The sequence below is a fragment of the Lepus europaeus genome, chromosome 4 (genome assembly GCF_033115175.1).
Source record: "Lepus europaeus isolate LE1 chromosome 4, mLepTim1.pri, whole genome shotgun sequence".
Lineage (NCBI taxonomy): Eukaryota > Metazoa > Chordata > Mammalia > Lagomorpha > Leporidae > Lepus > Lepus europaeus.
Window position 1 is genome coordinate 155,948,747 of NC_084830.1, and position 72,089 is coordinate 156,020,835.

Genomic DNA, 72,089 nt, shown 5'->3' on the forward strand with positions numbered 1-72,089 from the left:
AGCATTTTTATTAATATCTTAAATCACTTCAAGTTATACCAGCACGGTCATAAAAATATCGACAGAGCATCTTTTAAATTTTGCCTTAGTTAACAGCACTGCATTGCTTATATTTCAACTGTTTCATCAGAGACTTAAAATACTAAAGAAAAACGAAGTCCTGTTTGTCTAGCTGGGAGATTTTAATTACTAATGACAAATTTGTTTAATTTGTCTAAATAAGAACCCTTGAATTAGTCTCTTGAATAGCTACATAGTTGGTGGCACTAGGCACTCACTCTGTCCTGGATGTTAGTGTGGTAGAAATACAGTATTTCGTATGTTGTGGGTTGTGTGGAAACTAAGATGACTTTACTGATGAACATAATGCTCTAATAGTTTTTTTTTTTTTTTACAGGCAGAGTGGACAGTAGAGGGAGATAGAGAGAAAGGTCTTCCTTTTTGCCGTTGGTTCACCCTCCAATGGCCGCCGCGGTAGGCGCGCTGCGGCCAGCGCACCGTGCTGTTCCGATGGCAGGAGCCAGGTACTTATCCTGTTCTCCCATGGGGTGCAGGGCCCAAGAACTTGGGCCATCCTCCACTGCACTCCCTGGCCACAGCAGAGAGCTGGCCTGGAAGAGGGGCAACCGGGACAGGATCGGTGCACCGACCGGGACTAGAACCCGGAGTGCCGGCGCCGCAGGGCGGAGGATTAGCCTACTGAGCCGCGGCGCCGGCCTCTAATAGTTTTGATGTGAAACTGTGCTGAGAATCTTACTGAACATCATGAGATTAAAGGAAAAAAAATGTATGCTTTAAGTGTGGCTGTGTAGGGGGTCAATGCACAAAGGAGAAGCTTGGAACTTTTTCTCAATCTATGATCAACACCTCTTTTCAAAGAATTTGTGAAACACAAAAACATGAAAACAACAGTTCTTTTTTTTCCCCTCTGCATTATCGATGGCTCTAGGCTGTTCACATTTTTAAGTAAGCGTCTATGTTAGCCAGATTTTTGTTACTTTTACTGAAGTACTTGAGGGGAGCTTCATGGGAAGGAGGTTTACTCCATCTTATCAGGTGAAATTCCACAGTCAGGATTCAGGAGCACCTTCAGTCTGAGTCTGGCAGAGGCTGGCATTTGGCAGAGCAGGTGTAGAGGACGGATCCCACGGACAGCCAGAAAAGAAAGATGGGAGCAAGGCTACCCTGGGCTTCAGTGACTAGCCTTCTTGCACAAACTACCTTCTGGGCCTGGTGTTGTCATGCACCGGGTTAAGGAATGGCCTACAGCACTGCCTTCCCATACGAGAGCTAGTTCTAATACTTGCTGCTCCACTTCCCATCCAGTTCCCTGCTAGAGGCCTTGGAAAAGCAGTAGAAAAATGCCCAAGTGCTTAGGCCCCTGCACTCATGTAGGAGACCTGAAGAAGTTCCTACCTTCAGGCTGGCCCATCCTCAGCTGTTGTGGCCTTTGGCTGAGTGAACTAGTGGAAGTAAGACCTTTCTCCATCTGTAACTCTGCCTTTCAAATAAATGAATAAATATTAAAAAAAAAAAAACCCTGCCTTTTGAGGGCACATCCCATCAACCTGATCTCTCAGACTCTGTAACCAGATCAAGTCTCTTGTTCATCAGCCCTTCATATTCAGATCTCAGAGTTTAAATGTATGCATAGGATTGGGGAGCCAAGTCCTGTTTTATCTCTAACAGCCTGTGAATCAGGTAGGGGCTGATACTGTTGGTGTGTGTCATTCAGTTCTGTGCTAACTACACGGTTAGATCATCACCCTCTTGAGGCAGAGCCTGTGCTGTGCTGGTTTTTGATTTGTCATGCTGGACAGCACCTGCTCTGTGACAAAGGAGAGGCTCTGTTTGTTTGAATCAATGAGAAAGTAATTGAATTAAGAAGTAGTAAATGAGCACATGTTCAGTGGAACTCTGGTCCAGAGAGAATTAAGAAAATAGTTGACGTTAAGCAAAATAATGGTACTCACTTCAAACATCCAGTCGTGTTTTAAAAATGGTCTTTTAATAATCCTCAACTACTTGTGTAATATTTGAATAGCTCAAAGAAGGAAATAATTATATGAAGCACTTATCAGGAACTAAACAGTGTTCTATGCTCCTCTATGTCCCATATTGCCTGTGTACTCACTGAGAGACTGTAGAACTATTATTGTCTGTATTGTACAAGAGAGGGCCAGGGCTGATTGGAGAACAGTGAACCTGGTTAAGGTTGCTCAGTTAGTTATTAGGACAATTGGGAGGCAAATGGGAATTGTTTGATTCTAGGCCTGTGTCTTAATCCATGTGTCCTCTTAGAGCAGGGTAAGCACGTGGGTGTAATGTGCAGGCATTAGTAGGGAAGAAAAACATACACTGTACTTGACCTGGGACTGAACCTTATAAAGACAATGGCACAGGTATTCAATAAATGCTTTCTTGCTAGAGTATGATATTAAGATCATTAATAGCTTTGGCATGTTAAACTATTCTATCGTTCAAGTCTATAAGCTTTCTCATGCCATGACCCCTTTGACGGAAGGTCTGTTCAGATCTTGGGTTATGTTACAGCATGGATTCTGCAGTAAGTTTTACATTTCTCTGTATGGTATCACAGTCAACTAAGTGAGCCATGTATGTTTTCTAATGATGATGCAATTTAGAGTCAACTTGATCCCTTAAAAATAATTAGATTAAGAATCAGAATTCCTAGGACTTGGTAGGATTTTTATAGCATTATATAAGAAAATGACTTCTTTAAAAGCAATAGTACTTAATGATTTCTTGAAATTTTAATTTGTATGTGTGTTTGAGGGGGGAAGAGAGAGAGAAAGGAAGGGATAGAGAGTTGGAGACGGAGAAAGAGAGCCCCCATCTGCTGGTACTTTCCTCATATACCCACAATGTTCAGGGTTGGGTCACAATACTGAGGTCTTCCGTATGGGTGGCAGGAGCCCAGTTAGTTGAACCATCACTGCTGCCTCTCGGGGCCTGAATTGGAGGGAAGCTGGAGTCAGCAGCTGAATCTGGGTGTTGAATACAGGCACTGTGAGGTGGGTGACAGCATGTAGGCTAACTGCCCGCTGTGAAGTTTGAGTTCTTACAAGTCTGATGGAATTCAGGATTTCTTTAAAGAAAGAATTCTCCTTAAAATTTCATTTCAACTAAATATTCTTTAAAACCATCCAGAGAGCTACCTCTAGCCAGGTATTAGCAGTTTGCCTTGGCTGTGTTTCTCAGTTTGCACATCACCAACATTTGGAGGGGGCTCCTTTGTTGTGCAGACCTGTCCTTTGCACTGTAGGGTGTTAAGCAGAATTCCAGACTTGTACATACTAGATGCTAGTACCCCCTTCTCCCAGATTTGGCCCTCAAAAATGTCTCCAGATGTGCCAAATGTCCCAAAAATGGGAAAACTGCCCGAATAGAGACCAGATGTGTGTTAGTATGAAAGGACATATTTAAGCTAGGTGATACCTGAGATGTGGGAAATAGGAACAGAAGAGAGACAGAACCTAGTATGTAAGTCACACACTTCCTGTCAAGTAAAGACCAGAAGGCATTACAGTGTAACATACAATTGAAGTTTTGACAATACCAGAAGCTTCAGAACATTAAACTCGTTGGATATTGCAGGGCGGAGTTAAGAAGACAGACACATGCAGAAGCAGGCAAGTTGCATATTTACGTTTAGCCACTTGATGACAGCATCATGTGTCACACTAAGTAAAAGCTGTTGACTTGAATTTTATTGCTTTTCTGATTTGTGTGTTTGTTTTGGTTTTAGAATTAAGGCTGTAAGCATAAGCTCTAAGTGTAAGGAGTTTGTATTTGGTTTTGTGTTGATACATATTTAATGAACTTAAATACGAATACTTTGGCAATGCAGGAAAACCTAAAAAAGTATTTTTATTCCACTGAAAAGAGTCACTGCTTTTCTGACAGCAGGGGGGCACAGAATTGGGGGTTCCTGAGACAAGGCCAAGGGAGGAGCAGGGAGTCAACGGAAGAATGGTACCTTGAGAGATTTGGGGAAAAGTTGAGACATTGGTGCTGAATTTCTATAGTAGCATTCATTCGTAACAAATATACAGAAATAAAAATCCACATTCTCAATTTTTTTTTTAACAGGCAGAGTTAGACAGTGTGAGAGAGAAACAGAGAGAAAGGTCTTCCTTCCGTTGGTTCATCCCCCAAATGGCTACTATGGCCGATGTGCTGTGCCAATCCGAAGCCAGGAGCCAGGTGCTTCCTCCTGGTCTCCCATGCGAGTGCAGGGCCCAAGCACTTGGACCATCCTCCACTGCCTTCCTGAGCCACAGCAGAGAGCTGGACTGGAAGAGGAGCAACCGGGACTAGAACCCAGGGTGCCAGTGGTGCCACAGGCGGAGGATTAGCCAAGTGAGCCACTGCGCTGGCCAACATTCTCAAATTTTAATTAACCTAGAAAATGACAGAGACTGCTGGCTGAATAAGTCTATATTTTGCTTTTGACAAAAATTGTTTTTGAGTATACTTTGACCTGTGTGAAATGTCACATGGAAGGCGTGGCTATCCATGCAGGATAATTTCAATCTCAATCCTCAATGGGATGGAGGGATATGATTAGATGAGCCATCAGAAGACTTTGACGATGGACTGGGTCACGTTGCATAGACGCTGTGTGACGCCCTGTGGCTTTCAGGAAGTGGAGCATCTTGTATGCCGCAGAGAAGGCCTCTTTGCCTGTGGGCTCACATGCTCCTCCTTGTGTTCTTTGCACCTGCGTGGAGATTCTGGGGGACTCCACTTCCTTTGCTGCTGCTTCCTGTCATTCTGGTACCTTGGAGGATGTTTTGGAATAGCAGTTGTTGAAGCAAAGCAGTGAAATACATGGCAACTGGTTATGATTTCAATAATTGAAGTGACATAGCCAGAAACTCCCTACTGTACCTGTTTCTCTCCAACCCCAATTTCTCGAGCTCCGGAATGACTGGAGATTGTGTTATGTCTGAGGCTGTAGGGCATAGGACATCGTGGAGAACAATCAGGGACTGAACAAGATTTTCTAGACTCCTGGGGGGAAAGCACTTCGTTTTAACCCGAGTGATATGAATGACTGGCTGCTGTCCTTCCAAGCCCTCATCCAGCAACAGAGCAGACAGGGACAGGGAGACTTGAGCCTTAGTTCCTATCAATGAATCAATAGGAATTTGGGGGACTAACAAGAAGAAACTTGGAAGAAGGAACTTTTTGAAGACACAATTTTGGAGAGCACTATAAAGTTCTCTCTCCCTTTAGATGGAGTGGGGCTTTCGATTATTTCATGTCTCCGTGGAGTTGGAGGCTGTCAGAAAATTTATGAGTATGGTCATTTTGAATTTCTAAAAAGACACGATAAAAATCCAAGCAATGAATTAGACCAAAATGTCACTACATCATTAGGATGACCTTCTGGTAATTAGGATCAGTCCTGCCTTCAAAAAAGCTAGAGAATTCAGGATGCGTTTTGAGATGTAACCTTTTGGGAAGAAGTATTCTTTGGTACTTCCTTTGGCATAATTAACACAAAGTCTAGCAAAAGAACACTGTTTATGCAGGAAGCTTTCTCTGTCTCTGTATCAGCTCTAATATGTAGTTCTGGTGCTTTGACATTTGAAGAAGGAAATCCTCTAAATGACTTGTATTTTGGAAGCAATCCTCTGAAGTGTATAAATGAAGGAGCAGCATTATTTGATAGACAAATTTGAGCCACCATTTATAATGTCAGACTCCAGTGAGATAAAGGAAAAATGCAAGCCGAGTTCCTAACAGGCACAGCTGTCTTGTAAACTGCTGACGCGTTTGATGACACAGCTTGTACTGTGCTTGTTAAGGAGACAGGAGAAGAGAAAACAGGAATTGAGACATTACCTTTTGAAACAGGAACAGAGATGTTACCTTCTGAGACTTCATAAGCTCATTGACACCAGGGTTTGTGGGTATTCTTGATTATCTTTGAGAGAGTGAGCATGATTTGATGTCTTCCAGAAAACTGCTATCCCAGGAGGTACACTGAAGTAGTTTACACATGGATTTATTTATTTATTTATTTATTTTTGGAATTAAATGATTTATTTTGATACACAATTTTTTTTTTTTGACAGGCAGAGTGGATAGTGAGAGAGAGAGAGACAGAGAGAAAGGTTTTTTCTTTTTTGCCGTTGGTTCACCCTCCAATGGCCGCTGCGGCCGGCGCATCATGCTGATCCGAAGCCAGGAACCAGGTGCTTCTCCTGGTCTCCCATGCGGGTGCAGGGCCCAAGCACTTGGGCCATCCTCCACTGCCTTCCTGGGCCATAGCAGAGAGCTGGCCTGGAAGAGGGGCAACCGGGATAGAATCCGGCGACCCAACCGGGACTAGAACCCGGTGTGCCAGCACCGCAAGGCGGAGGATTAGCCTGTTAAGCCACGGCGCCGGCCTTGATATACAATTTGTAAGATCCATGCATAATACACATATTTCATGAACTTTTTGAATACCCGTCCTACCAGGAATCATTTTGACTGTCAATGGTCTAAAAGCCCCAGTAAAAACAGAGGTGATGTGGGTGTTGTGGTGCATCCACTGCCTGGGTTTAACTACTCTAGAGTGTTGATTTGAGTTCTGGCTGCTCCACTTCCCATCCAGCTTCCTGCCTTGTTCCCGTGAAGGAACAGATGGTGGCTCAAGTACTTGGGTTCCTGCCACCCACACACAGATTAAGATGGCGTTTCTGGCTGCTGTCTGCAGCAAGGCACTGTCCTGCATTTTAAGGGCATTTGGGATGCAAGCAAGTGAATGGAAGGTCTTGCTCTCTCTCTCTCTCTTTCCTTCTGACTCTGCCTTTCAAGTAAATAAATAAAAACTTAAAAAAAGAAAATGACAATATATCATCTATAAGAAAACCACTTTAAAAAAAAAAAGGTGATTGATTTACTTGCTTGAAAGTCAGATTATAGAAAGAGAGGGAAAGACAGGGGAAGAGAGATTTTTCCACCCACTGGTTCACTCCCCAAATGGCCATTTATAAGACCTCTTTAGAGAAATATATATTCAAGTCCTTAGACCACTTTTAACCATCAGGTTATGAATGTTTTTGTTACATGATTATTAAGTTGCAGGGCCTCCTTATTTACTTTTGAATTAATCCTTTATCAAATGTATGGTTTGCAGATATTTTTGAAAATCCCACAGGTTGTGTTTTTACTTTTATTGTTTCTGTAGCTGTGAAGTAGCTTTATAATTTGATAGAGTCACATTGGTTTGTTTTTACTTTTGCTGCTTATGCTTTAGTGTCACAGTAAACAAAGTCCTGGGACCAATGTGATGAAATTTTTTCCATGTTTTCTTCTGGGGCTTTTATTGTTTCAAGTCTTAATTCTTTAATCATTTTTGATTTGGTTTTTATGTATGGTGTACAGGGCGATTTTATTATTTTAAGTAAACTTATTTAGTTTTTTGTGCACCATTTGTTGAAAAGAGTATCCTTTCCTTATTATATATTTCTAACACTCTTTGAGATCAGTTGACTGTACATGTGTGGATATGTTTGCTGAATCTCTACTCTACTATTTAGTTTAATGTATTTGGCTTATGCCAGTATCATACTTTTTAAATTATTGGAGCTTTGTAATATTTTTGCAAATTACAGAAACTGTTCATCTGAAAAGTGATGTAACAGATTGTTTGCTGTCTCTTAAACTTGTGTATATCATATAAGGAAATAGGCCATCATGCTTATTTCAAAATTGCATGTTAAAATTCTTTTACTTTCTGGATAAATATAGTTCTATATGGATAATAAGTTTAAAGTTAAATAACTTACAAATTATTTCCCTTAAAATATTTTGTACTTGAAATAGAGGTGATCTCTACACAGAGTGTCTTTTAGGTGTGTGTGTGTATATATATATACATTCCTAGATTCCTATTATTGTTTCTCAAGGAAGAATTCTAAAAAGACAATGCTAATGAAAACGACCATTGAAAGTGGCAATTTCTGGCATCAGAGGAGAACAGATATTTGTTAAGTCTTTGATCTGGACTGAGGAGCTGCTGCTTCACTGAGGGCGAGAGCCTGGACTCGGCCCCGTGGCTGGTGGTGAGTGCTCACGCACTTCTGCGACCCTGCAGCTGTGCTCTTGCTATGCGTGTTTTCTGTTTCCAGACTGCAGCGACTGTGTTGCCACACTCTGTCTTTACACCCGAGAGAGGTACCCAGGACATCTGGAAATATGTTCTGTAGTTGAGTTTTGAGACTTGCTTCCTTTCTTCCCCACTCCTCTGCACTTTTGTTCTTTCCTTCTCCTTTTAGGAAGGTATTACTTATCCATCAGGAACAGAATTAATTTTGTCTTTAATTTTGTGTCTCAGATGAGGATGAAGTTTAATTTCCAGCTGAAACATCTTTCATGGAAACTTAAAATGCTAAGGAAATATGTTAATAATTTCAGCCAGAGAAGGAGTTACTGCTTCTATGACCTTGGTATACATTCCTTGCACAATTGTTTGCTGTAGGTCTGCAATGTGCACAGGGCACAGTGTAGAGTCCCGTTCATTTATTGATTAGAAATCACCTCTGCCTTCCCACAGGAGTACTCAATATTTAGCTCAATTAGAATTATGCAGAAATGTGAAAAGCTATTTTTAGAGCCAAGAATTCTCTCTCCAAACAGGTAACAGTTAAGGGGGGAAACCAATGTGTAGAAATGCAGAAGATGATATTCATGGGAAATATCAAGTGGTGTGGGAATGGGCGTTTAACCTCACCAGTGATGCAGGACCTGGGTTGGATTCGCAGCTCTGGCTCCTGATTGCAGTTTCCTGCTAATGCAGACATAGGGAGGTAGCAAGTAATTGGGTTCCACCACCCACAAAGAGACCAAGATTGAGTTCCTGGTTCCTGCCTTTACCTTGGTCCACTCCTGGCCACTGTGGGCATTTGATGAGTAAACCAGTGGGTTGGGGTGCCTTTTTATCTTAAATAACAAAAAATTAAGCATGATAGATTATATATTTAAACTCTTTCTCAGCTCAGGGAGCAGCTTATCACTGAATAGCCTCTCTTAACAAACCATCCTCATCTTATTATGGCCTGCTTCTTCCAGGCCTGCTTGGTCACTCCTACCCAGAACATGAGCTAGATGGCTTTACTCAACTCTTAGACCATTCCTGAGTAAAAGCTTTCTAACAATTTTTTAAAAGATTTATATATTTCACTTATTTGAAAAAGAGAGAGAGAGATATATATATCTTCCACCTGCTGGTTCACTCCCCAGTTGTCTGTAATAATAACAGCTGGGGCTGGCTCAGGCTGAAGCCAGGATCCAGAAATTCCAACTGTGTATACACATGGGTAGCAGAGGCCTGAGTACCTTGGTTATTGGCTGCTGCCTTCCCAGGTGCATTAGCAGGGAGCAATATCAGGAGTGGAGTTGCTGGGACTTGAACCATCGGTCTGTTACGGTATGCAGATGTCCCACGTGGCAGCTTAATCCACTGCACCACAAAGTCAGCAGCCCCTAGAGTAAAATCTTTATTGATTGCACTTGTCCTGGCAATAGAAGTCTGCAATCAGTCTTGTTAGCCTGGGCCCTAGGTGGGTTGCACTAGGGTAAGCCCTGACAATTGGGAGAACCCTAAATTGTAAATCACCATATCTACCCCATTTTTGGGTTCCTTGTGCTGAACTCCAGGCCATGGATTCACTGATACTCTGCCTTACTTGTCCTCTAGCTAGGGAGCATACTTGCAGCCGCTTCCTTTCTGGCTGCCTTACTCTTCTGGAGGAACAGATAGGTTAAAAAGAACAACACAACTGCTCATGGAAGAGGGAAGCTCCTGCTGTTTGTTCTTCCAGTGTGCACTCCTCCCTGGAGGCCTAGGTCTAAGAATTAGGCTAGGATAAAATGAATGCTAGCAATGCCTCCTACAGCCTATGAAGGAAGATTAACTTTAATACAAATTACACCTGAACCTGTTGTGTTTTTTTGCAATCATGAATTACTTAATGTATAAGATATTCTGCTCGTAGAGTACACTGAAAATTCAATATATGTTTTCAAAAGTTCTCTTAAGAAATGACATTGTAACATTTTAACTGTATGAAGCCCTTGTTAAAAAGGAGATTTATGGGGTCTAGCATTGTGGCACAGTGTGTTAAGCTGCCACTTTCAGCTTATGGGTGCTGGTTCAAGTTCTGGCTGCTACTCCATCAATCCAACTCCCTCTTAATGCACATGGGAAAGCAGTGGAAGATGGCCCAAGTCCTCGGGTCCTTGCACTCATGTGGGAGACCTGGATAAAGTTCCAGGCTCCTGACTTAAATCTCGCCCAGCCCCAGCTGTCGTGGCCTTTTGGAGAGTAAAACTGTCTCTTGGCCCCTCTGAAATGCTTTAAACTAAAGAAATAAAAACTTTAAAACTGTTTTAAAAGGTAGAGATTTATAGTATCTGCTTGAATTGACCTATTTTTTATTTTCACATGAATAAAGGAAGAGTGGCTAACATATTAGGACACAATGATATTTGGAGATTTTCCAGTTAAAATTGTCAATGATTATTTGACTCTTCAGCATGTTGTTTGGCTGCTCCTCTTCTGTAGGATGTGCATCCTGTCACACTTGTGAGAGTGCTTATTTCAGTAAGTTGCATCAGTTTTTATCATTTGGTGCAACTGTGATGCCAACTAGGTCAAAACTATTGATTTTTACTATTAGGCAAACCAGACATTTTATAGAGACCTTCCTCCTTTTATTATTCTGCTAAGTGCTATTCCCTTTCAACCACTTGGTAGGTTCTGTGTATTCCCTGTCATCATGAGTGGTAAGCATCAGGTAGGGGGAACAGTTCAGTAACCAAGACTGTAGAAAAAACATCTAAGAGTTTGCTCTTTTTTTCCCGCTACGGATAACTCTTCAATATCATCTCAACTGTTGGATTCTCTTGCAGAGGTGAGATGGTAGAATTGTCTGACAAGAAGAACCTAGGTGAAAAAATATAAGCAACAACAACCAGAAAGACATTTTCAGTTTATTTATCTGATTTTAGCTACTGTTTATAACAATAACCATCTGGTGCTCTTGCCCAGTTTTTGGCTTCCTGTGCCATAAATTTCAGGAATATACTATGAAAGAAAGTAATAATACTGAACTATCCTGCATCAAATGACAGTATACACATTGTTGTTGGAAGATACGAGATTAAAGAGATTATAATACTAAATATAGTAGGTTTACACTTGAATTTTTAAAAATAAATTTGAAATGCTGAGTGGGGGGAGTGAGGGAGGGAAAGAGAGAGAGAGAGAGGTCGATCTTCCATCTGCTGCTTCATTCCCTAAATGCCTCCTGCAGCCAGGGCTATAGGCTGGTCTGAGGCCAGGAGTCAGAAACCCCAACCGGGTCTCTCACATGGGTGGCAGGAACTCAAATACATGGACCATCTGTTGCCTCCCAGGCGCCCTAGCAGAATGGTGGATTGGAAGTAGAGTAGTCAGGACTTGAACTGCGCACACTGACAGGGAATATGGGCATCCTGAGTGGCAACTAGAATATAACTAGACTTCTTCTGAAGCAGTGGAATATTCATAATCCAGGTCCAGCTCCATTGCTTGCTTGCTTGCTTTTTTTTTTTTTTTTTTGGACAGGCAGAGTGGATAGTGAGAGAGAGAGATAGAGAGAAAGGTCTTCTTTTTTGCCGTTGGTTCACCCTCCAATGGCCGCTGCGGCCGGCACATCATGCTGATCCGAAGCCAGGAGCCAGATGCTTCTCCTGGTCTCCCATGTGGGTGCAGGGCCCAAGCACTTGGGCCATCCTCCACTGCCTTTCTGGGCCATAGCAGAGAGCTGGCCTGGAAGAGAGGCAACCGGGATAGAATCCGGTGACCCAACCGGGACTAGAACCCGGTGTGCCGGTGCCGCAAGGTGTAGGATTAGCCTGTTAAGCCACGGCGCCGGCCAATAAATTCCATTGCTTTCAATGACAAATTCCTCATAGAAATGCTTTGGATCAATCTGTATTCAGTTGAAAGCAATTCTGGAACATTCAGAACATTGCTCTCAAATCTTTCCTGCCAACAAAGCAGCTCATGGAAAAATGCACTATTGATTTAAACCTAAAAAGTTATTAAGTAGAAGCTGTGCTTATATAATAATTTATTTTTATTTTTATTTTTTTAGTTTTTTTTTTAAACTTTTATTTAATGAATATAAATTTCCAAAGTACAGCTTATGGTCTACAATGGCTTCCCCCCTACCCCATAACTTCCCTCCCACCCGCAACCCTTCCCTTTCCCGCTCCCTCTCCCCTTCCATTCACATCAAGATTCATTTTCAACTCTCTTTATATACAGAAGATCAGTTTAGCATATATTAAGTAAAGATTTCAACAGTTTGCACCCACATAGAAACACAAAGTGAAACATACTGTTTGAGTACTAGTTATAGCATTAAATCACAATGTACAGCACATTAGGACAGAGATCCTACATGAGGAGTAAGTGCACAGTGACTCCTGTTGTTGACTTAACAAATTGACACTCTTGTTTATGGCATCAGTAATCCCCCTAGGCTCTTATCATGAGTTGCCAAGGCTATGGAAGCCTTTTGAGTTCACCAACTCTGATCATATTTAGACAAGGTCATAGTCAAAGTGGAAGTTCTCTCCTCCCTTCAGAGAAAGGTACCTCCTTCTTTGATGACCTGTTCTTTCCACTGGGATCTCCCTCGTGGAGATTTTTCATTTAGGTTTTTTTTTTTCCTTTTTTCCAGAGTGTTTATATCAGTAAAATTTACACTACATTTTTCATTTCATTAATTATGAAGCTGCAACAGTAGTCTTATATGATCATATACTAAAACTAAGTTCTAGAATTTGTTCATCTTCTTCTACATGAGCTTATCTCAGAAGTTAAAGCTAGTCAAAATTAAATTGCTATTTACTTTATATCTCAGAAATATTGTAGCAAGTTGAAACAAGCAAAAATATTTGCATTTATATTCCATGGGTGATAGAGTTATAAGATAAGACAATGCTCCCCAAACGGTAGAATTAGAAACATACCTGTGGATTCCAATTCAATCCCATAAAGGTGGCATGTACCAATGCCATCTCACTAGTCCAAGTGATCAATTTCTGTTCACAATTGATCATAATGATAGGACTAAGAGCCAAAGGTATCACATAAACAAGACTAGTGGCTGCAAATACTAACGGATAGAACAAAAAAGGGAGAGAATGATCTAACATGGGAAGCAAGATACACAGCAGACTCATAGAATGGCAGATGTCCTAACCAGCATTCTGGCCTCAGAATCAGCCCTTAAGGCATGCGGATCCGGCTGAAAAGCCCATGAGAGCATTTCAGGCATGGAAAGCCAAAACACTCTGGCAAAAAGCTTATATAATAATTTTTTAAAAATTAATGTAACAAAATGCTAAATTTTAAATTATTGAAATAGTATTTTAACTTATGACTTACTGAAACGTAGGCCTTCTTTTGACAGGTGACATGGTGAGGAGATGCCTTATAAGAATAAAGAAATCCAAGCTTGGAATGAAAGCAACAGATTCACAGGAAGTCCCTATGAAATCTATGTAAGTACACACGTGAGCTCAAGATTGTGCTGACTTGCTAGGGTGACTGTTTTTAAAGGGCACACACACAGATGGGGACATAATATGAAATATCAAGGAATCTTTCTAATAACTGCTCATAGAGAACTGTGGCACACAGCAATGGTCTAAAACAGTTACCAACCTGCCCCACTGCTTGTTGTTTTGAGAACTTCACTATCATTGACCTGGATCAATTTATAAGGTATCCCAAGGGTGGTAAGACAAAGGGGTTAGATGTCCAAGCATGCAATGGATAGGTAACATGATTCCTTACACATCTTTCCTAATTACATAGGTAACTTCTACAACTAGAAACTTCAAAATAAAAACCACTACCTACCATTTCCTTCCTTAACAAATGATACATGGGTGCAGAGCAAGACTGTCAACCATGCTACCTACCCTGAGCCAGGTGGCTGGCAGTCACCTGAAATCCACAGTCATGGTGAAAGTGACTGATATGTGGAATGATAATTGGAAAGTGAAATTTTCTGCAAGTGGCTGATAAGTGGAAGAATGCAGTTGCTAGAAATTGGTACTTGCTTTTTTCTAAACCCTTTAGTGTGCCTTTCAAGAGATGGCTTATTTTGGACATTTCACAAAAGAACTCTAGCAAGAACAAAAACTGTAGAAAGCTTAGAATCAATTTGCTGACATGAAAGCCAGAACAAAAATTAGATACATTTTGGAGAAAAGTTGGGACTATATCCATTCACACAATCTTCCATCTTTCTGAATGTGAGTTAGCGGAACCAGTTGTGATTGACGAGAAACATGTAAAATGAAAGACAATCCCAGTGAGTTGGAATATTATGTGTGTCACAAACCCCTCAGTGTGAATGTAAAAAAATACTTAAAATTTATGAACAGAAATTGTTTCTCTTGCCTTCAAGATAAATGTTAATTCATATTTAGAGACTATGGATTTTATGGAATTCTAGATTTTTAGCTTCCTTGTTGTGTCTTGAACAGTGTGTTTTATAGAAGCGGTTACCATCAGTTATGGATGGCCTAGTAGTTACTACGTTGTGGTGGATAAAGAAGGTTACAGGGAAATGCTGACAATTGAGGTAACCCTTAAAGAGAAATCAGGAATTAAATTCGAAAAGAAAAAAAAATGTAGTGGAGAGGAATGTCGACTTACTTTTTGAGATTTTGTGTATTTCTGAAATGTCTTTGCTTCAATTAATTGGGTTTTGAGTGCAATAAATCACTTTTGTAGCTCAGATTTGTGGGTAAAAACAATGTCTTTGCTTGTTTTCCAAGTAATTAACTGGTGTATTTACTTATCATGGTATCCTATGGTAAGAAGAAAGCGACTGGCCGGCACCGTGGCTCAATAGGCTAATCCTCCACCTGCGGCACTGGCACACCGGGTTCTAGTCCCATTTGGGGCATAGGATTCTGTCCTGGTTGCTCCTCTTCCAGTCCAGCTCTCTGCTGCGGCTCAGGAGTGCAGTGGAGGATGGCCCAAGTGCGTGGGCCCTGCACTTGCATGGGAGACCAGGAGGAAGCACCTGGCTCCTGGCTTCAGATTAGCACAGCACGCCAACTGATTGTAGCAGTCATTTGGGGGGTGATCAACGAAGGAAGACCTTTCTGTCTGTCTGTCTCTCATTGTCTAACTCTGCCTGTCAAAAAAAAAGAAGAAGAAGAAGAAGAAGAAGAAGAAAGACACTAAGAGGAGATATCTTCTTAAAAATTTTCCTGTGCACTTCAAGAAATTTGCTCCCTTTCATGACTAAGCTGTTTGAACAGTCTGTTGAACCTTAACTTATCCCATTAACTAAGGAGTCTGAAATCCATTACAAGGAGGGCAGGTCACCTTTGTTAAGTCAAAGAGTTTCATAAATTATTTTCATTACAGATTAATGGGCTGTGAAGATCCAAATCCTTTGACGAGTTGATCATGTTGTAGTCTGTATACCAAGGTGCCGCTGGGAAATTACAAGTTGTTTTCACACTTCAGCCATTGAGAGGGAATCAATTCAGACTCCATCAAAGAGCCAGTAACGTCTTCTGACCAGATGTTTGGTGAGCATCCATGCTGAACATCATTATTTTATTTTTTATAAATATTATAAATGATGAATATTTCATGCTCTTATATCTATGTTTTGGAGGAGTCATGTTAAAATATATCCACTTAAAATACTTGTTATAATCTACCTTTTTTGGCCATATTCCACTTGTCATTGCTTAGTAGGTGTGATAAATGCCTCACATACTTTAATTTAGTACTTTTCAGAACTGTGTGAGGAACATGAGAAAAGTAAGTCTTAAAAGCACACTCAAGAATGTACTTGAAGTAACCCAACAGATAAGTGCAGAAGTCAGAATTCAAACTTGTACCTCTGTTGTGGCACAGAGGGTTAAGCCTCTGCCTCTTATGTGTCACTTCCTGTTCTGGCTGCCCCACTTCCTATCCAGCTCCCTGCTAATATACCTGGAAAAGCAGCAGAAGATGACCCAAATAATTGCCACCTGTCCCCATATGGGAGACCTGGATGAATTCCTGACTCCTGGCTTCAGCTTGACAATCACCAGCCATTAGAGCCATCTGGGGAATGAACCAATAGATGGAGGATCTCGCTTTCCCTCTCTGTGTCTCTGCCCTCCAGTCCTCTCATTCTGCCTTTGAAATAAATAAAATATTTAAAGAATTCAAACTAGACCAGTTTGATCAAAACCTGCATTTTAAATCCCTGGTGCATCAATTGGATATAATTACCTTCCCCATGTCATATGGCAAGTACCTTAGCCAGGATAGTTTACTGAACAAGGCAGCTTAATAAACAAAAAATATTTTGGAAATATGCGGGTTGGTTCACAGAATTTATAAGCAGAGCTGAAGGATCTGCAGTGGGATAAGATTCGTTTCTCTTTTTGTGCTTGTATTATGGTAGATGCTGAAGTTTTACACACACTATTTTATACCTGCAAAAATTCTCCTGATGAGCTGCTATTATTTCTTTCTTTCTTTTTTTAACTTTTATTTAATGCATATAAATTTCCAAAGTACAGCTTATGGATTACAATGGCTCCCCCCCCCCATAACTTCCCTCCCACCCGCAACCCTCCCCTTTCCCGCTCCCTCTCCCCTTCCATTAACGTCAAGATTCAATTTCAATTATCTTTATATACAGAAGATTAGTTTAGTATATATTAAGTAAAGATTTCAACAGTTTGCCCCCACATACCAACACAAAGTGAAAAAAATACTTTTGGAGTACTAGTTATAGCATTAAATAACAGTGTACAGCACATTAAAGACAGATCCCACATGATATATTTTTTAAAAATTAATTAATTTTCTATGCAATTTCCAATTTAACACCAGTTTTTTTTTTTCATTTTCAACTATCTTTATATACAGAAGATCGATTCAGTATATACTAAGTAAAGATTTCATCAGTTTGCACCCACACAGAAACACAAAGTGTAAAAATACTGTTTCAGTACTAGTTATAGCATCACTTCACATTGGACAACACATTAAGGACAGATCCCACATGAGACATAAGTACACAGTGACTCTTGATGTTGATTTAACAATTTGACACTCTTGTTTATGGCGTCAGTAATCTCCCTAGGCTCTAGTCATGAGTTGCCAAGGCTATGGAAGCCTTTAGGGTTCAGCGACTTTGATCTTATTCCAATAGGGTCATAGTCAAAGTGGAAGTTCTCTCCTCCCTTCAGAGAAAGGTACCTCCTTCTTTGATGGCCCCGTTCTTTCCACTGGGATCTCACTCACAGAGATTTTTCATTTAGGTCTTCTTCTTTTTTTTTCTGGAGTGTCTTGGCTTTCCATGCCTAAAATACTCTCATGGACTCTTCAGCCAGATCTGAATGCCTTAAGGGCTGATTGTGAGGCCAGAGTGCTATTTAGGACATCCGCCATTCTATGAGTCTGCTGTGTATCCCGCTTCCCATGTTAGATCGTTCTCTCCCTTTTTGATTCTATCAGTTAGTATTCGCAGACACTAGTCTTGTTTGTGTGATCCCTTTGACTCTTAGACCTCTCAGTGTGATCAATTGTGAACTGAAGTTGATCCTGGGACTAGTGAGATGGCATTGGTACATGCCACCTTGATGGGATTGTATTGGAATCCCCTGCCACGTTTCTAACTCCACTATTTGGGACAAGTCTGATTGAGCATGTCCCAAATTATACATCTCCCTCTCTTTTTCCCACTCTTATATTTAACAGGGATCACTTTTCAGTTAAAATTTAAACACCTAAGAATAATTGTGTGTGAATTACAGAGTTCAACCACGAGTACTAGAACAACAACAACAACAACAAATACTAAAAAGGATAAAGTATTACATTTTACATCAACAGTCAGGACAAGAGCTGATCAGGTCATTGTTTCTTAAGTGTCCCTTTCACTTCCACAGGTTTCCCCTTTGGTGCTCAGTTAGTCGTCGCCGATCAGGGAAAACAAATGATATTTGTCTCTTTGGGCCTGGCTTAATTCACTCAGCATGATGTTTTCCAAATTCCTCCATCTTGTTGCAAATGACCGGGTTTCATTGTTTTTGACTGCTGTATAGTATTCTATAGAGTACATGTCCCATAATTTCTTTATCCAGTCTACTGTTGATGGGCATTTGGGTTGATTCCAGGTCTTAGCTATTGTGAATTGAGCTGCAATAAACATTAATGTGCAGATGGTTTTTTTGTTTGCCAATTTAATTTCCTTTGGGTAAATTCCAAGGAGTGGCATGGCTGGGTTGTATGGTAGGGTTATATTCAGGTTTCTGAGGAATCTCCAGACTGACTTCCATAGTGGCTTAACCAGTTTGCATTTTCCCACCAACAGTGGGTTAGTGTCCCTTTTTCCCTATATCCTCTCCAGCATCTATTGTTGGTAGATTGCTCAATGTGAGCCATTCTCACCAGGGTGAGGTGAAACCTCATTGTGGTTTTGATTTGCATTTCCCTGATGGCTAGTGATCTTGAACATTTTTTCATGTGTCTGTTGGTCATTTGGATTTCCTCTTTTGAAAAATGTCTATTGAAGTCCTTGGCCCATCTCTCAAGTGGGTTGTTTGTTTTGTTGTTGTGGAGTTTCTTGATTTCTTTGTAGACTCTGGTTATCAACCCTTTATCTGTTGCATAGTTTGCAAATATTTTTCCCATTCTGTCGGTTGCCTCTTCACTTTCCTGACTGTTTCTTTTGAAGTACAGAAACTTCTCAATTTGATGCAATCCCAAATGTTAATTTTGGCTTTCACTGCCTGTGCTTCTGGGGTCTTTTCCAAGAAGTCTTTGCCTGTACCTATAACTTGCACGGTTTCTCCAATGCTCTCTAATAATTTGATGGTGTCGGGTCATAGAGTTAAGTCTTTAATCCATGTTGAGTGGATTTTTGTGTAAGGTGAAAGGTAGGGGTCTTGCTTCAAGCTTCTGCACGTGGAAATCCAATTTTCCCAGCACCATTGAATTGACTATCCTTATTCCAGGGATTGGTTTTGGATCCTTGATCAAATATAAGTTGGCTGTAGATGTTTGGATTGATTTCTGGTGTTTCTATTCTGTTCCATTGGTCGATCCATCTGTTTCTGTACCAGTACCATGCTGTTTTGATAACAACTGCCCTGTAGTATGTCCTGAAATCTGGTATTGTGATGCCTCCGGCTTTGTTTTTGTTGTACAAGATTGCTTTGGCTATTCGAGCTCTCCTGTGTCTCCATATGAATTTCAGCATCATTTTTTCCAGATCTGAGAAGAATGTCTTTGGTATCTTGATTGGTATTTCATTGAATGTATAAATTGCTTTTGGGAGAATAGACATTTTGATGATATTGATTCTTCCAATCCATGAGCATGGAAGATTTCTCCATTTTTTGGTATCCTCTTCTATTTCTTTCTTTAAGGTTTTTTAATTTTCATCGTAGAGATCTTTAATGTCCTTGGTTAAGTTTATTCCAAGGTATTTAATTGTTTTTGTAGCTATTGTGAATGGGAATGATCTTAGAGGTGCTATTATTTCTTTAGACAGCTGTGATAACTAAGACACAGTGAGTGAGCTGACATATCCAAGTGGGTGGTTAATTGATTGCATAGGAAGCACTATATCATAGCCCTTCCAGACATGTATACCATGCTCTCTGAATCCACTTGGGCTCTAAAAAGCCAAACTTTGTCAGAATTTCTATAATTTGTACAACCTTTATCACTTAAATAATCAGGCAGGCTAATAGAGATATTAATGCTTTTTAAAGAGAAAACATGTTTGATATTTGAGATTCTCATATGCCTCAGATTTTCTTTTGAATATTGACATGATGATTTGAAGCCCAAGAACAACATGTATAGACCATCTACATCTCATTCGAGAGCTATATTCTAGTGGCAAATAAAAGTTTATTTTCAGTAAAATAGATTTTATTAACTCTTAGAAAAGCATTTTAATGAAACCCTTTTCTAACATAATTTGGAACACTCATGTTTGGTCTCTAGCAGATGTACAAGACAGGCCCTTTGGATTTAAAAAAATACTCGGTATTCTTTCCTGTGTAGCTATGCTATAGGTGGGGCTATTGATTAATTTCTGTGATAGAGAACTTTTGTCTTTTACTATGTAAATAATTTCAGACACACAGCTTTCCAAATTAGATGTCTTATCCACAAGAGGGTGTCATAACATTAGCAACCAACAAGTTGAGCTTGCAAGTGCACTTGAATCAACTTGGCAAGCGGAGTTGAAAATGCCAAGTGCCCATGCATAAAGATAATTACTCCTTAGCCTGTGGTTTTGCATGAAATATACTAGGGAAAATGTATTGTTCAACTCAATTTGATTAACTTTCTTTGTTGCAGATTTGTATTTATTTATGTTAATACTACAGTGGAATACTTGGTTCATTAAGTTCTAATTTAGCTAAAATAGAGAGGAAAACTATTTTCCTTGCAAATCACAACAGATTTTCAAGAGGCACAATAGCTGAACTTTTTATGATGTACCTTTTATTGTGTGTCAGCAGAAACACACTTAAGAACATTAAGCTTTTATCCTGTTTTAAAAGCCTCTATGATAGTTTGATGTTGAAATCAGAGATGGTAATAGCGAGCTAATCCTGCAACTAACTACATTTCAGATCTGCTTGTGGGAAGGTGTGTGTTTGTACTTTAATACGATATTGATTTCTTCTGTCAAAAACCAATATTTAGTCCCAATACCCTGAGACATCTCTTGCTGTAACTCTCATTACCACTGACTTTTAAACATATGTAGAGACTTCATAATATCCATTGTAGAGAAAGAGAGTGGATGCATTCTGTTGCTCTTAAGAGAGTCTGAACAACACAACAACAAAAGCAACGTGTGATGTTAAGCAGAACAGTCACAACTTATAGCACCCTGTGAACACTAACTTATATGAAAGCTAGAATTTCCCTAAACTGAAAATAGTACCACATATACTAAAATTGGAATGATACAGAGAAGATTAGCATGGTCCCTGTGCAAAAATGACGCAGATTCATGAAGTGTTCCATTAAAAAAAAGTGTATGTTATCTCCACGTCTACAAGATCATGGGTTACTTGAAAGGAAAGTTTTTTTTTGTTGTTGTTGCCTTGTTAATTTGGTGGGGGAACAAGTAGCACTTTTATTTTTTTTTAAAGTATTTCTATTTATTTTAATTGACACATATTGTGTATAGTTATGGCATAGGACATGATTTTTGATACCGATGCACACACACATACATATATACACATGCATTGTGAAATAGCTAAATCAAACTAATTAACATATCCATTATCTCAAATACCTCTTGTTTTCTGATGTGAGAACACTTCACAATCTTCTCTTTTGGCAATTTTCATATGTACAATACATTATTACCTATAGTCACTATGTTGTACAATAATTCTCTTGAACTTAATTCTCCTAAACCGAAACTTTTTGCCCTTTGACTGATGTCTCTCAGTGGATTGTTTTCTTTGCTGTTCAAAGCAGAGAAAAATAGTTTGAAGTAATCGCCCTTTTTCTCTTTTTGCTTTTGTGTTTTGGGGTCATATCCCCCTCAAAAATCATTACTAAAAGTGTTACAAGGAGTTTTTTGATAGCTTATATATTTTCATTTTAAAACAGAAAATTTATATAAAATCACATTACTGTGTCAGAGGTCAAGAAAGATACATATCAAATTGCAATATATAAAAACCTTAATAAGTTATATGCATTAGAAGCACACATGTTAATTCTATAGCATTTTGGAAATAAATCTGGTAAAATCTGTTAAAGTAAACATGTACATATTATCAAGACATGTGTCACTTTCAGAAATTATACTACAGAAATAAAACTAGCACTCTATAGGAGGCTTATACAATGATACTTCCTCCACTATATATATAACTAGACAATTAAAATTCTATTAGTGAGGTGAGAATCCATCAAAAAAAACACATGATTGAGTAGCTTGTGGGTCCACATCATGGTACGTTGTTCAGCCAGTGAGAGTGAGCTAAATCTATAATGCTGTACACATTGTCCTGAGAAAATTCACACTTTGCATTGTTGAAAGGTAAAAGTAAGGAATTTATAATAAGATCCCATTTTACAAATAGTAGAAAAATCTTTTCTGTTTCCAATACATATGAACCTGCATATGCCTATATGTTTTTGTATGATTAAGTAATTGTGGAAGAATACATGTTACTTAATTAAGAAGGGATCTTTGTCAAAGACTTTCACAGCCACATTCCTCAAAAGCCAGATTCTGAATAGATACTGTCATCGGAGGAGTTTTAGGGAGCACATGACTTGGCCTTAGCGTCAGCCATTGAAAGGAGATGAAAGAAGGTGGATTAGGCTGAGGGAGAGGCTGGTCAGAATAAAGGTCTCAGTTGTCCCTAGGAGGACCTCTGCAGCTAAACTATCCCTGCATAGTCATTCCAAACTGGAGTAACGGGAACATTGCACCCTATATTCTCTGCATGCCCTGTTTCTCCCAACCGCACATTGACTGGTCATTGCTTGAGGACTGCCCCCAGGAAGGAAGTGTGACGGTGTTGTCTGCAGCTCTCTGCAGCAAAGGGGGATCCCGAGAGGGGAGGATCCAACAGTCAGCTACCAACGGTTAACCTTCCCAGGAAATGAATGAATAAGCTCTTTAGTCCTGAGAGGAGTGAGGACATCTACTTGGCACACCATAACAGCCCCTAAAGAACAGGGTGAAGAATTATGTGCCGGAAATGGGGGAAGAGAGGAAGAAATAGCCAAATGAAAAAAGTCGCAAGTGATAGAATAAAAGCATTGAACAAAGTGGCTAATATGCATGAATACTGCAAGTGCTGGGAGAATAGCAATGCTATGAAAAATCATAAAATTATACATGGACAAATCTCTGATAATTAATGTACACATAATCTCAAATACTTGCCGTTTCATAACCCAGTTTTCTGGGTCATCCTTACTTTTTAAGATGCCACCTTTTCTTTTGCAATACCAACACAGACAGAAGTGTTCAATAAGAGCTGAAAAGTAAGACTAGATATTTTTTTGAAAGTAATAGATGGAAGATGCAGGAATTACATTATTTCATACACTTTGTATTATTTTGGCTACGGTAACTGTATTTACACTGAGATGCTGTATTTGAAGAAAAAATATCTTGGGTACGCAGATAAGCATGTGGGTAACACACCATGCTTGAATGTACAGTAAGAATGGCTCTGGGTTTCTGTAGCTAGACTATGCATACAGCTTTGTAGTTTGATTCATTTATTCAATAGCTATCATATGCCAAGTAATTTATTAGGTTCTGGGAACAAGAAACAAAGGACAAAGTGATTCAGAGCCTTTATATTGCAGACCGACAAGTCAACAGGCAATCGTACTGATGAGGGCTGTGCTCTAGATGGATACAGTCCTAGGAGAGCTCAAATGGTTACCCAAACACAAACTATAATGGGGCAAGTTGAGGATGTGGGGTGGATTTGAGGGCAGGTGAGCAGTATGGAGGATGAGCAGAGAGTAATAATGCCACACGCAGGACACTGTAAGTCATGCAATGTGTTGTAATTGAGATGTAAACTCTGGATTGTGACGAAGGCAAGAGGATCATGCAGGAGAATGAGACAGAGACAAGACCCCATTCACAGGAGACAAAGAGAATATAATAAACAGTTAACAGGACAGGGCAGGAGAGAAAAGGGTGGACATTTGCTCCCTAGGACAAAGCAGGCAGAGTTAGAGGGGATTGTTACCAGGACGTGGAAACAGAGGCCGAAGCAGAGAGCTGCATTACAGCAGGCACTGCTGCTGCAGAGAGCACTGTGCCCTTGAAGTGACTGGCAAGAGGGAGCTGGGAGAGCAAGTACAGGACAGGGGAACCTGCTCTTGAGGTCCTGTAGGTCAGCATCTGGAGAGCAGATTGGGCAATGGGGAGGCAGGGAGACAACACAGGGACCCTGACAATGACCAGGGCCTGGGAGAGCCTTCCTGGTGGCTGTGCTAGGCTGCTGGCAGATGGAGGTAGAGTGGACACAAACCTACAGACCCTGGTGATGGTTTGGACACGGAAGCTGAGGGAGAGAGAACTATTGAGCATGGTTATTAGGTCTCTGAGTACATGAGAGGCATTGTGTGAAAAGGCTTTTTTTCCTTTCCCGACTTTCATTTCCATGAACTCTCTCCTCAAGCCCTCATTTATTGCAATGAACACTTCATCTATGCTTGACTAGCTTTTCTGCTTTTCATAATGTACTTACCTTGTCTAAGTCTCTTAATCATTACGTGTCTGCCAATTTCCATTCCGGAATTCCCTCTCCTGTTCACACAGTGTGTTACTTTTTCCTAACTCCCTCTACCTTGGAAGCAGGCCAGTGTCAAATGGAAGTAGCATGCAACCGATTACATGTTTGCTGTCATTAGAATTGCTTCCGAGTGGTGACAGTGAAATTTCCAGTTACAGTCCCCATCTGTCTCTATGTTGCTTAGATATTTTTCTCTCTAATTCCCCTCTGGCTAGCAAAGCAAATTAAGTCTTTTGCCCTTCAAGGTATTTAAAAATAAAGTAGCTAGAAATAGTGTGATTCTTCTTCAAACTTTTAAGCTATTCAAATATATTTTGTACTTGTGTAAAAATAAAATGTCTGGAACAGGTCTTTAAAACATGTTTTTCTCTTACAGCATTGAATAGACCCTCCCAAACTCATGTCAACAAAAGAGAATATAAAAGACCATGGAAGGCCTTCATTAATTTGTGTGGACATTGCTCAATTATAGAATAACTTTTTTTCCAATATGGCCATATGAATCCAGTAGCATGCATATCTCATAGGTGACATACATAGAATACTAACAACCAAGAAATTGAACCCAGGTACTGCTAACATTTGTAACATTTGCTGTGCCAATTAATATGATGGAAAGTTCATCTAGTAAGATTTTTATATGAGTATATGCCAATAGTGACTTTAGCTGGATTCATAAATCATAGACTTGAAGATTAAGCATGAAGTTCACATTCTCTGGTGGAAAGGAGGCATGTGGCGCTCAGCTCTTCAGTTCAGGAATTCTATGTGGATTTGATCTTCATTCTTTCCCTTGGAAGGCAAAAATCACACAGTGGAAATCCTCAGAAGCTTGGATGGAAACCCCAAGTTCTGAGTCTGGTGTAGCCATGAGCTAAGTGTGTAGCTTATGAGGTTCAGCTTCTACCTAAGTAAGGAGGAAGTAGCAGTCTCATTTAGAGAGTTATTATAAGAAATATGTAATGTGTACAAATGTAATTTATCAGTTGTACAATGCTAATATATTACAAGATATTAGTATCATTATTGAACTTTAAACAGGGACAAAGCCCCTAATTCTAGTTTCGTTGCATTCACAATAGATTGCTTTCTTTAGTACTGCCTTAATAATTGAGAGACTCTGTTTAAAGGTGGGAAATACCTGACAAAGTTCAGAAAACAATCTTTGGAATGATACTATTAACAGAGAAGTCAATTATCTTCCTTAGTGAATATGTAGATAATCCTTGTTTTGCATGCTAGGGAAGAACCATAAAAATGTTCTTTCAAACTTAAACCATGAAAGTGATCCTCATAGTCAATGGGGAAGATTGTAGATGTTGTGTGACCTTAGAACATTTTTATTGAAACATTAAACACTTGGTTACTATTGGTTATAAACTCAAAGAGGAGTGAAAAAATTATAAATTATAAAACCAATGTTTAGTTAGTCTACTGTTAATAAACCATTTGAGGCACTGGCACTGTGGTGCAGTGGGTTAGGGCCCTGGCCTGAAGCACCGGCATCCCATATGGGCACCGGTTCTAGTCCTGGCTGCTCCTCTTCCAATCCAGCTCTTTGCTGTGGCCTAGGATAGCAGTTGATAGCAGTTGAAGATGGCCCATGTCATTGGGCTCCTGTACCCATGTGGGATCCAGGAGCCAGAAGCTCCTGGCTCCTGGCTTCAGATGGGCACAGCTCTGGCTGTTGCGGCCATCTGGGGAGTGAACCAGCAGATGGAAGACCTTTCTCTCTGTCTCTACCTTTCTCTGTAACTCTACCTTTCAAATAAATAAATCTTAAAAAAAATTTGAATATTGAAATTAAGGTTTTATTTCTCTGAAAAAAAGTGTGGAGTATTTTAACAGTGCTTGCTTTTTTCTTCTCATAATGTAACATACCATATGGAGCCAACAGCATCTTTTTATACATTTTGGTGAATTGTCATACTCCTTCCTATATTTGGATCTATTTCCAAAATCTTATCCTTTGTACTTTCAATGTTGTAAAATTTCTCCAAGAATTTCTACAGTGCGGAGCTTTTCACTGCCATTGCTTCTCTGGGATAGCTTCACCCTTTGCATCATAACTACATGTTCAGTTCAGTAGATTTCTCTAATAATAGCCAATTTCACCCCCCCCCCATGCTGTTACTTTCCATTTCTTGGCTGTTTATTCATCTTTTGGTTGATTCCCTTTTGGACTATTTCTTTTTATAAAATTTTACCTGGGCTCAGTACTGGGAAACACAGAGGCAACACAACTACATGTTCCATTTCTTGGAGATAAACTGAAATAACAGGTATACAAGGACCAGTCATGTCAGACTCTGAAGGAGGTGACAGGACTGGTAACTGATCTACTATCTATGGAGTGATCATAGATCAAAGAACTTTCTTCAAAGTCCATTCTTTGTCAAGCTTACTCATGAAAAAGATACTTTGAGAACTGGAATGCAAACTGTATTGTTAGGGTACTTTTCTTATTAAACTATACTGTAGTAACTCAAATTATCCATATTGGGCCAATGCAAGATATGGACTGCCTGTATATTTAATCAGTGACTAAGGAAAGAGCAAATAAAAAGGCAATTAAAGTTTCCTTCCTATAACTCTTCTAGCTGAGTATTTGGATCACGTCTTAATGTGAGCATGCATTACAGTGAAATGCAGTATGTGTGTACCATTTGTAAGTGAGTAAGATTAAGAGTAGCTTTTACTTACTTGCTGTATTTAAATTTTATTTTTTAAAGTATTTATTTATTTAATTTGAAAGTCAGAGTGACAGAGAAGGAGAAGCAAAGGCAGAGACAGAGAGTGAGATCTTCAGTTCACTGGTTCACTCTCCAAATGGCCACATTTGGAGACGGGTCTCCCACATCTGTACAAGGGCCCAAGGATTTGGGCTAACTTTACCTGCTTTCCCAGGCACATTAGCAGAGAGATGGATTGGAAATGGAGCAGCTGGGATTTGAACCAGCACCAATATAGGGCACTGGCACTGCACGTGATGGATTTACCTGCTACACTATTGCCATACCCTAAATTTTATTTTTCAATATTTTTATTTCTTGACAAAGTAGCTGATAAAATAGCTGCAAAAGGCTAATCAGTGAAAGTTTTACTGGTGCTCCTTTACCAAATTACCAGATAGTTTTCATTGACAGCAACTGACATTACTCTTCCAGAGTCTATGCATATACTCGTGAAAATATTCACTAACACACTCATATGATTTTCTCCTTTCTTGACAGAAATTCTCAGCAGCTAAGATTTATTAAGCGGCCACTATGCATTAGACAATGTGTTGAACTTTATATGCATTATCTCATTTAGTTCCCACAGTGAACTTTGAAGTAGGTGATTATTACAATACAAGAAAATTAACCTCCAAGAATTTAACTTCTTTTTCCAAAATTGCACCATCAGTGTGTGGTAGCATAGCTTTTCTTAACTAGATGATCTGTTTTCTCAAAAGCAGGCTCCGGAGGAATGGATTATACTGCCGAGGATCCATATATAGGTCATGCTATAGCATTTGGGTAGTCTAAATGCTGTTAGTCTAGTGCCAGTTAATGGTACTGGAAATTCTTTTTGCTATTGCAGTCTGTGAAAATATATTATGCTTAAGGCATTTGACAGAGACTAAGGTATCTTCAGAAGCATTAGGAATCCTCTTAGGAAATGTTTGGCTACCATCTTTCCATGCTGGGAAATCAGCCAGCGTGCTTGGAAGGAGCCCAACCCTGGCAGCGTGCCTGCATTCTGTTCTCTGGAATGGCCAGGCAGTCCCTGTCTCTCTTGGGCATGGGAACCCTGTGTGGTACTCAGTATGTGTGCATTCACACACAACGTCATCCAGTATACCTATCATGTGTCTTAATCTCATACAGTACAGATAAAAAGTTAGGGAAACAGTTGACATAGCCCAAAGCCTGTGCACTCTTGATTTCATAAATTGAGTGATGCTTTAGAGCTGACACTTCCCAGGCCGAGGTAACACATTGCTAGTTCTGGCTAGCTGTTGTGCCTGCTTTCTGGATGTCCCTTTCCTAAACACCTCTCTTGGTGAAGTCTTGGATGGGGTGAAGGCAGATTGTCCAATGAAAACACCTGTGCTGCGTATCTCTCACTGCCTTTTGTCATAGAGGAGGGGCTGAACTTTCTTTTGCCTTTAATCTGAGTGTGGAAAGCTCGAAGTTGAAGTTCAAAATTTTTAAGTCAAGTCACTCACACACTATCTGTTTAAGGAGGTCTTGGCATGTATTTTAAGTGCTTCTCTTCAGTCCTTTTAAATGAACTGCAGAAAATCTGATTAACAATTGAATGTGAAGGATCATGCTTTGCAGAAGCTCCTAGTGTTAGGGGAATATGGTATCTATTTTCCTGAAAGTCTGAAGGTCTTGGATCTTGGCATTGCTGGGTCTTTTGTTTTCAAGAGTAATAAAACCTACCATGATATCTGGAGTTTGGAGTCATTTCTTTTTGCACATTCAATTTTTGTTTAAAAATCTACCCTCTCTTTGCTTTATTTTAGGTTTGTGTTTTGTAAACTGAACTCTTTTGTCTTGGTTTTAAATGTTAGGCATAGCATAGAGATATTTCTCTATAAAATTACTTATTTTTACTTATTTAATAATGGTATCTTATATTTAAAGTTGAGTCAAACAACTCTATATGCAGAGAGCCATACCTTAGTGGATGATTTTATTTGCTTCTTTTCTCAGAGGTGTGAGTTCAGCCAATGTAAGCAGTATGCACTCTTCTCAGTTTAGTTTAAGTCCCTCTTCCCTCTATGTGCAAGCTGGCTTGGGACTAAATACCCTTCTGGGTCATACTGGGTTCTTTATCTTATACTCCTGAAGCAGCGGAAGGGAACTGTCTCTGTCTCTTGTCTCCCCTGGCCCCAAATAAAAACATTCCAAGTGAAAGAGGTATCAGGGCAGAGAATGTTGTGGTAAGGCCCATGACCTTGACTTTCCCTCCAAATTAGAAGCGAAGTCATTAAACATCAAGGAGTTTTAAAGAAGTCAAAAGATCTGATTTATACTTGCAAAGAAACACATTGGCTGCTTTGTGGAGAAATAATGGCATGTGCTCAAGTGTAGAAGCAGATAGACCTGTTATAAATGCGACATAAAATGTAATAATTCAGGCAGAAGTGAGAGTTTATAGCATAATTGGCAATGATGAAGGTTATAAGCAGTGGTTAAGACTCAGGACCTGCTTTGAAGGAGGTCTTGAGAGAATCTGCTAAGGGACTAGGCTACTGGATGGATGAGCGTAGTCAAGAACTGACCCATAGAAACTGGTAGAATGGAGTTTCCCTTACTTACAGAGAGAACGTCTCGGGTGAACAGGTAGTCATACGGTTTTGAACACATTAATATGCAATGTCAGGGGAAATATCAGTTAAGTTTTTTTTTTTTTTTAATGTAACCTGGAGTTCAAAAAATGTGGTTAAGTAAGCTATAGAAATGTGACTTTTCAGCAAATATATATATCTAAATAAAAGTCCCTAGACTACATGAGACCTTTAGACTGCAAGTACAGACAATGAAGGGAAGTTTAGATGTGAAGACTGGGTTCTGGGCAGTCCAATATTTAAAGGTCACTAAGACACACTAAGATTCAAAATGGTGACTAAAATACACTATGGTATGCATGTACTGGGAGAAAGACCAGACCAGTACTGCCAGCTGGTTGAGTCACAGGAAGCTGAGAAATGACCTTTGTCTTGATCAACATGACATTCAGTGATGACCTTGAAAGAAAGGGGAACAAAATGCTGATGTGGTGGTGAACGCATGCTAGCCTGGGAGATGACAAGAAAGAGCTGAGTAAAAAGTGGAGAAGAGAGAAGTCAGCACCTTTTTTCAAGATGTCTGGTTGTAAGAGGAAGATCTGTAGAGGCTGGCAGCTTTGAATTTAATGGAAGGAGTGCAAGTGCCTTGATGGTACATTTTTAAAGATGGAGAGAAAACAACATGATGTTTGTATCCTCATAAGGACCAACCAATGGAAAGGGAAAGAATGATACAAGACAGAGGATTACGGCAGGGTTGACTCCTCTGTGTCCTTGACTGTGGGGCTAAGTGGGCATTTGAGGACACTGTGGAAATTTGGTTTTAGTAGGCAATACTGATGCCTCAACCACTGCAGCTGGACAAAAGCTTAGTAAGTGAACACCCATGCAAGTATATAATTAATTCAGTGATGGAAAAGGATGACTTTCTCCTGTGATTACTCCTCAGTAAAGTAAGAGGATTATCAACTGATACTGGGGAGGGAGAGGAGATTTGGGGATTTGAGGAGAAAGGAGAATCTGTAAAATAATCATCTAGGAAGTGGCTGCTGAATGTTTTTGATAGCAACACAGAATAGGAAATATCACTATTTAGACTGTAAGGACGTGACAATACACACACACACATACACTCACACACTCACACACACACATGCAAAAAGTCTCAATAGATAATATCCATACCTTACTTAATTTCACTTCAAAGCAATTCTGTTTTACTCATAAAAGGTAGACAGTGACTCAGTGAATAATTTCATGACACACTAATGGTTTGCAATGTGTAGACAGTTATCTAGAAAAATTGAAGAGGAAATTTCCTAAGGAAATGTAATAGGATTCCTTTGTAGCAGAACAGGCTCACAGAGGACAGAATGTGAGATGGATTTGCATAATCAAAGTGAGAATCATTATGCTTCCCCTCCATCATTCCTCCTGGTGAGATCCCTATTTTTCTCAAATGTCCTGTATTCCAGTAATTCAGATCCCAGATACATCACTTATCTTCCCATACCTTATTTCTGTAACTCCTTCCATTCAGTTGCCTGCACAATTTGAATGATGCTGCCTCTGACCTCACCACAGCATCTGTTTGTTTCTATTTTCCTTGGACTCCCCATAGCTCAAGTCTTTATTGTTTTTCTCTCCATATTATATTTTGGTTTGCTTTTCTTAGTATGAAAATAATGGCTGTCCATGTTAAGAAATTCATTTTAAAAAGACAAATATCAAACACAATCTATGTAAGAGATTGTCCACCTTTACTTGTTGGCATAAATGCATCCCATGTTCTTAATTCACTTGTAATTTTCTCTGTAAGAATACAGAACTGTAGTGAAGACATCCTAAAATACTGCTCATTTTTCAGATAACACATCATGAATTTCTGCCCACGTCACAGCCTGACAACATCGCATCTCACAACAGCTGCAGAAAGTGGTTCCAGGTATGGTACTTTAACCTTGCACAGTGACCCATGTGCTTCTCTGGTTCTGCAATGCAGGATCATAATTTGCCAAGGGTCCCAGGCGCTGCACTCTGCACAACCTCATTACTGAGTTTGTTCTAAACCTACTCTGTGTGGGTCCCTCCCAGTCCTGACCGGACCGGTGCTTAGGCAGGTCCATTTCCCGGAGACTCAAGGCTCCTCTGACCAGTGACTGGCTGGCAATCTCCCTGACTTCTGCTCTCCACAGAGCCATACACAACTCTCCTTTCTTCCTTCCCTGCGAACCGGAAGTCCCTGAGGTAGGAAGGTTCTCCCTGCTTCTCCCAGAGTCTTCACGTTTCCTCTCTGTTTCCTCTGATGTTTCCACATTTAATCCCAACTTTAGTATCTTTGTCTTAGAGGAACCAAAATAACGCAAACATTTGGGTTGGTCTCGGATTCTTATTCTGCACAACCCGCTAAAGCTTCCACTTGCTCAGTTTTAGCACAGCAGTCTCTTGCCAAGTCCCCTTGAAGGCACTGCCTTTGGCCACTGAATTACCTTGCCCCTTTCCCCCATATTTTCTCCCCTCCACCTTATGCCCCCCAGCCCAGCTCTCTGACCACCAACAGTGCTCTAGTCTAATCCAATGGCTGGCTACCACGTATTCTCCACTTACCTCACCTCTACCCCTTTAAAGAAAACATTTTCCCAGAGAATTCCTCCTTCATTCTGGATCCTTTGTTGATTTTCTACCCCAATGTTCTGTCCCATGAATTTTAAAGACCACAGAAAGGTGTCTTATACATGTTTTCACTCATTTGGTAGATTAAAAAGCTGGCTACATAGCCCACTCTTACAGTGTACAGATTTTGGAATCAAACTTTGTTAGTTTTTCATTCTTAAAAAAAAAAAAAGAACCCAAACAAACACTGAGATTGCCTACGTCTGGGAAACACTGAGCTCAACACATAGGTAAGCTTTTGCCATTTGTTCTTCACATGCAAGGCTTCCCAGAGCCCTTAAGATGCTAATACCTACTGGGACTTTCCAAGGCCAGCATTGATTATCTGATGTAGTTTATCCCAAATTTAATTGATTACAAAACTTTTAAAAAACAAATCGTCTCCAGACACTGCGGTTCCTTGGAACACACTGGGAAGAGGTATCCATTGTCACAGAATTCTGAATGTGTGTAGTTTCACAGTGCTACTTATATTCTTCAGTTCTGTGTCATTGTAGCTGTTTGTATATTCATCTTCCACTTTCCCATCTTAGATTTTTGAAGGAGATGTTGAAAATAGGAATCACTTTTTGAACTGAAAATCATGGAATTTTAGTGGTTAGTTCATGGTCTGAGACACTGGTGACTGGAGAAAGTCTGCATCTACAGTAAACGTCTTTTGTTTTGTTTCTGCAATCCTTTTCATACCATGTTATCCTGGAATATCATTTGGGCTGAGAAAGTGGCCAAAATCCCTTGTTAACATGGTGCTAAACAGATTTTCTCTAGGAATCTCTTCCCTGGGGGACAGTGTAACAGGCGGAGAATACAGAGTTGGAAGCGAGGTGTACGGGGGGGAGAAAGTAGGAGACAGCTGGCTCTGGGTCTCGGGAACAGTGGGCTGTGGGGAAGGCAGCCTGGGTTTAGTTGTGCTTGTTTTCGTTTCCAAGGGTATGTTTATCAAAAAGGTACTCGGCCAGGCCGGCCTCTGGGGCCCCCATCCTGACTAGGTTGTGCACGTGGTCCCCTAGTTCCTTGATGGACTTCACCTGCTCATGCAGGTAGTGGGTTTCCAGGAAGTCGCACAGGTGCGGGTCCCCTCTGTCCGAGGCCAGCGAGTGCAGCTCCAGCAGGGACTGGTTCACCTCCTTCTCCAGCCGCAGGGCGCACTCCATGGCTTGCAGCCCGCCTCCCCAGTCATCCCGCTCTGGCTTCCTCACGGCCTGCAGGCAGATCCGGCCCCCGCGCTGGTTCTGCAGCCTCATGAGCTTCTCCGCGTGCTCGGTCTCCTCGCGGGACTGGCGGAGGAAGTACCTCGCGAAGTTGTGCAAGGCCACGTCGTCCCGGGAGAAGTAGTAGGCCATGGACAAGTACACGTAGGAGGCGTAGAGCTCCAGGTTGATCTGGCGGTTGACGGCGGCCTCGGAGTCCGGGTGGAAGTTCTGGCGCACCCGCGAGGAGGGCCCGGCCGAGGCCAGCGCAGCCAGAGGGCGGCGCGGGGCCGCCGGCCGGGGACCCAGGGGCCGCCCCGGGGCCCAGTGCGGCGGGAGCGCGCAGGCACGGCGGGCGGGGCGCAGGGACAGCAGCGAGGGGCCCACGTGCTTGGAGATGAGCCAGAGCCAGGACAGCATGGCCGCCCAGGGCCTTAGCGCGGCCAGAACGCGGCCCTAGGCGACGGCGGCTGCGTCACACGCCCCTTCCCTTCCAGAGGCGCGGGGTTCCAGGCTGGGCAGCCGGGGAGGGGCCGGCTGGTTTCTCACTTCACCGGAGGAAGCCATGGTGCTGATGGAGCGTTCTGTCCACATCCTACCCCGGCCCGCCCCGACTTGTTCCCGTCCCCATCCCGGGCTCTGACTTGTTCCTGTCCAGACCAGGGCCATCAGTGCTGGTGAGGGCAGAGGCCGGCCCCCGAGAGGGGCGCCTAGGGACCACACCAAGACGTACCGTCTTCAAGAGTGGAAGTGAACTTGATGTAGCTTCCCTGTCTTGTAAACGCAGAGATGTACAAAGGGCATTTTTTAAAAAGGACAACTTGAACAGAATAATGTTCAAAATATCATTTAGTCTTTTTTTTTTTTAAGATTTATATATTTATTTGAAAGAGTTACACAGAAAGAAGGAGAGGCAGAGAGAGACAGAAAAATATTTACTTATTTGAAAGAGTTACACACAGAGAGAGAGAGAGGCCTTCCACCTGCTGGTTCACTCTCCAATTGGCCCCAGTGGCTGGAGCTGCGCAGATCTGAAGCCAGGAGCAGGGAGCTTCTTCCAGGTCTCCCACTCGGGTGCAGGAGGGCAAGGCCTTGGGCCATCTTCTGCTTTCCCAGGCCATAGCAGAGAGCGGGATCAGAAGTGGAGCAGTCGGGACTCAAAACGGCCTTATAGGATGCGGATTCTGCAGGCAGCTGCTTTACCCGCTATGCCACAGCGCCAGCCCCTCATTTAGGCTTAAATGTGTACAGGGCATTGAGAAAATAAAGATGGTCTCACTAAAGAAATTTTGAGATGTCCCTGATTCTTCCCCTATACAGAGATTAGGCACTTAAAATGTTGATGGGGATTCTCACAGATTAAAGAAATACTAATGAAAAATATATAGTACAGGCACACAGGTGAAAATGTGTACATTTTAATAGCTTCCCGGAGGAATGGTTGGCATCACAAACAGCACATCCTCAAGGTGTGCAGTTTGATGGTTTTTGACATAGGCGTCTGTGAGACCTTCAGTGAAGGAAGACAGCGAAGACGTCCATCCCCCATCAGAGCTGGTTCCTGCCTCCTCTATGCTTTGTTTGCCCTCCCTTCTGCCTCTCTCTGCCCCATCCCATCCCAGGCAACTACTGACTTGCTTTTCCTCCATCTGTAGATTTATTAGGTTGCACTTTGCAAAATTCCACGTGAATAAAATCAGCAGTGTGTACACCGTTTGTCTGGTTTCTTTCACTTAGAGTTATTTTGCGATTCATCTGTGTTATGGCCTGCAGTGATAATTCCTCTTGTTGAGTAGCATTAGGTTGCATGGGTGTAACCGTTTGTTTATCTTTACATCTGTTGATTGGCATTTGAAGCTGTTAGGGACTCTCCTGTAGAAGTATATGGTCTCCTGCTGAGTGGCTGGACCATAGATTAAGGCCATGTTTAACTTTTTAGGAAAGTTCTCAAGTGTTTTCAAGAGTGCTTGTGGCATTTTATGTTCCCATCAGTGCTGTGTGAGAGTTGAAGTCCATTCATGTCCATGCTTACTCGTGCTGTGATCAGTCACTTAATTGTAACTTACACATTTTACCCACAGTCATCCTAACAGATGTGTACTTGTGTTTCATTGTTTTTAATCTGCATGCCTATAGTGATTTATGATACTGAGTGTATTTTACATAGTGCCAACTATGTTTCTTTGGTGAAGTGTATTCAAGTCTTCTACCCATTTATGTATATGAGCATTTGTTATCTTATGGTTGTTTGGTTACTTAGGGTTAATATCTATGTCTTTGATATTAGTAGCATTACTCTCAGGTAGTCTATATTATCTGTATATTATCTTCTCTGTTTTACTCTTCTGTGTTTTCTTGGATCAGTCAGCTTACCTTTCTAAGATAGTTTCCTCGGCTGTAAATTCAAGATAGTATTTATTGCCTATGGGTGACTGAAAGAATTGTATAAAGGAATGTATGTGGAGAATGTATCACAGTGTTTGAGGCAGAATAAGCACACAGAATATCCCCAATAGTTCTTATTGGATAATTTTTATGTATTAAAAATGCACTATTTTACATATTCAGTAAGCAGGTATTGCTATCAAATATTGAAAAACCTATTCAGCTTACACAGAATGTTTTAGATGTATTATATTGTTGCTATCATGTATGGGTAGTGAGGTAGAAATGTCTTCATTATATGAGAATGTCAAACTTGTAGTTTTATAGTAAGCTCCATACTCTCAAATAATTTTCTTAAAGTGTACTGTAAATGAGAGTAGATGCTTAAGTTCTAGTTCACTTAAGGCCTGCTAGTAGAATGTGATTGATATTCACCAGGCAATTTCTCACTAATTTTCACTTTTTTGAACCCATCTTTGCTTTTGTTTTCCCTAAAATTTCTCTTCCTAAAATGTAACTCCCTGAAGAAAGGTTATGAAAATGATTGTTAGAGCCACGTTAAGTGTTGACTGCTACAGCTAGTGTTATAGGAAAATTGATGCTCTTCACATAAATGCCTATCCCAGAAGTAATAAAATGTGTAGCTATAAAACCAGTGCAGCACATGGAATGTGATGCAAAACAGTGCCATAAAACACAGTTCACATTTAAGAATCCAGTTAATTTTCTCAAAAAAATGGTTCCACCTCCCACAGCAAAGTTTGTCACACAATTTTCTAGACCTTGAAAACGTGAAAATGTGTTTGGTGTTATGCTTATCCTGTGGGCATTCTGATATTTGGTGTTTATAGTAAAATTAATGTCTAACAAAATACAGACCTAGACTGTTGTTCTCCGCTGTGCACAACTCATTTCTTCCTTAGCTTCGCTGACTCTGTCTCTTCGTTGGCACACCCTCAGCTTCCATGCTTCTTTGGGCTTCCCTCTGCTTCTTTCCTCTTCTCTCATCTTGAAGTCATCGTTCCAACTTGCGTTCAGTCGGCATGAAATTCATATCATTCCTTGAAGTGCTATAAAATATATTACTTTTTCTGTAGTGCCTTATATGGTTTTATTCAGAATTAATCACTACTTTTTATTCCTGGTTTCAAAGTGCTGTGTTTATATCCAGTGGATATCATTCCTGGCATTTTTATATATGCGTAAGTGTGTGTGTGTGCGTGTGTGTGTCTGTCCTCTAAGCTCAGAGCTTATTATTTTATTCATCTTTTAATTCCAAGACCTAGCACCATGCTTGACGTACACTGAGAAATAAACACAAATAAAATGCTTTTCAAATACCCAAATGAATTGGAATAGGAATTCTTATTTCATATGGCATATCAAATTAACCTAATATACTCTTATAAAGTTTATGAGAAGTATTTAGGTATTAAATTGAGCAGAAAATCTCTGTACTTTGGTGGTTTCAGTCTCCAAAGGATTAAAATATTTACTTTTTTTCTTCATAGATACATCAAGCGAGAAGTTATTTTACATGTGAAAACACTTTGCCAATTGGAAAGTAAAGAACTATGTGAATGTAGATTGCTCTTATGAAGCCATTTTTTTGATTTATGTGACATGTAGATCTCACTGTATTTTTCTTTAAAGCATTTCATTTTAAATATCAGAAGCTCTTTAGAATTTACATATGTTACAAAATTAATGCTGAAGTGTTAAATTAATAGATGCGTGCAGCGTAAATAAGGAGGAAATAAATAAGGAGAAGAAAATATGGAAAGTAACTCTACTCCTTTACATTAGCATTTGTAATGAAGACATTTTTCTCCATTTCTCCTTTCTTGTCGTTCTCCTCCATAGGAAGGCCAGTCACAAAACACCTCGCCATTTTGATTACTGATCCTACTCCCTTCTAGAATAAGTTGCTGTCAGAAGCCCACGTTGGCAGGAAGCTGGGATGGGGGTAGGTCCATTGATCACTGTGGATTATGCACTTGCTGTTAGCTGAGTATTTGAGGGTTTTAAATAAGGAATAGAAGGTTTTATCTTGATAAAGGAAAACTATATAATGTGTGTTTTGATGTGCTAAGTATTATCATTGGGAAATCTCTCAGGATTCTAAAGGGAGTAATTGGAATCAACTATGGAGTTTTTTAAGAATCGTATTCTGGAATCTATTTGAAACTGGGAAACTTTTTAGGTCACTTGATAAATGAATCAGAATCAAACTCTTGAGCACAGTACTTGCTAACTCCACAACTGGAAGTCCAGTGAGCTCTATTTTTATCACTTTATTCATCCAGAGTTGGAGGTTCACAGTGCGTTAATGCCATCTTTACCTTGGAAGAGATACTGATACACCACTGGACTCCTAAAACCAGACCACTGCTCCAGCTACTGGCTACCTCCTACAGAGTACTCTTTGGCTCATCAGATGTATTAACTCAGTTGCATCATTCTAGAATGATGTGCTGTGGAATGTTCAGATGAGCTAGGTGTCTTTGGATTTAGTGTGACAGGGCAGGCAGGTTAGCACACGCCTGGAGCAGGATTGTGAATATACACTGTCACCTGTCCTAGGTGGACGTCAACTGCTTCAGATGCTCTGTTCTGAAGGATATTGCACATAAGTGGTCCTAGATCAAAAGCCACATACCATGAACTTGAGGTTCAATTGGTTTGCTTTAGTGAAGAAGCCAAGCCCCAAACAACAGCTCTACCTAGGATACTGTTTCCGTAAGTCCAGTATGCTTATCGTGACTGTTTTTGTTGTTGCTGTTCGGAGACTAGATTGGTGAATTGCCTCATTTGAGCTTCTGGGGGATGACATTAACCTTTTGGTGGATGACATTAACCTGCCACCCTTACTGGGACATGGTACCCATTGGTTTCAGGAACATTGGTGATGGGAAGTTTCAGGGATTTCTTTTGCCCTTCATGTGATCGTTCTTATTTTACCTGTCAAGGAATCACTGTGACTGTTCTGGAAACTCTGAGGGTTAAGGGACCCATCTATCCCAATTATGCATTCAGGAACTGAGATGATGACAGCTAGGTAGATCCTAGGATATCCTGGCCCCACAATGAGATAAGCTGGGGTGGGATTTTATTAGTTACATGACTTCCATATGCACTTAATATAACAGTGGGGCCATGATGGTGTTTTGGGTCTGTGAATATGGGTGACAATTGCACTCTGTATCCAGCAGTCTTCAATAGTCTGGATAATTTTATTTCCTGAATATATGATTACCAAAGCAAATGTCCACACATTTCTTTGAGTGAAAGAATGGTGGAATTAAAACTGCACATACCTGTTATATTGCAAGATCCTTCCACAAGGAGGCATAATTTCTCTTTCCGTCGATGAGTTTGGGTTTGAGAACTGGCTCACGTCTGGAAACTGGACAATTAACCATAACTTTCATTAAGATTGGCTTCATCTTCTCTGGGTCTCTTTTTAGTATCAAGTCTAGACTGGCACCGCGGCTCAATAGGCTAATCCTCTGCCAGCACACCGGGTTCTAGTCCCGGTCGGGGTGCCGGATTCTGTCCCGGTTGCTCCTCTTCCTGTCCAGCTCTCTGCTGTGGCCTGTGAGTGCAGTGGAGGATGGCCCAAGTGCTTGGGCCCTGCACCCCATGGGAGACCAGGAGAAGCACCTGGCTCCTGGCTTCAGATCAGTGCAGTGTGCTGGCGGCAGCGCACCAGCCGCAGTGGCCACTGAGGGGTGAACCAACGGAAAAGGAAGACCTTTCTCTCTGTCTCTCTCTCTCACTGTCCACTCTGCCTGTCAAAAAAAAAAAAAAAAAAAAAAAAAAAAAGCAGCAAGTCTGTCTGTATCAAGTCCTCATTTGTCTTCCTTGTAGTAATACTGTGAGGCAAGTCAGTGCCTCCTAACAGCTGTTTGAATCTTTCTGTCATCATGATGATTTCTCTTTGCCTCTGGTGGTTAGAGGTAGTTATCAGTTCTTTGCTACACTGGGATCCTGTGACTTCCACTGGTAGTAGGGACCCAGTTCTGTGTCTCTAGCAGCACCTTTCATAGTTAGTCTTGGCCTACACTACTGATCTTTTGAATTGTTTGTGGTTCCCCCGTATTCACACTTTCTGGGCCTGGTGTACACAGCATCCTCCAGCCTTCCCAAGAATGTGGGAACTCGTGGATTATTGGATGTTACGTAATAGATCCGCTCTGGCTGCTCCCTTCCTGAACCTTTCCTTACTTAGAATTGAGGAAGAAGTCAGACTCACTTTTTGCACAGACATTTCTATATCTTCCTCATTTAACATGGAGTTCCATTTTTTCCCCCAAGATTCTAAATGGCCATCTCCAGTATGTATTAATATTTGCTCTAAGCTCCCTTGTCAGGGCCTTCAATCTTGAGTCATTAGGAAGCCCCCATATCGACAAAATTCTACCTGACCCAATCTGTGTTCCAACCTCTTCACACCCCTATAGCCTAATCTTCTCAGGATTCAGTTCCAAGCATTCTCTCCCAGGCTATGCCAGTACATACTGGTTTTGTGGCTTCATTAGAATCTAATAATCTCTTTGTTTGGAAATAGGGCTTTTACAGATATAATGAAAGTGAAATGAGGTCCTATTAGATTAGATTAGGATATTTAATAACCCAATGATTAGTGGCTTTGTTGGAATACGAAATTTAAGCAGGTACACGGAAGTGTGGTACAGAAGGCTCTGTGAGGTTGGGGCAGAGACTGTAGGGCTATATGTAAGGGTAAGCCAAGGATCACCAAGCATTGTTGCAACCTCCCAAAGCTAGAAGAAGCAAGGAAAGATTCTTCCCTAGAGTCTTTGAGGAAAGTATGTCCTTGCTGATTCATTCATTGTGAACTTCTTTAGGATCCAGAACAGTGAGAGGACACATTTCTATTACATTTAAATCTTTGGGTTTCTATTATTTTCTATTATTTTGTTATTAGAACTCTTAAGAAGCTAATAAAGCAGCAAGAAAAGGAGATAAGGATCAGTTTTGGTGAGGGTAAGCATTGTCCTGCCTGGCACCTGCCTCTCTGAATGTTTTTGCAAAGACTGTAGACAACAGGGAGTATATGCAAGCCACCCAGGTTTCTGGGAAATCTGGCAGTGGGTGAATTTGAGCACACCTCATCCACTTGTTCCCATCCCAAGTCTTAGTCTTTATCAGTGCCCTGATTTTGGTGTGAGCCATGAATTTAGCTTTCAGTGAAATTCTCCTGCTTTTCCAATCAGATATTGTGCTTTGTCTTCTACTCAGGCTGCCATATGACTCAACAAAACGTGTTTGAAAATTTCTTCTCTATGGGTCCAGGTGATAAACATTTCAGGCTTTGCTGCAGTTACTCAACTCTGTTGTTGTGCCATGAAAGCAGCCACAGACTATGTGTAAATGAATAATCATGGTGATGTTCTAATAAAATTTTATTTACAAAAACAATAGTGGAACAGATTTGGCTCAGGAATTGGAGTTTGCTGACTCCAGCTCTGAGAGATGAAGGCCTCTTTACATGCCGCCATGGAGCATTTGTGATGTTTATATGATTAAGCTGGTAATTAACTCCACTGAGCTTGTCATTTTCTCTTTTTAACACATCCGTAGTGTCCAGCCAAAGGCAATCAGTTCCACATTTGCCCCCATAGCCCTCAATCAAGAGAGATAACGCACAAGCCAGGGCAACGCCTTCTATTTCTGTGTGTGAAAATCTTAGTAATTGCAGTACTACAGCATTCCAGGTACTGTTGTCCACCACTCATCACCAGTGTTGAGAAGGAGGGCGGTCCACATCAGCAAATGACCCAGTTCCTCAATAGCATCTTATATATGTGAGTATTTTGGTTTCGGTTGTATTCCTAAGCAAACCTTGAGAAAAAGGTTCATTCACATGTGAGTTACTAAAGAAATGCTGCTGGGGGAGATCAATAAGAATTGAGAGGAAGCGTGAAAAGGTGCAGCAGTAAGGGGTATGGTTTCATCCGAATCCAATACCGATGAGCTGATTTTATTGGTGTACCACGTGTGCTGTTACATGGTGCCCTGCTCTCGGAAGAGTCCTGTGCTTGGTGCAGTGCTCAGTTGCTGCTCTTAGAAGTCTTCATAGCTTTATCTTTGAGTTTGTGTTTTGGAAGTGAAGTTTGACGAGACAGTGGCACATGTGCGTGAGCAGAGGAGACATGCTTGTCATTCCTTGCCCCAATGTTCACATTTTCAGTTGCCCAGCAGCACAGAATTTTGATGGGGGTGTAGCAAGACTCAAAGCAGAAGCAAAGTAAGTGTGTATGCCTGAGTACATGGGAATGCCGACAGGCCCGAGAGGCCGTGCTTTCCTTTCAAAACAGAACTTGCTTGGAATGCAGAAAAATACAGTGCCAAAAATGTAAGGAGCAAGTGATACACAGATAGAGTGAAAGAAACTTAGAATTTAGGAATGCTGTAGATTCATGACAAAGTAGTAGAGCCACATATAATCGTGTAAAGTCAGCACCTCACACCAAGTAGAGGAGGAGGATTAGTGCCTGCCTTGTAAGAAGATTGGATGTGAATATGGTCTCAAAACAGATTCAGGGATGAAGACTCTTTTCTTCTTTGGGAAACTGAGAAGTAAGAAGATGCACTGACATATGGAGCAGAAATAATACAGATGAGACTTCAGTGGTGCTGGATTCCAATATGGACATTACACACATAAATATACGCAAATCCATACATGCACACATGCACATGTGCTTGCTTTGTCCCTTAGTAGAGAACAGGTTTGAAGTAGTGGTAGAGGTTTAAGACATTTATCTACCTCTACAGAATTTAACAGTACATAGGAGAGCAGCAACATGGCAGAATAGGAAGGGAGCACACTGACAGTCCGGGAAGAGATATTTAATAAAAGTGGGGATACTGCAGTTTCAAGGAAGAGTAGGGGAAGAAACAGCAGAGGAAACTCTTCCGAAACTAATGATTCACAGTGGACCTGTGTGGAAAGCATGGGAGCCCACGGTTCAGGACACCAGCGGCAGACTCAACACACCAGCGCTGGAACACGAGGTGAGCCGAACCTCAATAGCCCAAGACACTGACGGGCAAGCGGAAGGAGGAGACTAGAGGGAACGAGGCTTGAAAACCCGCGGGGAAAAGTTCACCAGGCTAACTAGAAGAGAGAGGAAAAAAAAAGTGACCGATACAGACATGAGTTTCTCTCTCTCCATTCACCTCTCAAAGGCAAGCAAGACAAAGAGCAGGTGCTATTTTGGACATATGTCATAAGCAGGGCGACATCAGGTCTGCACTGGCCCTCAGCCTAGCAGAAAAACATGACTCTGGGAGGGGTGAAATAACAGGAGATTAAGACCTAGTGAATGTGTGGTGCTAAATGTGTGGTGAATTGAGGCTGTGAAAAAAGAGACAGTGGGGGAGAGAACTCACGGAGTTCACATGAGTACTCTCCAGAGATGCTACAATTCGGTAATCTTGTCAACTCAGTGGGAGACGGCAGGAGAATTTGAGCCCACACTGAGGGCAGCACAGATTCCCTGTGTGGTCTTTGGGAAAGAGCTTCCAACCTCTGGTTCCTGTGGGTATATCATTCGCCTGCTAACTACCTCCAATTCCGTTCAGCTGTGCAGAATTACTTCCCTTCTGAATCAAAAAAAGAAAGATTTACCACGCCTAACCTGGGAGTGTCACCTTTGGCACACCCTTAACCCTGAGGAACCAAACAGAGCTCTCAGGCCACACCCATCTCAAGCCTTTAAGGCTCCATCAAAAGCAGACAGTCCACTTAATACAGTTATAGTATAACAAGAAAAAACACCACAGCGAGGGAAGAAGAATCCAAAGATATCTCCACAATGCGAAGCAACAAACACAAAAACCGAGGAAGCAAGAACAAGGAAGACATTATGACACCCCCAAATGAACAAGACACCCCAAGCCAAGATTATGAAAATGATGAGATGGAAGAAATGCAAGAAGCAGATTTCAAAAAATTTATGATAAAAACAATTAGAAGTTTTCAAAAACAAAAGCTTGCGCTACATAAATCCTTACTGAACAGGATAGAAAATCTCCTTTGAGAAAGTGAAATCTTTTTTTAAAGCTTTTATTTAATGAATATAAATTTCCAAAGCACAGCTTATGGATTACAATGGCTTCCCCCCCCTCCCCTTTCCCGCTCTCTCTCCCCTTCCATTCACGTCAAGATTCATTTTCAATTCTCTTTATATACAGAAAATCAGTTTAGTGTATATAAAGTAAATATTTCAACAGTTTGCCCTCACATAGCAACACAAAGTGAAAAAATACTGTTGGAGTACTAGTTATAGCATTAAAGCACAGTGTATAGCACATTAATGACAAAGATCCTACATGATATTTTTTTAAAAAATTGATTAATTTTCTATGTAATTTCCAATTTAATACCAAGTTTTTTTTTTCATTTTCAATTCTCTTTATATACAGGAGATTGATTCAGTATATACTACGTAAAGATTTCATCAGTTTGCACCCACACAGAAACACAAATTGTAAAGATACTGTTTCAGTACTAGTTATAGCATTGCTTCACATTGGACAACCCATTAAGGACAGATCCCCCATGGGACGTAAGTACACAGTGACTCTTGAAGTTGATTTAACAATTTAACACTCTTGTTTATGGCGTCAGTAATCTCCCTAGGCTCTAGTCATGAGTTGCCAAGGCTATGGAAGCCTTTAGGGTTTGCCAACTTCGATCTTACTCTGACAGGGTCATAGTCAAAGTGGAAGTTCTCTCCTCCCTTCAGAGAAAGGTACCTCCTTCTTTGATGGCCCCGTTCTTTCCACTGGGATCTCACTCGCTGAGATCTTTCATTTAGGTCTTCCTTTTTTTTTTCTTTTTTTTTTTGCAAGAGTGTCTTGGCTTTCCATGCCTAAAATACTCTCATGGGCTCTTCAGCCAGATCCGAATGCCTTAAGGGTTGATTGTGAGGCCAGAGTGCTGTTTAGGACATCTGCCATTCTATGAGTCTGCTGTGTCTACCACTTCCATGTTGGATTGTTCTCTCCCTTTTTGATTTTATCAGTTAGTATTCGCAGACACTAGTCTTGTTTGTGTGATCCCTTTGACTCTTAGACCTCTCAGTGTGATCAATTGTGAACTGAAATTGATCACATGGATTAGTGAGATGGCATTGGTACTTGCCACCTTGATGGGATTGTATTGGAATCCCCTGCCACATTTCTAACTCCATCATTTGGGGCAAGTGCAATTGAGCATGTCCCCAATTGTACATCTCCTCCCTTGAGATAATGAAATCTTAAGGAGGAATCAAAATGAAATGCAGAAACTAATAGAACAGGAAAGTGTGATAGTGAAGAGAAATCAAAATGAAATGAAGAACTCTATAGATCACATGACAAACACATTAGAGAGCCTTAAAAACAGAGTCAGTGAAGCAGAAGAGAGAATATCAGACTTAGAAGACAGAGCACAGGAAAGTATACAGTCAAACCAAAGAAAAGAAGAGGAAATTAGAAATCTTAAAAAATATTGTTGGGAATCTACAGGATACTATTAAAAACCCCAACATTTGGGTTCTAGGAGTTCCTGAAGGCATGGAGAGAGAGAAAGGATTAGAAGGCCTTTTTAGTGAGATACTAGCAGAGAACTTCCCGGGTCTGGAGAAGGACAGAGACATCCTAGTACAGGAAGCTCATAGAACCCCTAGTAAATATGACCAAAAGAGATCCTCACCATGACACGTTGTAATCAAGCTCACCACAGTGAAACACAAAGAAAAGATTCTAAAAGGTGCAAGAGAGAAACGTCAGATTACTCTCAGAGGATCTCCAATTAGACTTACAGCTGACTTCTCAGCAGAAACCCTATAGGCTAGAAGGGAATGGCGAGACATAGCCTAGGTACTAAAAGAGAAAAACTGCTAGTCCAGAATATTATATCCTGCAAAGCTCTCATTTGTGAATGAAGGTGAAATAAAGACCTTTCCTAGCAAACAGAAATGGAAAGAATTGGTCGCCACTCGTCCTGCCCTGCAAAAGATTCTTAAAGATGTGTTACACACAGAAACACAGAAACACGGTCATCAATATGAAAGAAGGTGAAGGAAGGAAACCTCACAGCAAAAGATCACAGGGAATTCAAAGCATATATTAGAAAATATCTTTGGGAAATGGCAGGGCAGAGTTACTACTTATCGATAGTCACATTGGACATTAATGGCCTGAACTGTCCAGTTAAAAGACACCGATTGGCTGATTAGGTTAAGGAACAAAACCCATCTATTTGCTGCTTACAAGAAACTCATCTTTCCAACAAAGATGCACACAGACTGCAAGTGAAAGTCTGGAAAAAGATATACCATGCCAACAGAAATGAAAAAAGAGCAGGCATAGCCATTTTTATTTCTGTTAAAATTTTTATACTTAAAAAAAGGATTTTACACAATGCAGAGATAACATTTTGATAATTGTTTTTTAATTTTACTGCTTTGGAAACATTCTCTGATTTAAAACAAGTGCTAATGATGCAGCATTCTCCAAGCCTTCTCCAGTGACCATGAGGAAGCCGAATGCCTGTATACAGTAAGTATTATTTAAAATTCACTGAAGGCATTCTCTGACTGAATCATCCTGAAAACCCTATGCAGCAGGAGCTAGCATTCCCAATTTTACTCTTTATAAATTATAGGGAATATGTAGCTCATATATATTTAACTCATTTTATACTATCTGAATCTAGGAGAATGTTTCTAACAATTCAGTTTAAATAAGTGTAAGAGGGATATTTTAGATTTACAATAACATGCAAATGCCATCTTTACTGATAACAATGATTTCAGGAAATATTATAATGAGAAATTTTATGTATTTTTCTTATAACACAAATGAGGAAGGCATGTAATAGTGAGCACTGTCAAGCATTTATATGTTGACAGTGACAGTGATGCTTCAGAATATTATTTGCTCATTATATCATCTGATATGTGATTTATTTTCCAAAATAATAACTGGCATATTAGAATTCAGTAAAATCGATGGACATTGGTGCTTACTCAGTGACACAGGAAGGGTGATAGGCATTTCTCGCAGAGTCAAACAGAATAAAATACTGTTTTTTTTTTTTTGGACAGGCAGAGTGGACAGTGAGAGAGACAGAGAGAAAGGTCTTCCTTTTGCCGTTGGTTCACCCTCCAATGGCCGCTGCGGTAGGCGCACTGCGGCCGGCGCACCGCCCTGATCCGATGGCAGGAGCCAGGTGCTTCTCCTGGTCTCCCATGGGGTGCAGGGCCCAAGCACTGGGGCCATCCTCCACTGCCTTCCCGGGCCATAGCAGAGAGCTGGCCTGGAAGAGGGGCAACCGGGACAGGATCGGTTCCCCGACCAGGACTGGAACCCGGTGTGCCGGCGCCGCAAGGTGGAGGATTAGCCTAGTGAGCCGCGGCGCCGGCCCTTGTTTTTGTTTTTGTTTTTTTTTTTTTCACTAAGAAAGTGGCTACCAACAGAACCATCCTAGCTGAAACTTGAAATGTTGATGTAGAATCTGTCAATGTAGGATAAAATGAAAATGTCAAAGGTATCAATGATTTTATTTGTTTAGGGTGTTTACAATGGTCATTTGGATTTTTAGAATAGTCAGCCACTCAATTAACCAGTCTGCTAATACCATATGGAGACCACCATAACTTATACTAGTATGTGAATTCTGTGTGAATCGGTTAAGGGGAGAGAAAGCGTGAATCCTGTTTTCAAGAATCTTATACAAAACCCATAGTTTAGCAGTCTCACTTTGAGAAAATTATCATATGAAAAATGTGATAAAGTCTTCATAAGTAGTTAACCTTATTGCAGGGCTAACACAAAAATTTAAAAACCTGAAGATAAACTGTCATTGGAGCATTGATCAAACATATACAATGGAGTACCATGTGGTCCCTTAATGGAAGGAAGCAGTTCTCTGTGTTGTTATTGGAACATGTCCTTAAAGTGTTCTCATGGGACAAGCAATGTGTGAGTGTTTGTGAGATCCTGTATTTGGAGGCTACAGAAGGGTCAACATGTGAGTGTATGCATGCACACAAGGAAATAGAGAGCACTGAATAAAAATAACATTAGAAAGTATTGACGCCAAGCTGTCAATCATGGTAACTTCTAAACATTGCAGCTGAATAGACTGGGGGGGAAGGAAAATGTAGATTTCTCTTTTGCTACTTTAACGTGTTATATGTTTTTACATAGTGTGATTTAGAGTGATTTTGATTAGATTAATTTTCAGTATATTTTGAATTAAAAACATGAAAGCAGCAGCTTTGGAAGAGGCCAGATAATCACAAATGTGGGCAAAGAAATCTCCCTACACAAGCTGTTAACTTCAGTTGCCTATCTGTCGAGAGTAGCTGAATGGTGGTGCTGTCAGTGGGAGAAATGTAGGGATGACGGAAGGAAATTGCAATTTCTAGAGATGAAGGGAGAAACTGAAGTAGCAATCCAGGTTAGGAAACCCTAGTGGAGAATGGAGATAGAGTAAGTATGTATAAGAGTCCCAGCATGTGTGCTTGCTGAAAGGGAAATGATAATTTGTACTAACTGGAATCCCTAACTGGAACCAAAAGCTGTTGTCTGGTCATGGGTATTGCCATGGTTTTAATATTAAACCACATTAAAGAATATGATTCAATATTTTACCAGATATTAACTGGGTGCACTTAGATATGACTTACAGTGTAGAGAAGAAAATAAAAGTTTTTCTTTATATCTTTTTTTGAGGTAAAAATAATACAAATTTCAGTCCAATAGTTTTACAAAAATTTCTTGTTGCCTTTGAGCATGAATAATATTTATGTCCAAAGTCTGCAACAAATGGGAGCTTTGTGGCTCATTTAATCATTAGCCCAAAGCTAAATTGTGAATTTATCTTTATGATATAGAAAAATGTTGTTATCAGACTTCTCATTCATTAAATTTATGGCATGCACTCATATGTGCTGACTGGAAAACCTAAAATAAATGAAATATAGAGATGTTTTAGGATAGTGTATATAGGACACTTTTGAGATTGCCCCTTATCACCTAACAATTCTTTCTATAACTGTAAGAATTACTCATTTTTATGTAACTACTTTTTAAATTAACTATTTTTCCCCCACCTGCATAAAATGGGATTTTACTGCTTTGCATTTAGTAAGTACCCGTGAGTATTTATAGCTTATAGCCCAATCTAACCCAGAAAATATATGGCTGAAGCAAGCATGTTATAAAGGTGTTCTAGTTCTCTTGTTTCTATTGCAGATAAAATAGTTCATTAGGACAAGACCAATCACAAAGATTGTTGGACTTTCTTTGTGATAGAATTCACAATTGCATTGTCTTTGTTATTCCATGAGCATTATCTTGAAATCTGCTAAACCTTAATCTCCTTGGTTTAGCTAGATTGTAGGAATTTACCTAAGTCCGTTTTGTGTTGCCATAATAAAATACCACAGACTGGGAAATTTACAAAGACCAGACATTTATTGTCTCACTGTTCTAGTGCCTGGAACATCCAATTTTCAGGTGCTGGCATCTGGTGAGGGTCCTCTTGCTGTATTTCAGTGTGATGGAAGCACTATGGTAAATTGACAAAAAACAAAGGAGCAAGAGGACCATGAGTGGGGTGAACACACTTGGGATGATGGTATTCTTGAAAGTGCAGACATCAAGACATATATACCACTTAATGGTTGCACTTGCCAGCCTGTCACAATGGTAGTTAAATTTCAACATGAGTCTTACGGAAAAAATTCAAATGATAGTATCCCACCCCTGGCCGTCCAAAACTCACGTCCTGCTTGCATACCACACTCATGCATTCTGTTCCAGTGACAGAGAGTCTTAACTTTTTTCAGCATCAACTTAAAAGTCCAGCGTTCAGGAGGATCTCATCTAAATCACATATGATGAGACATTATTCTGTCATGATTCATCTTGAAGCAAACTCCCTCTAGCTGTTAGCCTGTAAAATCCAAATAAAATAACTACTTCCAAAATACAATAGTGGGGCAGACACAGGGTGGACATTTCCATTTCAAAAGGAGGAAATAGGTCATAAAGATTGAGTAATTAGACTCTAAAACGTCCAGGACCTCAACAGGACAAACAACATTACATTGTAAGTTTCCAGAATTGTCTTTTGTGCCATGTCCTGTCTACATTCTGGACACGTTGAGCATGGAATGTGCTCCGAGCCATTCTCACACTCATGGCTTTGCTGCTCTCAGGTCTCGTGGAAAAAAGTTTTGTGTCTGCATCTCTCCCAAGTTGTCACTAAGTGCTGGCCGCTCTGTGGTTGTGAGGACTGCCATGCTTCCACTGGGCCCGATCAGTACGTGTTACAATTGCCCTGATTCCATGGCCACTTTCTGGATCGTCTCCCAGGCTGTCTCAGGCATCCTCTGAAATCTAAGTGCAGGTGGCCATGGTGCAATAGTTTGCCAGTTCTGTGCACCCATAGAATTGGCACCATTTGCGCACCAACATGCTTACTAATTATGCCTTTTAGAGCATTGGCTTTAACTGGATCTTCTTGAGCCACAGCTGGGGCAGCTGTAAATTGTTGCACTGGAATCAGGAAAGAGACTTGAGGAGACCCTCAACAGTGAGCCATTTTTGCCCTCAAGGCATTCCCTTTCCTCAGGGATCTCTGGTATGCCTTCAGGATCATCTGTCCATTGTCTTGATAAATAGCACCTGGCTTCTTTCTATCCATACTCATCCTCTTACTGAATTGCCAACTGGATGTGCCCTTGCTTTTGTCTCCTAAATATGCTCTTTCATTCTTTACATGGTCAGGATGAGAATTTTCCATATCTTTCTAAAAAGGAAGCATAATAAAAATTTTATCTTCAAATCATTTTTCTTTTCTTAAATTTTACCATATGTACTTTTTAAAAAAGTTTGTTTATTTGAAATACAGAGATACATAGAGAGAAGGGGAGGCGACGGGGGGGGGGGGGAGTGAGGGGGAGAGAGAGAGAGAGATCTTGCATCTGTTGGTTCACTCCCCAGATGGCCTTAATGGCGGGAGCTGGGCCGATCCAAAGCCAGGATCCAGGAACTTCTTCAAGTTCTCCCACAAGCGTTCAGGGGCCCAAGTACTTGGACCATCTTCCACTGCCTTCCCAGGCGAATTAACAGGGAGCTGAATGAGAAGTAGAGCAGCCAAGACTAGAACGGGTGCCAACTTGGGATGCCGGCACTGTAGGCGGTGTGTCACAGCACAGATTCCTATTTTACCACACACACTTAAAAGAAGCCATAAAGCACCATGAGTGGTTTTCTGCATGATGTTTCTTACACCACAAATCACAGTGGAGCACTATTGAGCTCTGCCTTCCACAAAATTCATGGGCACATGCACAATTCAGTAAAGTTTTCTGCTATTTTATGATGAAGATAGCTTTCAGTCCAGTTTTCAATAGCATTTTTCTCACTTCTCTATAGTATCTCAGCAGAATTACATTTCATCTATGTTTCTAACAGGCTGATGCAACTACTTAAGTAACATTTAAGAAGTTTTAGACTTTTCCTGAAGGTTTCCTATTTTACCTAGCCCTCACCAGAATCACCTTTAATACTTTGTTCAGAGCAATGCAGTTTTTCCAGAATTCATTAAAAAAATGTCCTAGCCAGGGCACAGAGGGTCAAGCCACCACCTACGATGCCAGCGTCACATATGACCACCAGTTTGAGCTCCAGCTGCTCCACTTCCATTCGCTGCTCAACTTCCACTCCAGCTTCCTGTTAATGCACCTGGTAAAAGCAATAAAACATGGCCCAAGTACTCCAAGTGCTTGGGCCCCTACCATCCATATAGGATGCCCAGATAGAGTTCCTGGCTACTAGTTTTGGCCTGACCCAGTGCCAGCTATTGCAGCCTTTTGGGGAGTAAACCAGCAAATGGAAGATTCTCTCTCTCTCCTCTCCCCCTGTCTCTCCCTCTTCCTCTCTTCTCTATCTCCTTCTCCTTTGTAACTGTCCTTTCAAATATAAACAAATACATTTTTAAAAGCAACTGTTGTAGCCTCTTCCAGCACACATTTCCATGGATGCTTCTACATGTTCTTGGTATTGGTTAGAACAACAAACACACTGCTGTACCAATGTCTGTCAGCCCTTTTGTGTTGCTATTATAAAATACCACAGAAAGGGTAATTTATAACAAACATAAATTCACTGGGTCACATTTCTGGTGTCTGGGAAGTCCAACACCATGATGCCAGCATTTGGTGATGGCTTTCATGCTGAGTAATGTAGGGGAAGGCTTCAGATGATGGAAAAGCAAAGAGACAGTGAGAGGAGCAAGATGGAACAAACCCACTCCCATAGTAACAAGCTCACCCCTCCAACAATAGCATTAATTCATTTCTCAGGGTGGAGACATTATCTAAGGGGAAGCCATTCAAGCCGTAGTAGAGTTGAATGATGTTGTAAAGTTTGCTTCTTGACCTATAATCCTCCCCAATGGCACTCTGAGTCCCACTATTTGGAACAGGATTGGTACGTATGGCTGTGCAGTGGGTTTTATTTGTACAAGTGACTGCAACTGAGGGGTCCACAGTTAGCTAAAATCCTATCTGGACTTTCTTTTTGGTCTGTTTTCATTGAATGAAAGAATCCTCACAGCACATCAGTGCTGTTCACATGCCCATCTGTGCTTAGAGGGCTTGCTACCTTTTTATTTGCACAGAGACCCTCTATAACTCAGCAGCAGCCTTATGGAAAATATGGTACCTTTTCTCAAAACATAGATCTCAATGCCAGGGCAAGCTAACTGCATCTATATTTGTAAAGGTCTTAAATAAGACTTTTCTTTGCATTAAGAAAGTAACTCCATGGAAAAGACCAGCCATATTGTTTTAAATTTAGAGCTGGGAAACTCTCATAATGGTTAAAATGGTTATTTTCTATTAAGATAGAAGTTTGTTTCTTTGTTGATAACTAAGTATTTTTTGGCCTAGGTCATGATGTTGAATTTTTAAGTGAAATTTATCTATTTGCATTCATTTCCCTTTTATGTTTTTTAAATTATAAATCTTAGTAGAGTATATATATACACATACATATATATATACATCTTAGTGTTTGTGTGTGTGTGTATATATATATATATATATAAATCTTAGTGTGTATATGTAAACACACACACACACAAAGTGCTCTTTGTGCTTTGGTAAAAGTATATTTAAGCATTTCTGCAGGATAATGTTGTTTCATTATTCTCCACAGCATTTGTAAGTCTGTATAGACAATGTGTGTGAGCATATGTGAATATGGAAGCTTTTCTATTAGCAATTCTTATGTGAACCAGTATTATCTTTATGAATAACCTCTAAATTTGGAATACTATATTCTGCTTATATATTGAAAATAGGGTATTAAAGTTACTTTCATGTATTTAAAGTAATCTGTTTTACAGTATTTGCAACATTAGTCTTATATGATTGCTAGATATATTTTAAAATGGCATTCTTGAAAGTGATGAATCATTTCACCAGGGTATTCTGAAAAGCCTTGAGATTTTAGTGCTATGCAGTGTGATTTTTTGCAGATATGTGTGTTAGTATCTGTCTTTTGTCACATCTGATAGCTTCAGTGTAGGGCCAATTGTCGGCGAGAGTCAGGGCGGTGAGACACGCTCTGCAAAGATTTAGTTCTGCAACCATGACATCCTTTGAAATACTCACAGGCCACAGGGTTTCTCTGACTCTTCCTATTTCAAAAAAATAAATGGAAAGGACCCAGTGTGATTCTGATTCTTAGATACCATTATTTCTCAAGAAAGAGACTCAAAACTGTAGCATCCTAATGCAGAAAGTATAAACAAAGCCCTTAGGGGCAGCAGTAGTGATTCATTTTTGAAGCTGAAATGTAAATCCGGATGATGATTCTACACAGGATTATATAGATGATTCCAAGCAGGGTTTGAATAGGACTTTTTAGCTTGAGAATAATGAATTGGGTAGCAGCTGTATTGAGCAACAGTTGTATTTAAGATGCACAGGTATAAATGTCAAAACTGCTTGATAGATAATCATTTCTCCTTTTTATTGTAAAAAACAGTAAGCAAATGATAGGTCTGCAATGAATCAACTTTTCCACATTTTTAAAATTTTGGTCCATTTCTATTGAATCATGTAACTCCCTTCTGTTGATCCAGAAAAACATTCTTGGTAAACTACAACAGAACTCAGGCTTCAGAATTCAGTTTGTTTTTTCAACTTGGATTTATTAATACTGAAAGAGAGGATTTCACAATCTTATTCCCACATAACATAATGACTTATAACATTACTGGATCATTAGAGATTATGTTTGAAGGTGATTTTAAATAGGGTACAAAGTTCCAATTTGTTTCTTACAATGTCAAAAATGGCTCACATTGGGAGAGAAAGCTAACTTTACATGTAAGAATAAATTATATTTAAAAGTGTTTATTGAAGTCCTCAGTACACTAGGAGTGAACAATGAAATTAACCAGATAGCGTGTTGTTAGAGAATATTTGAGTCAATGTCGTATGTAGTAAATGACTGTTGGTTAAGCAGAACTGCACTACCTAAAACATCCTCTTCTAGGAAAAGGGTGTCAGTACACTACTGAGAGGCGGCCTCCACCTTCACCCCGGACCCCTACCCCTACATTCACATCCTTGTGTGATCTCCTTCCCTTAAATGGGAGCTGGACTTCTTGATTCGCTATTGAATAAAATATTGCCAGGGTTGTGGAATGCCACTTACAAGATGTGATTTAAAAAAAAAAAAAAAGACTGTGGCCTTCATTTTTGCTGTTTTCTTGCTTTCTCTTGGATCATGTACTCTGGGTGAAAGCAAGTTGCTATGTTGTGAGACAGACCTTTGAAGGGAGCTAAGTGGGTGAGTGTGGATGCACAGCTCATGAGACCTGTCAGTCATCAGAGGATTCACCTTTTTTTTTTTTTTTTTTTTTGGACAGGCAGAGTGGATAGTGAGAGAGAGAGACAGAGAGAAAGGTCTTCCTTTTTGCCGTTGGTTCACCCTCCAATGGCTTCTGCGGCCGGTGCATCTCGCTGATCCGAAGCCAGGAGCCAGGTGCTTCTCCTGGTCTCCCATGCGGGTGCAGGGCCCAAGGACTTGGGCCATCCTCCACTGCCTTTCCGGGCCATAGCAGAGAGCTGGCCTGGAAGAGGGGCAACCGGGATAGAATCCGGCGCCCCAACCGGGACTAGAACCCGGTGTGCCGGCGCCGCAAGGCGGAGGATTAGCCTGTTGAGCCACGGCGCCGGCCAGGATTCACCTTTCAAGTGCATCCTTGAATCTGGCTGAGCTATACTCAAGAGTTCTGATCCACAGAAACTGGGAGCTAATACTTATATTTTCAGCTAATAATTTTTTCAGCGATCCGTAACTAATATACCATAATTATTACTTTATTAACTAGCATTAGTTCAGCAAAGCACCTATCATTTCATATTTTAAAGGATATGATTTTGACATGCTTTCTAACTAAAAACAACATGAATTGGATAATGTAGATCTTCTACATAGTATTTAGTTTATTTGTATTACATGTCATTGGACTTTATTTAGGGATAAATTATATGTTTTAAAAAGGTAGGGAAGTCATGTTTTATAGAGCATGATTGATTTCTGAATTTAGGCACACTTACAGTTAGGAAAGGAAAGGTGAAAAACATAAAATGGAAATAATAAAATGATAAGATTCATTTATTTTAGAAGTCTATTCTCCCCTTTGATTATTTGTATCATCTTTGTATATCTCTCAGTTTAAAACTAATTTTGTATAGTTATTTTTTAAAATATTTATTTGTTTGAAATATGTAGTGACAGAGAGACAGAGAAGAGGGGTGAGGGAGAAGAGAGGGAAGGGCAGAGGACAATGAGAGAGATCTCTCATCTGCAGGTGGACTCCCCAAATGGCCACAGCAGCAGGGCTGGGCAGACTGATGCCAGGAGCCAGGGACTCCGGCTAGGACTCTCTGTGGGTGGCAAGAACTCCAGTACTACAGTCACCATCCACTGTTTTCCAGCTACGTTAGCCTGGAGCTGGATCAGAAACAGAGAAGGCGGGCCTCAGTGTAGCACTCTGAAATGAGGTGCTGCCATCCCAGGTGGCAGCTTACCCCACCGCACCACAATGCCTGCCCCTTGTGTAGCTGTTTATATCATAGAGTAGTCTGTGTTGTTTATATACTACATGGGACTTGTGTCACTGGCTCCTGTGTAGCCTTTCGGAGGACAAGTAAATGGGATAGAAATATATTTCCAGATATGTTCTACTTAGGACAGGGGTTGTAGGCATATGAGTATTTTGTGTAGAATCATTCTGCTCCGAACAAAATTAGAGGAAATCAAGCATTTGTAATACTCCTGATTGTACATATCAGTTTACAAAATGAAAAAAAAAAGGCAAAAAACCCGACTATGTGAGTGTCCACAGGCTATCTCACAGCACTGTTTCAGAATAAATTTCCCATTTCTTATGCAATTCCTAAAGAAGGCAACAACTGTTACCTTAATGAAAAATATGCCCCGAATTTAAATCTCTGTCAATAAACCAAACTGGCACAACATAGTTCAGGAAGGATCCAGCAACATAAACATTTGCTTGCCTCCCTTCCTCAACATCCAGAAAACACCCAAACCACAGTGCTGGTTTCCTTGGATCCTGCAGCCGCCACATTCCTAAACAGATCTTTGGTTTCCCAGTGGTTGCCAGTGCTCTCTGGTTAGGTCTCTGTTTCCAAAACTAAAGCAGAGGCTTACCTTCCTTGAAATGTAGGTCAAAAAATAAATCTAGGAATTCAGACATTTTTGTCCTGGGAGAATGTGGGGCATTTTGGACTAAAGAGTAGACAAAGCAAATATGCTTGGTGTTCTGGTTACAGCCCACCCTGGACACGGCAGGTCTGCTAGCCAGCGTTCCAGTGGCTGTCTGTGGCTGTCTGAAAACTGGTCCAACCACTACTGCTGCGTGGTAACTGTCTTAAAGTGATGTTAACTACAAAGCGTCCGTCAGCTGCTCTGTCATCACCTTTTGTTTCTTTTTTCCAGTACGTTGTTCCGGGTGTTGGGCTAAATTTCATACTCTCCTTCCATTGCTATCAAAGTTTTAGTTTGCAATGAAGCCCTGCAATGTCAGGATTCACGAGAAAGCAAAAGTACATGCAGAGTGAGCACCTTCACTTCTTTGGAAGAACATCTTGCAAACCAGGCTAATCAAGTTTGCAGCCACACCAGAGTGCACCACCTGTTTTCCTGCAGGTTAACGGGAGAATCTGAAATGTGTTCTCATTCTTCCTGTCTCCCAGTCAGAGGATCCTCTTGTGAAGAGACAGCTAAATACGTGACTAATTTTCCTTGTTATATAAGGAAATAATTTGAAGTAGTCATCATGCTCTGTGTTTAATTCCTGCCTCCTTGCAGAGCTGCAGCCGCTTTCTCCTCTGTCACCTCACTAAATGACGTGCGTCTTGTGGACATGGAGAACAGTGAGGGGCCCAAGCTGTCACTGGGAGCCATGATGAGGCTGAACTTGCAGCATTTTTTTTTTTTTTGACAGGCAGAGTGGATAGTGAGAGAGAGACAGAGAGAAAGGTACATTTGTTGTTTTAACAATATTGCCATTTTTTTTATTAAACTTTTATTTAATGCAATATTGCCATTTAAATATATTTTGCTGCTTCAAAAACATTTTGTCTTTTTTTGAGAAAAATCTGAACTGTTGAAGTGATGTCAGATGTGGGGAAAGTGTCACCTTGGTTTTGAGTGAGCTTTGCTCAGTTTAATATCTAAAGTTCAAGAAAGTTCCTTTGACCATTAGTATAATTCATTACTGAATTTGGGATGTTACAGCACTGTTTGATAACCTGAGGCTAGTGTACAGTTCTTCCAATCCTTTAAGAATACCAAACGAGTCCAGGTTGACAGAGGTCCCCTGATACTAGTGGAACCATCTTCCAGGATTGAGCATCTCATAGTTATAGAACTCTGGAGAAGGACTGGGATTTTAGGATTAGCTTAGAACATCCTTTGCAATTAGAGAATGGAACATAAACTTACCAAAGGTAAGATTATTTTGTTGTGGAAGTTCTGTAAAGAATAAGCTTTCATAACTCTCTGGATACCCTGTTATGTGAGTGTTTCTAAATGGAGAGAAGACAGTGCTTAGAGGGTTGCTGGTTTCAGCTTAAAGTTTATAGAAAATATAAAAGTTGATGATATTATTTTATACATCAGGGTCTTTTTAGTTAAGCACATTTTCTGGCAGTGGCATGGATCATGTTTTCTGCACAGATTCTGTGGATACACTTTTTCTCTTAAGAAACTTTGATAACATAGTCTGTAAACTAACCTATAGTGATTTTCTAGGATGTAGTAACAATGGCAATTTGCCAAGAGCACATTTTAATTAAAGAAGTATCAGTAGATGCTTTGTAAAGCAAGTATAAGCAAAAGACTGCTTCAGGAAGCTTGTCTCTCCTTTATTTGGTGATAGTACAAGAAAATATCAAAATCTCAATAGATGCCTATAGTCCCATATGTATACTTCATTTTAGATTCGTGGAAGTCAAATAGAATAATGAATTGATAACAAAAAGTGAAAGAAAACTTTAACTCGATACTTAGCAGTGACAATAAAATTTTGAGGAATATGTGTGAAAATGGCAAATCACAAGTAGACAAAATGGAATGCTGTATCTTGGTCAACAGTTGTTAATGATAAAATCTTGCTACTAAAAGGGCACACTGTTATATTTAAAAAAGCATAGTAATTCGGTGTCAAGTCTTCAAGTTTATTGGCTACAAATTGTATGTGAATATTGATAATGAATATTCACTTCATACATTTTTTCTCTGCCAAATCATTGTGGTTATTATGTCTCCCTGGGACAAGAAAAAATGTCTATTATAAAATGAAAACGACTAAGCCAGTCACAAGGGCTCTGTGTAGCAAGACAAGCTGAATAAAATTGTGATATCACTTTGTGGTCATAGGTGATGTGTCTTAAGTGGTTTCCTCACTCAGCCAGTCTGAAAATTTGTGGGCGCTGTCACTTTTCTGGAGAGTGTAGGATGTATCAGTTTGTGTATCTCAAGGAAGGCCACTCTCCTCCTCTGTGTCTGGCACTTCAAGGAGCATGCTCCTCACAGCTCCCGGACCATGGACAACAAAGGATGAGGCCTGGCTCTGCTGTTTCCTGCTAAAGGTCACTTGGGAGGCTTGACATTTCTGTCTCCGGGGATCCTCTTTCTTGGGTGACAGTTCTGTTTTGTCAAGTACGCGTTTCATGGGTCAGGATTAGAGATATAAATCAAATTGACATAAGTCCAGTTCAAAACTGGCTCAACAGAAGTTGAATTAAAAAAAGGAGCAGTCTGAGATTGACTGTGAACCTTTGAAGATGTTTAAATAGAAAGGTGTAGGAATAATGCAACATTTGGAGGTATTTTGAGTAGAGGTTGTGTGACAAGCCCATAGATCATGTGTGTTTCTAGGAAACTTAACCACGATTTAAATCCCTACTCCAATGCAGTTTTCTTTTTAAAATGGCTCATGACAACTGTTGCAGTGACTTCTTAATACACTTAGATATATATTCAGGATATTCAATATCTTGAATGAAAAATTCTACTGTTGATCTTATTTAAAAAATATTTTATTGACCTTATGTGAAATAAAGACCTTTCCTAGCAAACAGAAATTGAAAGAATTTGTCGCCACTCGTCCAGCCCTGCAAAAGATGCTTAAAGATGTGTGACACACAGAAACACAGAAACACGGTCATCAATATGAAAGAAGGTAAAGGAAGGAAACCTACCAGCAAAAGATCACAGGGAATTCAAAGCATATATTAGAAAATATATTTGGGAAATGGCAGGGCAGAGTTACTACTTATCAATAGGCACATTGCACGTTAATGGCCTGAACTGTCCAGTTAAAAGACACCGATTGGCTGATTGGGTTAAGGAACAAAACCCATCTATTTGCTGCTTACAAGAAACACATATTTCCAACAAAGATGCATACAGACTGAAAGTGAAAGGCTGGAAAAAGATATATCATGCCAACAGAAATGAAAAAAGAGCAGGCATAGCCATCTTAATATCAGACAACATAAACTTTAACACAAAAACTGTTAAGAGAGACAAAGAGGGACACTATATAATGATTAAGGGATCCATTCAACAGGAAGATATAACAATTATCAATGTATATGCACCTAATTACAGGGCACCGGTTTATTTAAAAGACTTGTTAAGGGACTTAAAGGGAGACTTAGACTCCAATACAATAGTACTGGGGGACTTCAATACTCCACTCTCAGAGATAGACAGATCAATAGGACAGAAGATCACCAAGGAGACAGTAGATTTAAATGACACTATAGCCCAAATGGATCTAACAGATATCTACAGAACATTTCATCCTACATCTAAAGACTTTACATTCTTCTCAGCAGTACATGGAACCTTCTCTAGGATTGACCACATACTAGGCCATAAAGCAAGTCTCAGCAAATCAAAAGAATTAGAATCATACCATGCAGCTTCTCAGACCATAAAGGGATGAAGTTGGAAATCAGCAACTCAGGAATCCCTAGAGCACGTACAAACACATGGAGATGGAAAAACATGCTCCTGAATGAACAATGGGTCATAGAAGAAATCAAAAGAGAAATCAAAATCTTTCTGGAAGTAAATGAGGATAACACCACAACATACCAAAACTTATGGGATACAGCAAAAGCAGTGTTAAGAGGAAAGTTTATATCAATAGGTGCCTACATCAAGAAATTGGAAAGGCACCAAATAAATGAGCTTTCAATTCATCTCAAGGATCTAGAAAATCTGCAGCAAACCAGACCCAAATGTAGTAGGAGAAGAGAAATAATTAAAATCAGAGAAGAAATCAACAGGATTGAATCCAAAGAACATTACAAAAAATCAGCCAAACAAGGAGCTGGTTTTTTGAAAAAATAAACAAAATTGACATCCCGTTGGCCCAACTAACTAAAAAAAAGAAAAGACCCAAATCAATAAAATCAGCGATGAAAAAGGGAACGTAACAACAGACACTACAGAAATAAAAGAATCATCAGAAATTACTACAAGGACTTGTATGCCAGCAAACAGGGAAATCTATCAGAAATGGATAGATTCCTGGACACATACAACCTACCTAAATGGGACCAGGAAAACATAGAAAACCTAAACAGACCCATAACTGAGACAGAAATTGAAACAGTAATAAAGGCCCTCCCAACAAAGAAAAGCCCAGGACCAGATGGATTCACTGCTGAGTTCTACCAGACATTTAGAGAAGAACTAACTCCAATTCTTCTCAAACTATTCAGAACAATCAAAAAAGAGGGAATCCTCCCAAATTCTTTCGATGAACTGCATCACCTTAATTCCTAAGCCGGAAAAAGATGCAGCATTGAAAGAGAATTACAGACCAATATCCCTGATGAACATAGATGCAAAAATCCTCAATAAAATTCTGGCCAATAGAATGCAATAGCACATCAGAAAGATCATCCACCCAGACCAAGTGGGATTTATCCCTGGTATGCAGGGATGGTTCAACGTTCAGAAAACAATCAACGTGATACACCACATTAACAGACTGCAGAAGAAAAACCATATGATTATCTCAATAGACACAGAGAAAGCATTTGATAAAATACACACCCTTTCATGATGCAAACTGTAAGCAAACTGGCTATGGAAGGAACATTCCTCAATACAATCAAAGCAATTTATGAAAAACCCACGGCCAGCATCCTATTGAATGGGGAAAAGTTGGAAGCATTTCCACTGAGATCTGGTACCAGACAGGGATGCCCACTCTCACCACTGCTATGCAATATAGTTCTCGAAGTTTTAGCCAGAGCTATTAGGCAAGAAAAAGAAATTAAAGGGGTACAAATTAGGAAGGAAGAACTCAAACTATCCCTCTTTGCAGGTGATATGATTCTTTAGGGGATCCAAAGACTTCTACTAAGAGACTATTGGAACTCATAGAAGAGTTTGGCAAAGTAGCAGGATATAAAATCAATGCACAAAAATCAACACCTTTGTATACACAGGCAATGTCACAGCTGAGGAAGAACTTCTAAGATCAATCGCATTCACTATAGCCTCAAAAACAATCTAATACCTTGGAATAAACTTAACCAAGGATGTTAAAAATCTATATGATGAAAATTACAAAACCTTAAAGAAAGAAATAGAAGAGGATACCAAAAAATGGAAAAATCTTCCATGCTCATGGATTGGAAGAATCAATATAATAAAAATGTCTATTCTCCCAAAAGCAATTTATACATTCAATGCATTAACAATCAAGATACCGAAGACCTTCTTCTCAGATCTGGAAAAATGATGCTGAAATTCATATGGAGACACAGGAGAGCTTGAATAGCTAACGCAATCTTGTACAACAAAAACAAAGCCGGAGGCATCACAATACCAGATTTCAGGACATACTACAGGGCAGTTGTTATCAAAACAGCATGGTACTGGTACAGAAACAGATGGATCGACCAATGGAACAGAATAGAAACACCAAAAATCAAACATCTACAGCCAACTTATATTTGATCAAGGATCCAAATCTAATCCCTGGAATAAGGACAGTCTATTCAATACATGGTGCTGGGAAAATTGGATTTCCACGTGCAGAAGCATGAAGCAAGACCCCTACCTTTCACCTTACACAAAAATCCACTCAACATGGATTAAAGACTTAAATCTATGACCCGACACCATCAAATTATTAGAGAGCATCGGAGAAACCCTGCAAGATATAGGTACTGGCAAAGACTTCTTGGAAAAGACCCCAGAAGTACAGGCAGTGAAAGCCAAAATTAACATTTGGGATTGCATCAAATTGAGAAGTTTCTGTACTTCAAAAGAAACAGTCAGGAAAGTGAAGAGGCAACCGACAGAATGGGAAAAATATTTGCAAACTATGCAACAGATAAAGGGTTGATAACCAGAATCTACAAAGAAATCAAGAAACTCCACAACAACAAAACAAAAAACCCACTTAAGAGATGGGCCAAGGACTTCAATAGACATTTTTCAAAAGAGGAAATCCAAATGGCCATCAGACACATGAAAAAATGTTCAAGATCACTAGCAATCAGGGAAATGCAAATCAAAACCACAATGAGGTTTCACCTCACCCCAGTGAGAATGGCTCACACTGAGCAATCTACCAACAACAGATGCTGGAGAGGAATAGATTCTGTGGAGAAAAAGGTACACTAACCCACTGTTGGTGGGAAAATGCAAAGTTGTTAAGCCACTATGGAAGTCAGTCTGGAGATTCCTCAGAAACCTGAATATAACCCTACCATACAACCCAGCCATGCCACTCCTTGGAATTTACCCAAAGGAACTTAAATTGGAAAACAGAAAAGCCTTCTGCACATTAATGTTTATTGCAGCTCAATTCACAATAGCTAAAACCTGGAACCAACCCGAATGCCCATCAACAGTAGACTGGATAAAGAAATTATGGGACATGTACTCTATAGAATACTATACAGCAGTCAAAAACAATGAAACCTGGTCATTTGCAACAAGATGGAGGAATCTGGAAAACATTATGCTGAGTGAATTAAGCCATTCCCAAAGGGACAAATATCATTTGTTTTCCCTGATCTGCAACAACTAACTGAGCACCAAAGCGGAAACCTGTTGAAGTGAAATGGACGCTATGAGAAACAGTGACTTGATCAGCTCTTGTCCTGACTGTTGATGTACAATGTAATACTTTATCCTTTTTAGTATTTTTGTTTATTCTAGTACTATTGGTTGAACTCTGTAATTCACACACAATTATTCTTAGGTGTTTAAATTTTGACTGAAAAGTGATCCCTGGTAAATATAAGAGTGGGAATAAGAGAGGGAGGAGATGTACAATTTGGGACATGCTCAATCGGACTTGTCCCAAATGGTGGAGTTAGAAACGTGGCAGAGGATTCCAATACAATCCCATCAAGGTGGCATGTACGAATACCATCTCACTAGTCCAAGTGATCAACTTCAGTTCACAATTGATCACACTGAGAGGTCTAATAGTCAAAGGGATCACACAAACAAGACTAGTGTCTGCGAATACTAACTGATAGAATCAAAAAGGGAGAGAATGATCCAACATGGGAAGCGGGATACACAGCAGACTCATAGAATGGCAGATGTCCTAAATAGCACTCTGGCCTCAGAATCATCCCTTAAGGCACTTGGATCTGGCTGAAGAGCCCATGAGAGTATTTAGGCATGGAAAGCCAAGACATTCTGGCAAAAAAAAAAAAGGCGGAGTCCTAAATGAAAGATCTCTGCGAGTGAGGTCCCAGTGGAAAGAACAGGGCCATCAAAGAAGGAGGTACCTTTCTCTGAAGGGAGGAGAGAACTTCCACTTTGACTATGACCCTGTCGGAATAAGATCGAAGTCGGTGAACTCAGAAGGCTTCCATAGCCTTGGCAACTCATGACTAGAGCCTAGGGAGATTACTGACGCCATAAACAAGAGTGTCAAATTGTTAAGTCAACAACAGGTGTCACTGTGTACTTACTTCCCATGTGGGATCTGTCCTTAATGTGTTGTCCAGTGTGAAGTGATGCTGTAAATAGTAGTGAAACAGTATTTTACACTTTGGATTTCTGTGTGGGTACAAACTGATGAAATCTGTTCTTAATATATGCTAAATTGATCTTCTGTAATAAAGATAATTAAAATGAATCTTGATTTGAATGGAATGGCAGAGGGAGTGGGAGATGGGAGTGGTACAAATGGGAGGGAAATTATGGGGGGGGGGGAGCCATTGTACTCCATAATCTGTACTTTGGAAATTTATATTTACAAAAAAAAAAAAAGAAAAAAATTATTGACCTTATAATATATCCCTATTTTGTAGTAGTCTTCTAGTGTCATATTTTTGACTTTACATATAATCATTGTTCAGAAGAGTTGGTAACCTTTTTTTTTTTAAATTTTATTTTTGATAGGCAGAGTGGATAGTGAGAGAGAGAGAGAGAGAGAGAGAGAGAGAGAAAGGTCTTCCTTTGCTGTTGGTTCACCCTCCAATGGCCGCCGCGGCCGGCACGCTGCGACCAGCGCACAGCGCTGATCCAAAGGCAGGAGCCAGGTACTTATCCTGGTATCCCATGCGGGTGCAGGGCCCAAGCACTTGGGCCATCCTCCACTGCACTCCCGGGCCATAGCAGAGAGCTGGCCTGGAAGAGGGGCAACTGGGACAGAATCTGGCACCCCAAATAGGACTAGAGCCCGGTGTGCTGGCGCTGCTAGGCAGAGGATTAGCCTGTTGAGCCACGGCGCTGGCAGAAGGTAACCTTTCAAATATAAGGTTTTAAAATCTCAAATGTGTCTACACTCCCTGATAAATCATTCTTCCAGCAGAATCTTTCCAGTGGATAAAGGCATGCTCTTATACTCCAGGTTATGTGTCTAGGCCATTGTAGACTACAATGCTGAGATTACTGTCTTCCTGTAATGATCAAGTGCTGTGTTAATAGTGATATATTTTTTTTAACTTTTATTTAATGAATATAAATTTTCAGTGTACAGCTTATGGATTACAATGGCTTCCCCCTCCCATAACTTCCCTCCCACCCGCAACCCTCCCCTCTCCTGCTCCCTCTCCCCTTCCATTTGCATCAAGATTCATTTTCAATTCTCTTTATATACAGAAGATCAATTTAGTATAAAGATTTCAACAGTTTGCGCCCACATAGAAACACAAAGTGAAACATACTGTTTGAGTACTAGTTATAGCATTAAATCACAATGTACAGTACATTAAGGACAGAGATCCCACATGAGGAGCAAGTGCACAGTGACTCCTGTTGTTGACCCAACAAATTGACACTCTAGTTTATGGCGCCAGTAACCACCCTAGGTTCTCGTCATGAGTTGCCAAGGCTATGGAAGCCTTCCAAGTTTGCCGACTCTGATCATATTTAGACAAGGTCATAAAAGACAGGGTGAGGATAGTAACCAATGATCCTAAGAGTGGCATTTACCAGGTTTGAACAATTATACAGCATTAAGTGGGGAAGAGGACCATCAGTACACACAGGTTGGGAGTAGAGCCAATGGTGGTAGAGTAGTGGTTATGATTACAAAGGAATGAGGCCCAAGTACGCTAGACAGGGTCTAGAACAAAGGACAGAGTCATTATTAGAGGAGCTAAGAAAGGAGCTGTCGAAGCTACAATTAAGTTTTCTGATTTAGAGGATATTTTTAACTCTCGAGGTCATTTCCTCGAAGCCAGTGATGTATATGGATTTAGAAAAATTTTCTTCCTCTGGTATATGCTAAATTATGTTTTGGAGGATTACTAGTACATGACCACGCTCAATAATTCAGCCTCACTCTTTATCACTAGGCTGGGGGAAATCTAGGTTTTCTCACTTACCATATATCAAATACTTTAATGTTCCTAGACAGCAACATTCTGGGGAGAATTTCTATTACCTTTAATTCTTCAAAAAGTACAGAAGATATGAAGATGGAGAAAAGGTGAGTTCTTGGGGAAAAGCATCCCTGCACATTTCAAAGGAGACCTTCTCACGCTGGCTGCTGTACTTTGATTTCACTTGAAAAGCCACTGCCTAGGGCTGCTTCTGCCCCAGCTGGATGCCAGTTCCTCTTTGTCCCTCTTTTTTTTTTTTTTCTTTTTAGGGTGAAAGATCTATTAGATAAGAGGTATGTAATAGTGAAAAGATTGGAGTAAATGTTATGGAACTCATACCAATTGTAGATGTGAAACTTTGGAAAACTTAGCTTTTCTCAGGAGTTTTCTGGTGCAGAGTGGCAGTTAAAATATCAACTGGTAAAATATCAATCTGTGATTTTTAAGTGAGAGAACTGCGAAGCACCACCTGTCACTCTCTGCCTCCCCTAGACTTGATTCACAGTCAGTATTCTACAGAATGTTTTTCTTATCACCTCCTTGGTTTTTTTCTTTTCTTTCTCACTCACGGTTCTGGGTTCAGTGACCTGCTCAGTTAGACACCGTGGTAGATACTCTGCCTCACCTGCCTCCCCTCAGCCCTCCCCAAGGTACACCTTCAGGAAGAGTGCCAGTTCACCCATGATTCTGCTTGAGACATACTCTGGCTCTGGGAATGTGCCCTGTGCACAGATGGACCAATCAGCAGTGCTGTGGAGTTGACTCCCTTGGGGTCACCTAATCAATGAAGGCTAGGAACTGGTGGAAATACCCCAGATTCCTGACCCAATGCGACACAACTGCAGGGAAGTTTGTATGTTATCACCCAGAGAATCTCCAGTAGGAAGATGATCCCTTCAACCACACAGTGTTTATTAACTTCCTTCCTTTCCTTCCATGCCCAGTAGACTCACCGTACTTCTTGCAGTGCCATCCAAAATAACTCCTTGCATCAAAACCCTTATCTTGGGCTCTGTGTTTGGGGAAAATGCTTGTTGTTCTTGTGATGTGCTTCTCCCTGCTTTGCGATAGCACCGCTGGTTTGCATTTTATGTCATCCTAGTCTCATGTGTCAATCAGCATCCTCTGTCTTTACCTCTACGTTAGCTTTGGGTGTGTAATGAATATTGAGAGAGAAAAGTGGAAGCACTTATTACCTGACTCCTGACCGGGACTTAAAGGACACCTATAATCACTTCCTTCTCATTTTTGTTAGAAATTTTTCAAAGAAGGGAGTCATTAACACTTATGTTGACTTAATAGCAGGGAATTAGAATCTACCTCTTTATGGGAGGAGTATCAAGCATTCTGAATATGTTCTGAAGCAATCATGCTTGGTGTTTCGATGAAACGCTCAGAGTGAGTGACATATCTCTTGCTGTCTTTTAGAGAACTTTACAAGCAGCAGCTAGGACTTGTCATTTCCTTATCATGGATACAGTCCTGCATGAAGTGTCCCACAAGGCACACAGTCAATTCCCTTGGTGATAAGGCTTCAGCCCACCTCTGTCAATCTCAAGTTGCAAGTATTATTAGAGTGTTTTCCTCCACATTAGTCTTTTTTTATTGATGCCCTCTGCAAATTTGCAAACATACAAATACCATGTTTTTTGATATTTTTCCTTGCTCCAGTTGGATTGTTTACTTGAAATGCCTTCCTTATCTTCTCCCCTGTCAGATCGCATCCAGGATTCAGGTTCACCTCCTGATTTGGGGCTAAGACAAGAGAGTATGGTGTCCATCTCTGTGTGACTGTGTCTATCAAATTGGACCCAAACAATAGGTTTATACTGAATTAGCAAGTCTAACTCACAGAAATCTTGGCTTCTAACTTTATAACTCCTGCAGCATACATCTCATATCCTTCACTGGTCCATACCCATGACAGTTTGAATTCTGAGGAACAACATGGTGTCATAGAGATGGTAAGCTTAGACATCAGGTCAACCTCAGTTTGGTTTTCTGCAGTGCCATTTTTTTTTTTTTTTTTTTGGACAGGCAGAATGGATAGTGTGAGAGAGAGACAGAGAGAAAGGTCTTCCTTTTTGCCATTGGTTCACCCTCCAATGGCCGCTGCGGCCGGCGCATCGTGCTGATCCGAAGCTAGGAGCCAGGTGCTTATCCTGGTCTCCCATGTGGGTGCAGGGCCCAAGGACTTGGGCCATCCTCCACTGCCTTCCCGGGCCATAGCAGAGAGCTGGCCTGGAAGAGGGGCAACCGGGATAGAATCCGGCTCCCCAACCGGAACTAGAACCTGGTGTGCCAGCGCCACAAGGCGGAGGATTAGCCTGTTAAGCCACGGTGCCGGCCTACAGTGCCATTTATCACCTGTGTGGCCATGGGAACATAATTTAATTACCTAATCTTTGTCATATAGGCACATCATTGTCTGCCTTTGGCAGTTATTGAGAAGGTTTACGATAATACATATGTAACATAGTATTTTATAGGATAGAATTGGAGACTTAATATTCAAGCATGTGAGGATAAGAATCATCTCAGTCTTCCTGCTATAAAGTGTCTTCAAATTGAGTATGATAATTTTAATGGGTTTAACTGCCATTAAAAAAATGAAAAATAATAGAGTAGAATGAATGGAATTGAAAATATCAAATTTCAATGGACATGGATGGAGTTTATCTTAGCATTTTTTACATGCATGCATCTGATCAGGATTAAAAGTGTTGTTTTCTGGTTGAAAGCTGTGGCATTTGAGGGTCATCTGTGTTATGCATAGACCTTTCCTCATTACTAGTCACAGGACTTTGGGGTTACTTAACTAAGTAGTTAAATTATCTGGATTGCTATTACAGGAGGCTCTGGACCCCATTAAAAGAACTTATAAGTGTTCATTATTTGAGTTTCTGATACAGCTCTGTCTGATGATCTAGAGTTGTAGGAATGAGGAAATGAAAGTTTAGGGACTGAGGGACTGTGGACATGAGAAAACTGACTGAGTTGTGTGGGGAAATCCCATAGGAGTCCCAAAAGAGTTACAGAGCACTGCTAAGTCAAAAGAAAGAGAAAAAGCAAAGCCAAAATGGAGTTACCTCACTAAGGCCACTAAGCACCAGGAACTGCCCAGAGCATCTGTCAGAACAGACACAGGTGGTGAGGCCTGATAAGGACTGGGGGGCATTACATCATAAGAAGAAGCCAACCAGCTGGCTACTGCGTTACTTCACCCTCACCACTGCACCACGATTGGTCACACCCAGGCACCAACATCTGGTTGATGACACCCAAAAAGATGAGCTTGTAATTGGTGACACAGCAGGGCACACCTTCACCGCCCACCTACCCTAGAGAGGGGATAAAAAGGCAAGCCTTGCCACTGCTCTTCATCCCCTTGGGGGCCATGGCTCAGTGCAAGTGAAACTCTGCTCAAGTCTTCACTGACTGAAGCTCTGCTCACCACTATGCTGCAGCCACCTCGCCTGGGTGTCCCAGCTGCTGCCAGAGCTGACATCGGAGCAGACCGGACCTCTCATCAGGTGACATCAGAGCCAGACCGGACCTCTCATCAGGAGACCTCCCCAACCCTTCACCTTGCTGACCGGACCTCTCATCAGGTGACATCAGAGCCAGACCGGACCTCTCATCAGGAGACCTCCCCAACCCTTCACCTTGCTGTCCATCTTGGAACTCCGAGTCTGTTGCCCAGAGTGCAGTCATCCCAGGACTCCTGCCTGTAAGTGACTGCTGTGAGATCCGTCTCTCCGAGTGGTAACGGAGACTTTGCACTCTGGACTTTAAAGCTTTTATGACCGAGATATGAACCTTGAGAAGGCAGCATTCATATTACATCTTAACATGAGTGTTTAGATTGGTTATGCTTTTGTGCTTTTATGCTTTGTATGTGTTATACTTATTACCATTGCTGGATATTTCTGGAAATCGCCTTACTCCTAGATGTGTTATGACCTGTGGATTAATGACATATTGAGTGGTATAGACCTTTAGGTGTGTGCCTTGAATATATATATATATATATATATATATATATATATATATATTGAGTGGTGTTGATCATTGAATAATAAATTATATTGAAAAGACTATCGCGATTCTGTGTGATTCTTCCCTGTGCTCCGATTGGTCGCATTAGCCTTGTCGAGCTGTGTGACAAGTAACGCTCGTGACAAGTTGATAAAACGGAGTCCTGATCTTTCCTGTAGGTGAGCTAACACACACATCCACATCTGGTCCATACTGTCAGCTGCTGAGGCTCAGTACTTCCTGACTGGTTCTTTCATGTCACCTCAGTGCTGTGTGTGCATGTGTGTGGTGTGTGTGTGCATGTGTGGTGTGCACATGTGTGCGTGTGTATTTCCCTTATTTTATGTACTTGTTGATCTTATGAGAATAGCAAATAATATATGTGTAAGGTAATTGTATACATTATCTCAATATATATGCAATGTATACAGATTTCAAAACATGTTGCACACATCTCTACAATTTTTAATTGAAATGTTAAAAAAAAAAAAGAACTATGACACAAACCAAAATGTAAAGCCACCAAAATAAAAAGCTGAAAATTGGAGTTTTTTTTTAAAGGTTTAAAAGCAAGGTTTATTAGAGTTAAAGACCTCCATCCAGAGTGGCATGGAGGGGGTCCGCATGAGGAGCAAATCCCAAAGGACCCTGTGGGCTGGGGTTTTTAAGTACAATTTCCAAGGGGGGGGGGAACCTTGACTATCAGATTGCTATTCAGTAACTAGGAGGGGACAAAACCCATCAGAAGGCCTAACTTACAATCCTTTGTCCTGTCTGGCTTGCTCAAGATAGAACAAAACACCATCCAGAAGGGTGGGATAGGCAACTTGTTTTCACAATAAACTGTGATCACCACTCCCTAGCTCTTCTCATGGTAAATTTGGAGATTCCTGAGGAAGGAAGGTGGATATCTTGTTCTTGCTAAATATAGAGTTTTGGGGGTGCCGCTGTATTACTATTGTGAGCATGAAGATAATGGAATTTACTGCAAGGGTTAGTAACAAATATTTACAGAATGCCCACCACGTCTGAACACTGCATTGGGCCTATACTATTTTTGTGGCCCATTTGAAAACACCAGCTATAAAATTGTCTCCTGAAGCTCAGTGTTACAACCCATTTGTTAAAATGAAATTTTATCTCCTTGGGGATATTAGACACACACTTTGATTGCAAAGTAGGTAGATTGTGGTTTCCCTAGATTGTGACCTCTGTGAAGACAGAAGCTGTGTTAATCTAAACTCTCATTCCCAGAGTGGTTAATACAATGCTTTTCCTGTGTAGATGCTCAACAGCTGTGGAAAATAACAGTGTAGACAGTGGCTAGGCACTGTTTTAAGACTGTTTCTAAATTCCCTTTGTTTCCTCTGCAGCCTTTTAAAACCTCCTCTTAATTTTCAAGTGGGTCTCTGGATGGAAGTTAAATTGGGAAATCATTTATTTTTTACATGTACATTTTATGTATAAAATTTTTATTTGATAGTCTCTTTTTAGATATGTATCATAGTTTTAAAAACTATGAATAAAATTCAGTAGTAATCTCTTTAGCCTCCGATTTTCAGCTTTTTATTTTGCTGGCTTTACATTTGGTTTGTGTGATAATTCTTTTTTTTTTAACATTTCAATTAAAAATTGTAGAGATGTGTACAACATGTTTTGAAATTTGTATACAAT

General features: G+C 40.5%; 1 protein-coding gene, 1 long non-coding RNA gene and 1 other non-coding gene across 3 annotated transcripts; 2 read left to right on the top strand and 1 right to left on the bottom strand.

Annotated features, from left to right (window-relative positions):
• Positions 1-13,493: 13,493 nt before the first annotated feature.
• Positions 13,494-37,867, top strand: LOC133758613 (uncharacterized). The gene is made up of 4 exons (XR_009865809.1): positions 13,494-13,578; positions 15,467-15,633; positions 31,527-31,604; positions 37,771-37,867. It is a non-coding gene; the product is annotated as an uncharacterized LOC133758613 (long non-coding RNA).
• Positions 21,011-21,112, top strand: LOC133758935 (U6 spliceosomal RNA). Its single transcript, XR_009865840.1, has one exon. It is a non-coding gene; the product is annotated as a U6 spliceosomal RNA (small nuclear RNA).
• Positions 33,235-33,942, bottom strand: FTMT (ferritin mitochondrial). Its single transcript, XM_062189811.1, has one exon. The coding sequence runs from the start codon at positions 33,940-33,942 to the stop codon at positions 33,235-33,237; it is 708 nt and encodes a 235-aa protein (XP_062045795.1).
• Positions 37,868-72,089: the final 34,222 nt, after the last annotated feature.

What these genes read in the sequence shown, in the direction of transcription:
- FTMT (XM_062189811.1), bottom strand. Translation starts at nt 33,942, where the DNA reads ATGCTGTCCTGGCTCTGGCTCATCTCCAAGCACGTGGGCCCCTCGCTG.